At 46.8% G+C, this 60,148-nt stretch overlaps 1 protein-coding gene across 3 annotated transcripts; it reads left to right on the top strand.

Annotated features, from left to right (window-relative positions):
* The first annotated feature begins 14,920 nt into the window (after positions 1 to 14,920).
* LOC146077489 (cytochrome P450 2J5-like) lies at positions 14,921 to 53,586 on the top strand. 3 transcript variants are annotated; one of them, XM_083186041.1, is made up of 9 exons: positions 14,921 to 15,161; positions 18,329 to 18,491; positions 21,738 to 21,887; positions 24,919 to 25,079; positions 31,188 to 31,364; positions 32,531 to 32,672; positions 33,144 to 33,331; positions 38,262 to 38,403; positions 52,708 to 53,586. In XM_083186041.1, exons 1-9 carry the CDS (start codon positions 14,991 to 14,993, stop codon positions 52,827 to 52,829), a joined length of 1,416 nt encoding a protein of 471 aa, XP_083042167.1. In that variant the 5' UTR covers positions 14,921 to 14,990; the 3' UTR covers positions 52,830 to 53,586. The 3 variants fall into 3 exon arrangements, with proteins under 3 accessions (XP_083042167.1, XP_083042168.1, XP_083042166.1); XM_083186040.1 differs by lacking the exon at positions 52,708 to 53,586 and adding an exon at positions 40,750 to 41,931 and having other exon boundaries at positions 14,923 to 15,161; XM_083186042.1 differs by lacking the exons at positions 38,262 to 38,403; positions 52,708 to 53,586 and adding an exon at positions 40,750 to 41,931 and having other exon boundaries at positions 14,922 to 15,161.
* Positions 53,587 to 60,148: the final 6,562 nt, after the last annotated feature.

Raw genomic sequence — 60,148 nt, 5'->3', positions numbered from 1 at the left:
ATAAGTGCAGCAATGATCCATACATTTTACCCTTCCTTTCTTTGCCCCTCTGCTGCGCCATTATACCCCCCCCCCCCGCTGCTGCGGCATATGGTGGTGGCGGCAGGCAGGTGGGATATACAACTAACCCCCTCTCGCCTGCTCAGGGCTCACCCTCCAAGCAGCTTAGCCCCGCCGGCGGCTCTCCTCCGCCGGCGGCATATACCCAGGCTGTTCCCCGCCGCGCTCACCGCGCTACCTTCCCCCTCAGGTGTCATCCTCCGGGCGGGGGGCGGGCAGCGCACACGGTGGCGCTGCTGCAGGTCCCCTCTCCCCCGCCGCGCTCACCGCGCTACTTTCCGCAAGGTCCTCCTCCGGGCGGGGGGCAGGCAGCGCACATGGTTGCGCTACTGCAGGTCCCCTCTCCCCCGCCCGGCTCTCTGGCAGCATCCATCCGCCCATCCCTCTCCCCAGCCCCACCGTGGCCGGAACAGTGCACAGGACCCGGCGGAGGCTGCGGGTCATCGTGCCGCACAAAGCCGGGCAGCTCGCGCTGAATCGGATCTCCAGGACGAATCCGATTCAGCGGCTCCCGGGACGCGGTGATCCGGCTCAGTTTGCATGACGTTCTCCTGGTCTCAGTGCTGCCACCTGTGGCAGCTGAGACTACTGGCTATAAAAAACTGAGTACAGTGCTGTGACTAAAAGTGATAGATGGATTAGCTGCGGCTGCCAGGGATGGCCATCGGTGCAGATGCCATCGATGGTTGCCATCGATGGTGATGCTGCACCCAGCCATCGATCAGTGTTTTTACTCGGTCATGTATATCCCCCTTTGTTTTAAAGCGAGCTGAGGGTCCGTCTAAAAGATCTGTATCTTTTCACTGGGAAATCTGTCTGATCCCGGCTCAGCTTAATATCCGTTTTGCCCAGCTCTAATACAGCCCCGGCAAACTCATCCCCATGGCGGCCCCCCCCCCAGGGTATCCATAAGCCCTCAGTGGGGCGCCGCAATCGGTGCCTGGGCTGCACAGCAGGGGGATCTGGGACGCCCCGCTACCAGGGTTTCTTGGATCCCAGGCGGCGGCTGTTTCATACCAGCAGAGGGGCGCTGTGCCCCCTGCTGGTGCCTTGCATCATTGCACATGCAGTAGGGGCAGCCGTATTCCCCTGTTGGGGTATTTTGTACCCGGCCAAGGCACTGCAGTACCAATATTTCCATGGCAGGGGTACCCACCATCAAATTCCACATTGCCCCCATCAGGGCTGGGGGGGCATCGTGGGCACCGCCATAAGGCGGCGCGCCCTCACGTGTAACCTCATCCGTGTTATTACACGGTTTCGGGCCCGGTTCCCACGAGCGTTCCCCCTAGCTTACGGCACCCCATGCCTCCGGCATGGCCTTACCCCGTCCGAATGGCCCCGGACTGTCAGACCCATGGCAGGTGGCTTTGCCCCCACTTTTTTCAGGGTGGGGTTGGTTGTGCGTGAGTTACGAGTGAGTCGCTAACCACTTTGCATGCTTCTTCCAAGGGCTCATCGGTTGCCAGGAGGGCAGCCGCGGAAGTGGATCATCATTCTGGAGAGAACGTTACGGCAGGTGCCGCAGGCGCTGAAGTGTGGTCGACAGGCGAACAGGCAACAACTGCGATCGCTTCTCCAGGCAGCTGCAGCAGGGGCGTCGCATGAGGCCAGGCCTCGGGAGGCTGTCGACTTTCCGGGTGATGGTGAGCATGAAGGTTATGATACCTCTTAGTCTTTTCCAGGCCATTCCTATGCCGGCTGCGAGGAGTCAGGAACCATTAGACACCCCCGCAGGTTTGCCAAGCTTAGCGCGCGCAGTGGCACAGCAAGCAGGGGAAGGGGTTAGCGGGCTAGCAAGACTAAATCCGGTACTCTTTACCTAGAAGGGCGCCCGTCGTGGTGATCGCGGGTACATTTATGTCTGCCTGCGACTCGACCGACGCGATGCCCGCGATTTCCCATTGAAACCCATGTTAAACATGGAAATCGCGTCGGTCGCATCGCGGCCGTCCATAAATGTACCCGCGATGCCCGCGACGCGATGCACCCGATTTCCCATAGGAATCAATGTTAAATGGCCCGACCGACGCGATTTTACTGTTAAATGCCTCAATGGACCCGATGTGGCCATAGGAATCAATGTTAAATGGGCTACAGAGCCCAAATAGGCACAATTAACCCTTAAATGCCCCCCCCAAATTTTTAACGCCACCTTACGATCCACGCCAACCCGAAGCGTGGCGAGCGCAGCGAGCCCGCGAGGGGCGGCGGTACGCGTCCTCCGACCTTTTCATGCCCTACTATCCACGTCGGCGTGGAGTTGAGAATAGAATAGTGTGGCGAGCGCAGCGAGCCACCGTGCCCGAAGCGTGGCGAGCGCAGCGAGCCCCGCGAGGGGACGCGGATACCTTCACAGTTATACGCGTCCCCTCGCGGGCTTCACAGGTGTCCGTGGCGACGCGTTTACCTGTGAAGCCCGCGAGGGGACGCGTTTACCTGTGAAGGTATCCGCGTCCCCTCGCGGGGCTCGCTGCGCTCGCCACGCTTCGGGCTCGGTGGCTCGCTGCGCTCGCCACACTATTCTATTCTCAACTCCACGCCGACGTGGATAGTAGGGCATGAAAAGGTCGGAGGACGCGTACCGCCACCCCTCGCGGGCTCGCTGCGCTCGCCACGCTTCGGGTTGGCGTGGATCGTGGGGTGGCGTTAAAAATTTGGGGGGACATTTAAGGGTTAATTGTGGCTATTTGGGCTCTGTAGCCCATTTTACATTGTTCCCTATGGGAAAATCGCGGTCATCGCGGGCAGCAGATTTTTATGTACCCGCGATTTACCCGCGATGACCGCGATTTTTACCCCCGACGCCCGCGATTCCAATCGCTGGCGCCCTTCTAGGTAAAGAGTACCCTAAATCCTTTGCTGAGTCCCAGCTTTCCTCTGACATGGTCCATCGCAGCGACACTGCAGGGTCCAGGGGTCTCATATGGGCACAAAGGGTAAAATAGCCAAGGGGGAGTTCGTGGATGTTTCAAGTTGCTAGCAACATGTAACTGATTTCGCAAGGCCAAGAAAACCCATATCGTAGTTTTCACCCTAGCTTAAGCAGTTCCTTATATTCCATCTGGCTATTTTTAACCCTAGACTCAAGGAGCGCAACAGCGTTAGGCGATGCATTTTCCTTGGGCACGGGATTTTCTCGCTTACAAGGGTACAGCTCGGAGGGATTAGGACGAGAAATTTCGTCTGACCCACGCCGACACACGGGTTACGCCCGTGGGCCTTAAGCGCGTCAGGATATGATTGCAGGTCATGGGTAAAGGCCACGCTATTTCTGAGCACCATCCCAAGAAGCCATTTTTCCCCTGGCAAGTAGGGTACGAAGCCAGCCGCTAAAGGCCAGTGTTTTGCCTTCAAGGATTAAAAGGGCGATAGAGGCGTCAATGCCGTATTCGCCGCGTATCCTGGAATTGGGGGCCAGTCACCACTTCCGTACCATTGCCCAACATGTGTTTTTCGCCCTTGGGAGTAGTACCCAAGAAGGCTCTGGGTAAATACCGGTTAATCCACCACCCGCTTGCCCTCGCTGGGCAGCCATTAAAGATGCTATTACTGAGTAGGCGTGCAAGTGCGTTATCAGCTGTTTGATAAAATACACTGGCTAGTCCATAAGTTGGGCACTGTGCACTCAGGGCCAAGTTGGGCATGGAGTCCGCTTTCTGCCTCCTTCCGTGACACCCTAACTTAGGGGATCGGTGGCCCACGCCAGGACCGAGGGCCCAACATGCGTCATATCTGGCCATGCTTAGAGATTGGCACTGCGGCCGGCGGCTGTAGCCTGCCGGCTGACCGAGCCTGCAAGTTTCAGGTCCTTATCCAGGGCTGCCGGGCCAAGAAGAAGGCCAATCTAAGGCAGGTCCAGTCATTACTGGGGGTCCCTTAACTTTGAGTGCTGGGCCGCCCCCAGGGGCGTTGTTTTGCCACAAGCGGGTAGGGGCTGCAGCGGGGACTAAGGCTCCCCTTACATGGTTAGGCTGTCCCGGGAGAGGCGCTACGACCTGGTCGTCTGGTCTCCATTTCTGGTGGACTTTAATGGGGAGCTTCTTTGGACTGCAGAGCCTTCGCCTATGGCCAGGCTTCAGTTATTTACGCAGGCCCCGGGGTCCTCGGGTTTCGGGGCATTTTTTCAGGGCGAATGGTGCGCACCCCCATGGCCTCAATCATGGATTGGGAGGGGTTTCTCGGCCAATTTGCTGCTATTAGAGTTCTTTCCCATCGCTGTAGAGGTGGGATGGTCGGCTCATATGTTGGCAAGCCAGACGGGAGGTTATGGTGATATAACCTAGGAGGGGTACACCCCTCTAACAACCAGGGCACCTTTTTCACCCCTGACACTGCTCAGACATCTGGTATCACGCTGCTTGCAGGGCAACATACATTTCATGGCGCAGCACGTTACAGGGGTCGACCATGGCATCGCCGATGCCCTGTCGCGGTTCTACTTGGCGAAGTTTCTCGAGTTGGTACCGATCGCTTTGCCCCTTGGGCTCACTTAGCCAGGTCCTGTAGGGCAGATCGTAGAGCAGACATGGGTGGATTACCTTGCCATCCCTGGCCCCCTCCACCAGTAGGGCATATGCAGCCACGCTGCAGGACTGGGCGGCCTTTTTAGGAGTCCTCGGGGAACAGCGGAAGTCGGTCGATGACCGTTGCTGTTTTCGGGCGTGGGCATTATGGCGCGGGCCTGTCCATCTGCCATGGCTGCGGCATTAGCCGAGATATATTCCGTGCTAAGTTACGCGGAGAACGGGACCCCACCAAAGCCTTTGCGCTAGCAAGGGCTTTGATTGGTGGGCGAGAGTACAGACTATGACAGCGGATTCCCGCAAGTCCATCGAGCTGTAGACACGGGAGAAATTGTAGCCTGTGTTCAGAGCATAGCGGAGAGCACAGAAGAGACGTCATTCTTTCGGGTGGCGTTCTCTTTTGCGTTCTTTAGGGACTTTAGGGTCAGCGAGCTCATTGCGGCCAGCAAGAATGCCACTGATTTAGGTGCGGTTCGAAGACATGGTCTTCCAGGACGGGTCGTCCTTTGCGTGCTCCGCCGGTCTGAGACCGATCAGTTGGGCAGAGGTCGCTGGGTATCCCTTAAGTCCCAGCTGGAAAGGGGATCTGCACCGTGCGGCTGGCCACGGCATATCTGCCTTTGAGGCCTGCCGCTCCGGCCCAGTTCCTCGCACATGCTGATACATGGCCGTGACGCGCTTACTGTGCACTGCTGTGTTTAAGCGTTGTGTGGCTGCGTTGGGTTTGGAGGTTGCCGATTGCGGGACGCATTCGTTCTGTATTGGTGCGGCCACCAACGCAGCAGCGGAGGGGCTTCCAGTGAATGCAATACAAGAACTCGGCCGCTGGAGGTCCTCCGCTTATAAATCTTATATTCGTTTAGATAAGGTTTAGCACGCGCCTTTGGCGCTGGATCCAAAAACGATGTTTACACTCGGTTCTGTAACGGCAGCGTTACGGAATCGAGGGTGTGAAGGGAATTTTTTACTTTTTCCTCCGACAGTGTGCTGATTACAATTGGCTTCCCCCCCCTCAAGTCCACCGGAGGTTTTTTAAGGTTTTCCCCTTCACTTGGATTCTAGTGTACTAATTTATGTTGTGCATTATCTGTCTAACCCTACGTTGTGCATTTTACAGTTTAAGTTTGAATGCTCTAACTGGTTAGGGTTTTACTTTTCAGCCCTCCCCCCCCCCCCCCTTCAACGACTCATGCCACTGTCTGGTTCGTCGGGCATTCATACATTTTCTGGGCATCCAATCATCAGTTAGCTGTCAGGGCCCGGGCAGAGCTAGGGGCGAAGGCAGTACATTGGTTCGGTGTCAGGGGTCTCCGGTGGAATGGTCTTTTACCATTGTTGTCAGATAAAGAGCGTCGCTGGTGTCGCCCGAATGTTTTGGTGGTACACCTAGGAGGTAACGACTTAGGCCGGGGAACCAGCATAGGCCTTATTTTGAGGATCGAGGCTGGTCCGACATAGTGCCTCGTTTCAACTGGAGAGGCTGCTGAAACCCCAAGTCCTTAGAGAAGTTCAGACGCAAGGTTAACTTTGCGGTCTCCAAAGCGGTTACGTCCATGGGAGGCACAGCGGTTAGACACCCCTCTTTAGCACTGGAGACCCCATCCTTCTACAGAAGTGATGGTGTCCATTGTCAGAATCAGGCATTGCCGTTCTACTTCAGGACTTGTTCAGTTGTTGCAGATAGGGGATTAGGTTTGTGTTACTCTGGTTGACTTAGTTATTGATAGGTTTGGCGGGCTTGGGTTCTACAGTAATTGTCTTTAAGTGGCAATTTTTGAACCCAGCTGTGGCGGGAGGGCGCTCTCGATCAGCAGTCCAGTTTGAAGTACAGGTGGTCACTGTGAGGTATTGCCACCCTCTGCCAGGAAGGCTGGTGAGTTCTGCCCCCGAGGGGGGACGCAGGACACTTTTAGAACTGTCCTCATCATGCCCTAGGAGGGGCGGCAAGACAGTCACAGCGCAGGCTGGCTTTGAATTCAATGGGGGCGGTTCCTCGCCCTGGTTACAAGTTGGGGCGTTGTAGTCGCCGCCATTGCTAACGTTTTATGACTGGCTGGTCTCCAAGCGCTCTCTAGGCCATCCCTTTCAATAGGGTCATACCACAATAAATACCCTTGACCTTTTAAACTTATGCAGTGGTTGTCCGTGTCGTTATTTCAGGTCGCGTGTCCGTGTGAGTTATTTCAGGTCATGTGTCCGTGTGATTTACTTATAGGGATAATCAAGGTTTAAGTTGAAAGAAAAGGTTCATCTCAATAATGCATTAGACGCCTTACCACTCTAGACAATCTACCACATTAATAAAGTGACCGCTAGCACCAAAGCTTTACTTACGGATTCAGACCCAGCTGTGCAACTGCACATGCGCAGAAGATCCCTCTCTGCTCAGTAATTTCATGGGCTGTAATGTTCGATAAGTAGGCCCCCATAGGTGTGCGCACATTTAGTTTTAGGGGTGCACAGACACAGTGGCGGAACTACCGTGGGTGCAGGGGGTGCAGCTGCTATGGGGTCCGGCGGCTGGGGGGGCCCCGTGGACAGCAAGCAGTCCTCTGCATCCTCGATAGTTTCATTATTTTATTATGGAACCGCCGGTGGGGGTTGCGCCATGGGGATGGAGCCGGGCAGGGATAGCGGCGCTCCATGCATAAGGAGCCGGGCCCGAGCCGGGAGGTATTGGAGCTGTGCACTGCTGCAGAAGGAGCCGGGCTGGAAGGGGGGGGGGGGGTGCCGTCACTATGTAAGAGGAGCTACAGACTGGCCATCCACCCACGCTGCCAGCTCAGTGTGCCCGGGACAGAAAGTACTGGAGAAGTCCTGCTGGCTGCTGGTGAGATGGGCTACTGCACATAAACATGTTGCAGCAGCACCAGATGTAATACGATTATATTGAAATAATAAGTTTAAAATGTTTTATTTATTTTTTTACATATGTTTACCTGTGTTTATGTGTTTTTTTCTGTGTTTATCAGGCAGTGACTATTGGCATAGCTGGTAATGGGCATTACGGTGGGCTGCATAATGTGTATGAAGCCTTGCAGTGTGTCCCAGAATGTGTAAGGGTATAACGGTGTGTTGCATATTCTGTAATGGCCATTGCAGTGTATTGCATAATGTGTACGAGTATTTTGGTGTGTCGCATATTGTGTAAGGGTCATTGCAGTGTGTCGAATAATGTGTAAGGGTATTATGGTGTGTAGCATATTCTGAAAGGGGCATTACAGTGTGTCGCATAATGCGTAATGGCCATTGTGGTGTGTTGCATATTGTGTAATGGCCATTGTGGAGTGTTGCATAATGTGTAAGATTATAATGGTGTGTCGCATATTGTGTAAGGGTATTGCGGTGTGTCACATATTGTGTAAGGGTATTGCGGTGTGTCGCATAATGTGTAATGGCCATTGCGGTGTGTTGCATAATGTGTAAGAGTATTATGGTGTGTCGCATATTGTGTAAGGGTATTGCAGTGTGTCACATATTGTGTAAGGGTATTGCGGTGTGTCGCATATTGTGTAAGGGTCATTGCGGTGTGTCACATATTGTGTAATGGCCATTGCGGTGTGTTGCATAATGTGTAAGAGTATTATGGTGTGTTGCATATTGTGTAAGGGTATTGCGGTGTGTCACATATTGTGTAAGGGTATTGCGGTGTGTCGCATAATGTGTAAGGGTATTATGGTGTGTACCATATTCTGAAAGGGGCATAACAGTGTGTCGCATAATGTGTAATGGCCATTTCCAGGGGGTGCCCATTATAAATTTTGCTATGGGGCCCACAAAGCTAGCGATACCAGCAATAACTTTTACCAAAGACTTTTGTTTTTTAGAACTGCATTCCATTTAAAGAAGCGCCCACCAATCAATTATGTGTTTTGCATTGGTAATTGTACTAGACCATTGTCATATCACTACATACCTCAGGGCCGGCTCTACCACTAGGCAGCTTTAGGCAGCTGCCTAGGGCGCCGGGATATGGGGAGGCGCCACCAAGTCTACAAATAAAAAAATCAAGGATGTCTATGAAGATCCTTGTTGTACTTAATGCAGGTGGTGGCTGTGGAACTTCTAAGACCTCTAAACTTTCCCTTGAGTCATACTTCCTACATTGCTGCCCCCTCCTCCTTGTACTCTGTTGTGGGTGTCAAAGGGGAGGGTGCAGAGGACCTCCAGGGAAAGAAGGGTCTTGGCCACCTTCCCGGGGGGAGGGAGTCAGGGAGATTGGAGGACCACATGATTTAGGGTAGGGGGGAGTAGGTTGAAGTTTTGCCTAGGGTGCTGAGAAGCCTTACACCGGCCCTGACATACCTGCATCATCTATGTATGTTTTGGACTTTATTTGCATGTACTATTACACAGAGTAACTAGAAGATTAAAACTGAAATAGGCAGGAGATTATGGTGTGGCTGAGAGATGTTTTACAGTATATTGTAGAGAGGGCCAATAGATGATGGTAGACATGCCTGATGGTGGTGTTAGACACACGCAATGGGTTGTGCTAGACACATCTCTTTGACGGTGCATCCCCTAATAAAATGTGCTGTGCACTCCTACAGTATGTAGGCCCCTAAATGAGGTGAACAAATATAGGGTATTACTGCTGGGATACGGTCATTGGGTCACCACAAAGTAGGCCGACCAGCATTAGGTCAACATGCAGGTATGTTGACATGGGTTAGGTCGAAAGGGTCATTAGGTCGACATGCAGTAAGATTGACATGGGTTAGGTCAACAGGGTCATTAGGTCAACATGGTGTTTTTTTTACTGTTTTTTTGAGCCGACGTGCCGACACATGCCCTACCATCCACTAGGACGTGGTATGAGAACAAAATAGTGTGCCGAGTGTATCGTTGGTATGTTTTGGAGTCCATGTTAACACAACATGTGCCAACAGGCGGTACTTCATGCCCTACCATCCACTAGGGCATGGTGGGAGAATAAAATAGTGTGCTGAGCGCAGCGAGGCACCGTGCCCGAAGCATGGCGAGCGTAGCGAGCCATGCAAGGGGATGTGGTGATATGCTTCATTGTCCATGTCGACACGACATGTGACGAAAAGTGTAATTTCATGCCCTACCATCCACTAGGGCGTGGTGGGAGAATAGAATAGTGTGCCAAGCGCAGCAAGACACCACGCCTGAAGCATGCTGAGCACAGTGAGCCATGTGAGGGGACGCGATGGTACGTTTTTTAGTGTATATGTTGACTGTGTCGACTTAAGGGTAAAAAAAAAACATGTCGTCTTTTTCACTGTCGACCTTACCCATGTCAACCTAATGACCCTGTCGACCTAATGACCCAGGCGACCTAAGCCATGTTGACCTTCCTGCATGTTGACCTAGACACATGTCGACCTAAATGCATATTGACCTAAGCCATGTCGACCTTCCTGCATGGTGACCTAGACACATGTCGACCTAAATGCATGTCGACCTAATGAGTCTAACAACTTGCTGGTGACCAACTGAGTCACACCCTTACTGCCACAGATAATAAGTAAAGGCCCCTATACATTAGTCCAACTTGTCCTATGGACAAGTCGGACCTGATTTCCCCGGCAGCTCCCTGGGAGGGGGACACACGATTAGGCACTTGAAGTTTTGCATATGATAAAACACATGCAATTTATCATATGCAATTCCTGGTGGCTGGGGGATGCCGGGGAGCCGGCGAGGGTAACGGAGATCCGGACAGGGGGAGCAAAAAAAAAAATTGCCCATACAAATGAATAGGCAGCCAGTGATTGGCTGAGCGCTCTCTCAGCCAAACTGCAATTGGCTGAGAGAGCGCTAAGCAAATCACTGGCTGCCCGTTCATTTGTATTGTTTTTTTTATTTTTTACTCTCCTCCTGCCCGGCTTTCTGTTCCCCTCACCGGCGTTCGCCGCATCTGTGTCCCCTGCCCACCTCACAGGGTCCCCTGCCAGCTACCCCTGCCCGCCTTGCAGCATCCCTCGCCAGCCGCTTCACAGCGTCTGCCGCCCGTGGCCGCCTCGCAGCGTCCCCTGCCTGGAGACTGCACATAAGATTTAGCAATTCTTATGTGCAGCCGGTCCGACCGCCCAACTCCGATTCAATTCGCACGGGTCGGACGGGGTGTCTAGACATGTCATTTGGCCTGATTTCACTGCCCGATCCATCCGAATTGGGTGAAATCGGGCCCAAATCGCATAGTGTATGGGGGCGTTTTAGACATTAGTAGTTGTCAGCTGTGCAGAAAGATGTGGTTGGCGCAATTTTGAGAGGATCCCCACATGCCAATTAGTCCTCCATAGGACAGGGATACCTCCAGCAGCAAATAGGGATTACAACACAATTGGACTCCAATGACCATTGGTCTTACTTCTCTAATCATGTTGGGACTTGGACTGACCAGAGCAGGTTATTATACATCTATATAGACAGGTCACATTGTTTTTATATCGATTATTACCATTCAATGGGGCAAATGTATTAAGCCTGGCGAAGAGATAAACTGGAGATAAAGTGAAAAAAAAGTGAAAGGAGATAACACACCAGCCAATCAACTTCCAACTGCCATATTTCAAACACTGCTGATTGGCTGGTGCATTATCTCCTTCCACTTTTTCTCCACTTTATCTCCAGTTTATCTCTTAGCCAGGATTAATACATCTGCCCCATAATCTTATCCATTTCTTTTCACTTATTAAAAATGTTTTTTTAATTACTATATCTAATTGTATCATTAAAAACGAGCACTGCATATTTCTTTCTTGTTTCATATTGTTTAAGTGACCTGACTAATCCCTCTTGCAGCCAAGGCCGTCTTAACAGCAGTGTGGGCCCCTGGGCAAAGCAATGCACTGGGGCCCTTACCCATTCTCCCCTCCTAGGGGTGGGGGGTGCTATCAGCAGCAGCTTTGATGTCCCACGGGTGGCAGGGGGTGCTCTATATTCCACTCAACATGTAGGACCTGGAGCTGTAACTTCTGCTAATTACTCCTTTACTGCACAGGTGGTGGGAGGGAGAACACTAACGCGTGGAAGGGGGCACTGAGCTTAATGAGGGGTCCCTTGTAAATGACTTACAGGGAGGTAGGGGGTGTTTTATACGCAGGGGAGGGTTGGATAATGGAGTGGGCTTAATAGTCGTCATTTTCCGGTGGAAGGGCAGCTTGTTTGACTGCAGATATCGCCATTATCTGGAAATAGATTTCTTAGCCTTCAATAGTATAAAAACCTACAGTCCCAACTTTCAGGAGGTGCTGGGGACTTGGGGATCAGAGATCAGGAGCCAGAGCAATCCATTGACAAAAATATAAAACTGTACACCAGACAATTGGAGATGGAGCAGGGACCGGCTGCTGGAAGGCTGATATCTCTGGTTCTGGGAATGATAGAGACAAGCCGCTAGTGTTGACAGAAAGGAAAGAGTCCCAGCTTTTGGAATATACTCAGAAAAACTCTAAGTCAGAGAGAACCTGAGAAATATGACTGGGAATTGAAATTAACAGGTCGGATGTGGACTGCTGCTTTGAAGTTGGATATCTCCAGTTCCCCAGGGCTGATTTTCAAAATTCTGGTATCCCTGGAAAAAGGGGATCCTCAGCTATCAGCATAGGGCCCTTATACACATGGGGCCCCTGGGCAAGTGCCCATTAAGCCCATACGAAAAGACGGCCCTGCTTGCAGCTGCTCTCTTTGAGATAACAGCCCTGGCAAGTGCTCTATACAGTTTACTGTAATTTTCTGTCAATAGAGTTTATCAGAATGTCTTTTTTTTCTGTTTCAGATAAAAAATTAAGCATACCTCCCAGCATGGCCCCATTCCAGGAGAAACAAAATGTTCTGTTCCTGGATTTTCCTCTTTCTGAATGTGCGAGTTTATGGAATGAATCCAGATATACCTGTGATCTGGTACAACGGTGTTTACTACCAGAGTTCAAAGCAGTTTGAAGGCAAAGTTTATTAAAACAAAACACCACATTTGTAAGGTGAATTCAGGACATTTTCAACTTCACATTTTTCTCATGTGACAAGCTGTGTATTCCATAACTTCAATGATGATTCTTTACTATTTTAATTGCATGCATTTATTATTCTCTCTTTTGTATGTTCCTGTCATCATTTTTATATTACATATATTATTTATTATCCTTGTCAAATGTACAGTTTTCACTGTCAACATGCATCAGGTCGACTGTCGAAATGGCTGCAATGTCGGCATGTAGCATGTCAACACAGTAACCATGACAACATTCATCATGTCTCAATTACATTTAAACGTGAATGTCGATCTAACATCTCTGGTGCTCATGTGGCCCATCGGTCACTTACCTGGTCCTGAAGAGGACACAGTTTGATGTTCTGTGCCACCAGAGACTGCAGCCCAGAATGCACACCAGTTTACCAATCCCTAAATGTAATTATACCAAAAAAGGTGTGATCCAGAGGGTGATATCCCAGAGCAGTGACCAATAACCAGTATTCTCCCACATTCGTGCTATGGAGCCACACTGACCTTGATACTGATCGCTATATGCATATAAAGGTTTCTTTATTTCTCATGTCTACTTCCTCAGGTCTAGGAATCCTATATAAATACACTGACCTTGGGGGCAAGCCCTATTTTCAATTAATGGTGTCTTTTTATTTCAGCTATCTTCTCCTACAGACAATAAAAGCTCACAAATGCAAATGTACTGACCTGGGACAAGCTCCCTATGTTCCCATCAAGGTTTCTTTCACTCCAGAAAAGCACACCTCCAATTCTCCATAAAAACGAGCATATTTTATTTTTAAAAGTTACCATATGCTTCTCAGTGGAGAATAGATGCTGTGCGCATTCGCACAGCGTCTATTCCTTCAGGCAGAGGGGCAGCAGCGGCAAAACGGGTCATAGGCTCGCACGAGTGATGCGATTTGAAGGCCACACCCTCAAAATTTAGCTGGACTACCAATGAAAGTTGGGAGGGATGCTGTCGTAGAAGATAGCTGAAGACACCTTTATATGAAAATAGGGCTTGCCCCGAAGGTCAGTGTATTTATAGAGGATTCCTAGCAATTACCTGGTCCTGACAGCTCCAACATGGCTTACGGGCCCTGGCAATCATGTGACCCTCACTTCCCGCTCAGACTTCTGACAGAGCAGCGGCGGCACACAAACAAAAATAGAAGCCAAACGCAGTAAAACTGTTCAAATGTTTCCAATGTATTAGATTATCCTCATCAGGATGGGTGTGGTATGCCGACAGTCATAAGCCCGAGGTCGGGATTCCAACTGGCCGGATTCAGACAGCGTGGCCAGCGCAACTAATCCCCTTGTGAGCCCGCTGCGCTTGCCATGCTGCGGGCATGGTGGCGAGCTCGCCACCTATTCTATTCTCCCTCTATGGGGGTTGTGGACCCCCACGAGGGAGAATAGCCGACGGCCGCTGGGAACCCGGCCGTCAGTGTTTTAACAGTCGGGATCCCGATGTTGGGTTAATGACTTTCGGGATCCCGACTGTTGGGACCCCGTTCGGCACCCCGTCAGGATAACCAAATGCAAGTACAAGACATACCTTATAGCCTTCCCCAACACCACATGTGCACGCTAGTTTTGACCCTGACTTCAATCTTCATGACGCCATAACACCCGTGATCCCCCAGAGAAATCATTTGATGGTTGGGTAGGGACGTACTTGGTAGAGGTAGCACTGGGCGTTTCCATGCTAATGCCCTGGTTACATGGATGCGGGGGGTGGACAGCTGACGTCAGCGGATGTCAGCTGCACGCCTGCTTCCCGTACAAGGTCGGTGACCATCTAATGATTTTGCCCCCACGCGCAAGGCTGTGAATGGATGTTTATGCTAAACATCCATTCACATGCGTGCATGGAAATCGGCGTACGAGGGGGGCGGCCGTTCATACGGGACACGTTTTGGTGGCCAACCAGAATAAGGTCCCTGGCCTTTTTTGGGGCGATTATTTTAGTTATGCAATTTTATGATTAGTGTACAATATAAAAACTCACACCTTATTACATTTACATTTCTATGAGAAAACATCTGGATGGGAATTGGAATGTTCGATTTTTGGTCATGGCAAAACATTTTTACTGCAAGTTGCACAGTACATGTACTACATGTACATGTCACAGGACATCAGCCACCTGCCCTGTTCTCGGACCTGGATGGTGCAAATATAAGTCCGCTGTGCTGGAGAACGCACCGGGGACAGAGACAATCAGAGTAACCCCCAAAGTCCTTTCATTTGGTTGCCTGTAAAACAATAGTAATATGAGTGCGCAGGTGATTGAGATATACTACTTTGATAACCATTAACAGTGGGAGGAGAACACAACAGAACTGTATAAAGAAACCGCTGGACATGTAGTTTCATTACTGTAGGACAGCAGCCAAGCAGATAGGAAAGGAGCCGGAGAGCGGTGACTGAACAGGACAATGTGGTTTGTCTCCCAGCTGCTGTTGGCTTTTCTGCTCTGTCTTCTTTTTTCCAATTACCTAAAAATAATAAGGAAAGCAAGAAGTCTCCCTCCTGGACCCTTTCCCCTTCCACTTATTGGGAATCTATGGACCATCCGCTTCAACCTGTATCCAGATATTCTCAGCAAGGTATTGCCTCCGCAATTTGTTACTATTCTATCTTAGAACAAAACAAAAAAGTATTATGTAATAATACAGTTTTCACCAACAGGGAGATCTGGAAAGCATGCATTGCTAGTGGTCTCTGAGGATTGAGGGGGTATTAATGCTCCGCGTACCGTGGATATAATCCCACTCCTGCTTTACCTGCTATCACTGTGTAGCAGGAGAAAGGTCCCACCAAGGAGAGTGAACCAAAAGTCACCCCCTCAGCGATGGCTGCAGAGACACATACTGGAGTGTGTGAACTCTGCTCCCACCCGCAGCTTTTTTTGCTCTTGAGAATGCCTTATTGACAACACGAGCTTTCTTTCTGCTTCTCCAGTGTGATTTATCACTCTCCATTTTATCACTTTTTGATGCTTAGTTCATCTGGCCCACAATTTGGTAAGGGGCATTTTTTCTTTCTGTCTGGGCAACGTCTTATTCCTTACAGAAAAGTGCAACTTTTCAGATTAGCAACCCATTCTGAATTAGGCCCCAGGAGCGAATTGTCTAGTGTGTATGCACCTTTAGTAACCTCTCCTCTTAGTAAAGCTGGTCATACCTTACTGCGATGTATCGCAGCAGGGTATGGCTATCCCACCCCCCTTGAGCCGTCCGTGACTTTCCCGGGCAACAGGCATGCAGTCACTTTACATGCGATGTACTGCATACAAACTCATTCCCCGCCCCTGGGAGAAGGTCCAAGTCGGAGGTCGGACCTACATGCAGGTCGACCTCCAACTCCGGTCCGATATGCATGGGACCTGATGGGATGTCAAACACACCCGATTTGGGCTGATTTCTGGGCCGTCAAGTCAGCCCAGGGGGGTAAACTTACTAAAGCTTCTAAAAATGAAAAGAGGTGATGTTGCCCATAGCAACCAATCACATATCTCACAAAATGAGGGATAAAATACTGGACTTCCTTGCCAGTTAGAGTTGCAGAAGTGGGGCTGTAGCGCATTCTAAAATGTAGATAGGGGGCCACACCAACATTTTGTCCCTCCTGGAATAGGTCCTGTTGGAGGGTATGAATCAGATTCTGTCTAACATTTTCTAGATTGCAATAGAGACAATATAGAATATGACCAGTTGCTATGGGCTACATCCCTTTTCATTTTTAGAAATTTTCGTAAATTGATCCCTAGGACTTGCTTAAAATGCTCTGCAGAGCAGGGACTTGGAGCGGTATTAAATTCCCCACCACTATTTCAAATGGGGGGAAAATAGCCGTGGGTGCCTATTCAGTGCTGTCTTTCCCAACAGTGGCATCTTGGCAAAACGGACCTGACTTTAAAAGCAGATGTGCCCATTTTGCCAAGGACGGCCGTGGATTGTTGAGATCACGGTCATATTTCAACTATCTACAGCCATTTCTGGGGACTCAACCCCTTTTTGCCGTTCGGCTGACGGGACATTCAAGTCCGCCTGCCAAATAACAGGTGAGCGGGCCGAAAATGGGCCAGGTTCCCAACTGTTCAGATGCACTGACAGTCATGACCCAGGATTAAATACCACCCTTGGACTGTTTACTGGTGGTCACATCCAGGAAAAATATATTTTCAGCTTAGGCGGGCTGTCCCTGCTGTCCCATGTAATAGCTTAATGTGATCACCCATGTTACATACACTGCACTGCACATTGTATTAGGCAGACATACTGTATATCATGTTAGGTCAGTGGTTCCCAAACTGTGTGCCGTGGCTCCCTGGGGTGCCTCGGGACACAAGCAGGGGTGCCGCGGCTTGGTGGTCTAGGACCAACTCAAATTATTAATGGTTAATTTTTTATGAGCAAAACCAGTGCTGGTGGCTGCCAATCATAGAATGTGTACAAACAGAAGCAAATACTGCCCTTTACCACATAACTGCCACTAAGAATCGCATATAAACCCAATCTAATAAAAAATTTTGGGACCTAGGGGTGCCGTGAAAAAAATTCTGATTCTCTAGGGTGCCGTGAATCAAAAAAGATTGGGAACCCCTGTGTTAGGTGCTGATTACACACATTTCAAACACTGGTCACACTCACTCAAAATCAATAGTTTGACATTCACTTAATTATGTTTAATAATTACAGCAATGTAAATTCATGCTATCTGTAAACCAGAGACCGGTACTTGTTTAGTTTCATGGCGGCCGATATATCGGATGCGATATCAGCCGATATATCAGCCGATATCGCATCCCATATATCGGCCGCCGTGAAACTAAACAAGTACCGAGAGACCTATCCAAACTGGTGCCCATTAACAAGGTCCTACCATTTTCCTAATACAGTTAACAAGACAACTTCAAAGACTGGTAGAACCTTCTTTGTATTCATCAGTCTTAATAAATAAAGAGGTGAGTGGATGAAGGTGTTATGGTACGTTTAGAAAAAAAAAGATATTAAAGTTAAACATATATTATTACAACTTAAGAATTGGACGTAGCACTTCTATCCACACAATATATCAGTAATAAACGACCAACATGTAAAATAATATTGGTACTATGCTCCCTAGGTCATAACACCTTCATCCATTTAAAAAACATATTTTTCAGCAAATTGGATCATAGCCCCATTCATCCACTCACCTCTTAAAATTTTGTGGTAAGAGTTGTATAGCTGAATGGCAATTTTTTAATGTGGGTCTCATAAAGATAAATAAATGGTGGATATTTGTTTACAATACTGTATATTACAAATTTCTCACATCAGCCGCGGGAGGGCTGCTGCGCATGCGCACACAGCACCTCCCAGGGCCTTCAAGCGGGCTCCCAGCTCCCGTTCCCTCTCTGCCCGATCAGCGGAAAGAAGCAGCACTGGGTGAGCCGCCGCCCCCAGCGCGCATTACATACCGCCGCACATTACTTACAACGCTGCCGCCACCATCCCCCCGCGCATTACATACCGCCGCCGATGGGTACAGGGATTAGGTTTTGGCACTAGCAGGGAAGGTGATGGTGAGAGGGGTAGGAGAAGAGCGTAACCTTACTAACAGAGCCCCTGTTGGGATTCTCTGTATTGGGATGCTGGGGTCAGTCTTTTCGCAGCTAGCATCCTAAGCACTTGGATATCGTATGTATCCACAAAGATGTTAGTGAGCTATGTACTGTACATACCTGTATAAAGATGACTTTCAATATTCCAATTTTTTTGTTGTATAGTTGGCAAAACTTCATGGCAACATTTACACCATCTGGTTTGGCCAGACACCCATGGTTGTGCTGCATGGATATCAGGCTGTGAAGAACAGTATCATTACTTATTCTCAAGAGATCTCTGGACGTCCAGTTTCCAGCTTCATGACTGACATTACAACAGGAAGAGGTACCTATTTTCACATAAAGAACAAAGACAGGGCTAGGCAGAAAAATAAATAGATAGTGATTCCCTGACCTATCAATGGGAAATGTGTACTTTTTGTAAACAAATAATTTGTTTTTTTACTTTCCATTTTGTTTTGGTGTTAGGAAAGCCATATACAGTACTGCAGGCATTCCCAACCAGGTTTTAGTGATATCCTTCTTGAGCACAGCAGACTTATACCCCTTTTACCACTGGAAAAAAATGAGTCTTTGCCTCGTGGACCCAGGTGAGCGGCGGTGTAAAAGTGGCCAACCAAGGTCCATTTACATGGGAATTCTACCCAGGTCCTGACCAGGGTGGAACACTGGTAGGACCTGGGTAGTGAGCAATGTAAGCACATGGGACTTGCTGTCTGCTGCTGCAGGGGAAGGTGGCTGGAGGGAGCATGTGGGAGATGCTGCACTTGTATACCATTAAATGTGCTTTTTGAAAAAAATATTTTACTAAATAAAAAACCCTACATTTTTCAGTGCTAACTTGTTATGTCTTTTAATTTAATTTTTGTTTTTAATCATTGAGAGAAGGTTGTCTGCCAGTTTATCAGCCCTAAAATGGCCTCCTTAATGTTATCCATAGGGAAAAGCAGGGCTGACCCAGGTTCAGTGTAAATGGACAATAAACAGGAAGAAAAAAGGACTGTTGTTTAGGGAACGCACTTGGACAAAAAATTAATCACATAAAATTTAACTTTTAATGAGTTATATTGTTAAAAGGTCCCATTATATAACATGGTGGGAAGCCGCAGTGAATTTAAAGAGGTTAAAATCATACGCACAAACATATACACACAGATGGTGTTTAGGTGATAAAGAATTGAGGAAAAAGTGATCCTAAAAAGATCTTGACTGGAGAATGTCAGTTTTATTTATTAAGCAGATTTTCAATGTGTGGAGAAAATAATTTATTTATTGTCTAGAGGATGTTGTTATTTTATAAATACCTCTGACAATAAAAATTCTTGTGTTTGGTACCCAAAATGTGTTTTTACTATTAGGTCACTGATACTTTGGTTGACTCTCAGCTAATCCGCTAAAGAGTCATGGGCACTTTAAATGCATGAGGCCCAGGGGTAGATGTATATTGGTCCCCTATGCTATGTTCAAAAAATAATCCCAGACAGACACAGTCACCTATAATTGGTACCGTGGTTGTCAGGTAGGTATTTAACAGATATGATGCAGACAGTTCCGGCTGTATACCTAATTAGATATTAGGTCAGCTGGGATACTGTCTGTTATTTACAAAAAGAGAGCATAACATTAAGTTGCTTCCTGATCAGTATTTTGTATTCAGGAAAAAGGATTGCTGATTGCTATGTTCAAATATTGATAATTGGATACAGTCACCTAAATTGGGGACTGGGTGGTCTTAACAATTCTGGCAATAGTTGCCTCTATTGCTGCCACCTATCAATTATTATATGAGCAGATCTGGGAAAAACCTTGCTTAGTACAAGTTTGAATACTTTTGCAGGCAAGGGTGCCCTCTGCTGCTCATATCAGGAACATAGCATGAGAATCCTTTGTAATCAGTGTAACACATAGGGAAATTCTAAATAACTAAACACATTTGAAAGATATTTCTGCTAACTGACATTTCAGTCTAGATCTAACCAACACATGTTTCACTGCTCTACGCAGCTTTCTCAAGGCCTTGAGAAAGCTGCGTAGAGCAGTGAAACATGTGTTGGTTAGATCTAGACTGAAATGTCAGTTAGCAGAAATATCTTTCAAATGTGTTTAGTTATTTAGAATTTCCCTATGTGTTACACTGATTACAAAGGATTCTCATGCTATGTTCCTGATATGAGCAGCAGAGGGCACCCTTGCCTGCAAAAGTATTCAAACTTGTACTAAGCAAGGTTTTTCCCAGATCTGCTCATATAATAATTGATAGGTGGCAGCAATAGAGGCAACTATTGCCAGAATTGTTAAGACCACCCAGTCCCCAATTTAGGTGACTGTATCCAATTATCAATATTTGAACATAGCAATCAGCAATCCTTTTTCCTGAATACAAAATACTGATCAGGAAGCAACTTAATGTTATGCTCTCTTTTTGTAAATAACAGACAGTATCCCAGCTGACCTAATATCTAATTAGGTATACAGCCGGAACTGTCTGCATCATATCTGTTAAATACCTACCTGACAACCACGGTACCAATTATAGGTGACTGTGTCTGTCTGGGATTATTTTTTGAACATAGCATAGGGGACCAATATACATCTACCCCTGGGCCTCATGCATTTAAAGTGCCCATGACTCTTTAGCGGATTAGCTGAGAGTCAACCAAAGTATCAGTGACCTAATAGTAAAAACACATTTTGGGTACCAAACACAAGAATTTTTATTGTCAGAGGTATTTATAAAATAACAACATCCTCTAGACAATAAATAAATTATTTTCTCCACACATTGAAAATCTGCTTAATAAATAAAACTGACATTCTCCAGTCAAGATCTTTTTAGGATCACTTTTTCCTCAATTCTTTATCACCTAAACACCATCTGTGTGTATATGTTTGTGCGTATGATTTTAACCTCTTTAAATTCACTGCGGCTTCCCACCATGTTATATAATGGGACCTTTTAACAATATAACTCATTAAAAGTTAAATTTTATGTGATTAATTTTTTGTCCAAGTGCGTTCCCTAAACAACAGTCCTTTTTTCTTCCTGTTTATTGCCTAACTATCACTGTTTGGGAACTGCACCCCCGCGAACCGATCCAATGTGGGGATTTGATCTGCGGATCATATACATCTAAATTCTCTTAGAGTGCAGACATACCACCAGCTCCACAAAGGAGCAAACCCGTATCCATATCAGTGTAAATGGAGTAAGAAGCTGGGTCCGACCCTGGAAACTCCCGTGTTCGAAGACCAGGGTCCGACCAGGGATTTTGGTGTAACAGAGTATTAATTAATACCTCAGTTACTATGATTTAACCATCTGTTCTGAAGCCTGAATATCACTAAAACATGCACTGCCATTGTGCCTTGATGACCAAGGTTGGAATACCTGCAGTACAGGGTATTTTCCTCATTGATTCCATGCATTATTACATCTGGGCAGAGGAGTGGCACAACTTGTACATATACTGTCCTTTTTCAAGTTGAATCTAACAATAGAATCTTTGAATTCAATATTTTAAAATAAAATCAAATTATAAAAGATCTTTTTTTTAATTCTTGGCACTTATAGGTATTTCAGCTACTAATGGACACACCTGGAAACAACAGAGACGCTTTGGACTCATGACTTTACGAAATCTCGGAGTAGGTAAACGTGGACTGGAATCACGGATTCAGGAAGAAGCGTGGTGCCTAGTAGAATCCTTTAGAGCCCAGAATGGTAATTCAAATAACCATATTATATCTACATGGACATACTGTTAACAAGATAAACAAGCTATATGAAATATAAAAAAGATTAATAATTCAACAGTTCTTATACAAAATACACAATGTGCCTGATTCAGGTTGGCTCGCTTAGGCAGCTGCTTAGTGAACTCATAAATGCTGCCTGCTGCCCAGCTGAATACACGACACCCCCCCCCCCCCCCCCCGGCGAGTGTCTAACTAGGGTGCACTTTTTTTTAAATGACAAAAAAACGCACATTTATTGCAAATTGCAAATGTAAAAGTGTACAATTTGCTATAAAAATCACGTTTTGCCATGATCAAAAAATTTGCACAGAATAAATTGCATCCAGATGTTTTCCCATTATAAAGTATAGAAATCACAAATGTATTATTTATTTATTACCAGTTTCTTATATAGCGCACACATATTTTGCAGCACAATACAGAGAATATTTGAATGTTCACATCAGTCACTGCTCCAGATGAGCTTACAGTCTATATTGCGTGCCACATGTGCAAGCACACACAGACATTCTATGGTTAATTTGTTGGGAGCCAATTAGCCTACCAGTATATTTTTGGATTGTTGGAGGAAACCCATGCAAGTACAAATATAATAGGGTGCAATTTCAAAACATTACTAAAAATCGTTTGAAAAATAGACCTGGAACCTCTCCACCCCAAGTCCGACACGAGCTGGAATGGGAGAGGGACATTGGCCCACCCCCAGATGAATCTTGCTGGGAAGAAGTACAGGAGGGAATCGCCAAAAGCTCAATTTCCACTCGTATCAAGGAAACTTCCTATAAGCTTTTCTACAGATGGTACTACACCCTTGAAAAACTATCTAAAATGTCCCCTTCCTCTACCCCATTAGCGAAATTGTGGTCAAAGGGGCACTCTCTTGCATATATGGTGGACCTGCCCTTTAACAGTTCCTTTCTGAGACAAAGGCCTTGATTTAATGACATCCCTCTCAGGCATCCGGCTCTCCCTGGATGGATATTCCTATTAGCCCAAACTTTTCAGAACTTAGATACCTCTCTAAACAAATTATTCTCTCATATACTGGCCGCTGCAAAGTCAGTAATTGGCAGAAATTGGAAATCCCCTACCACCCCCTCTATTACCGCTTTGAACAACTCTATTTGGTTTATAGCAAATATGGAAAAGATCAAGTACTATCTACATGACTGCCCTCACAAATTTTAACTCATATGCAGTGCTATTTTTGTAGGAAAATAGGTTCAGGAACTGTGGGCGGGGGCAGAAAGTGGGCGGTGATGTGGGAGGAGCTACAAAAGGGGCGGGGCATGCATTAAAAGAGAGAGAGAGAGAAAAAAGAAAAACATAATTCCTCACTCCGTCACGCTTATTATACATATGCCACACACAGAGATTTGCATTATACATATGCCACACACCGTGATGCCCATTATACATATGCCCCACACCGTGATGCCATTATACATATGCCCCACACAATAACTCTTATTATACATATGCCGCACACAGAGATGCCTGTTATACATATGCCACTCACAGAGATGCCCGTTATACATATGCCACTCATAGAGATGTCCGTTATACATATGCCACACACAGAGATGACCGCTATACATAAGGTTCACTCCAAGATGCCAGTTATACATAAGGCCCACACCAAGATGCCCATTATACATATGCCACACACAGAGATGCCCGTTATACATAAGGCCCACACCGTGATGTCCATTATACATATGCCCCACACTGTGATGCCCATTATACATATGCCCCACACCGTAATGCCCATTATACATATGCCCCACACCGTCATGCCCATTATACTGTACATATGCCCCACACCGTCATGCCCATTACACATATGCCCCGCTCCGTAACAGTTATTATACATATGCAACACACAGAGATGCCTGTTATACATATGCCACACACAGAGATGCCCGTTATACATAAGGTCCACACAGTGTTGTCCATTATACATATGCCCCACACCGTCAAGCCCATTACACATATGCCCCACACCGTGATGCCCATTATACATATGCCCCACACCGTCATTACCATTATTCATATGCCCCGCTCCGTAACAGTTATTATACATATGCCACACACAGAGATGCCTGTTATACATAAGGCCTACACAGATGCCCGTTATACATAAGGCCCACACAGAGATGCCCATTATACATAAGGCCCACACAGAGATGCCCATGCTGCCACACTGAGATATTTCAGACAGCAACAGCAGTGTTAAAGATAAAATTGCATTAATCAGTGATGTTCAGTAAATTACCAGGCAATTGAGGCTGCCGCTCGGCTTGAGGGATCAGATGGGACTGGAGAGTAAGCTCCCTTAGGCAGGCAGGCGGAGGGAGAGTGGATCCTGGGGGCGCTTCAGACAGGTGGGCGGGAGAGAGGAGCAAGAGAGGCGGGCGGGCGCCAGGCGGGAGAGAGCAACAAGAGAGGCGGGCAGGTGCCTGGCGGGACAGCGTGTCTCGGCGGGTGGAGGGCGCGGGAATCACCATGGATGCGCACTGACACTGACGTCAGGAGCATCCATGGAGTAGGAGGCCAAGGGGCGGTGGCAGGTAGTACATCTTCCTTGCCGCCGCGGAAACAGAGATTATCATTGTAGATAATATCTGTGCGTGCAGCCAGTGCCCGGCGTTGAACTTCCGGAATGCCGTTCCTGGTGAGGCCATGTTGTCATCTGTACTTTTGTAACCAGGACCGTTACAAGAGCCGGGTGCTGGTTTTTAAATACGGGGGACTCTATGCTTTAATAAATTGCACCTTTATTAAATAAATTGCGCATTCCCGTTACTAAAAGCTTGCCAGAAATCGCTAGTGATTTCTAGCTTGTACATAAAATTCACACCCTATTACATGTGCGATATTTTTAGTTACCAAAAAATTGCACCCTATTACATTTCGCCCCAAATCTCTAATTTAACTAATATGATTCTAACCTAATTTTTAAGTCCGTAAACCAGTGCCCACTCTCTTCCTAATAGGGAAACCCATGGATGCATCACCCTTCATTATCCATTCAGTTGCCAATGTCATTTCTGCTGTTGTATTTGGACATCGCTTCCCCATTGATGACATCACTTTCCAGAAACTAGTTGAAGGAAACCACTATCTCATTAAACTCTTTGGCTCTAACTGGGGAAGAGTAAGTAATAGCACAAATAATACTGTCTTTAAATTGTTTAGATTCAGTACTGGGACCACTGATCTAGGCTGGTGCTTAAGTAATGAAGTGAACTGGTACCATGGGGTTCTTCTACAATAGGTTACATAGGGGCAGATGTATTAACCAGCGTTAAGTGCAAAATGCACTTAACGCTGGTTAACTGGGGGGGATTACGTCTGACCCTAATGTATCACTAGTGCACCTAACGTGCGCTAGTGACAGCCCGCCGAGTTACGCTCGGCGGGGCTGTCCCTGCAATCCCCCCCAGGGATTAACGGCCGGGGTGATGTATTAACAGCCTTCAAGGCGTTAATTCACCCCGGCCGCTTCGCCAGCTCATGGCTAGCGTTGTCCTATCCCCCACTATGGGGACAACGCTAGCCCTGCGTCTGGCTTGGGCTGCGCTGGAGATCTCGCGTGAACAGCGAGATCCCGCGCATGCCCAGTGCGGCCGGCCGGGGGACAGGAGATAGCGCATCAGTATTAACTGATGCGCTATCTCCAGAAAGGGACATCGCCAGAAGGGGGAAGTTAACGCTCCCCCGCTTCGGCAGACAAGATGTTAATACATCTTGTCGATGTCCCTTCCTGCTTCGCCTCGCTATTGAGGCGAAGCAGGAAGTATCATAGCGGCGCGATAAGCGCTGCTGTGATACATCTGCCCCAATGTTACATAGTTACATAGTAGGTTTACCGGAATGTCAACACAGTCAACATAAACACTAAAACATAGCACCGCTGCTCTTACCATGCATCGGGCACAGTGCCTCGCTACGCTCGGCACACTATTTTATTCTCCCACCACGCCCTAGTGGATGGTAGGGCATGAAATACCACCTGTCGGCACATGTTGTGTCCACATGGACACCGAAACTTACCACCGCATCCCCTCGCATGGTGAGCGCGGGCACACTATTTTATTCTTCCACCACGCCCTAGTGGAAGGTAGGGCATGAAATACCGCCTGTCAGCACGTCGGCTCAAAAAACAGTAAAAAACCCAATGTCAACCTAATGACCCTGTCGACTTAACTCATGTCGACCATCATGCTGGTGACCCAATGACCATATCCCCCTGCAATAGTAATAATGTATTTATGCTGAGATGTATTGGGTGACAATGGTGAGTTGTGCTGCTGCTGGGATATTATCCTCTGGCACTGTGGGGGCATATAGGTCTGGCACTGAGGGGGGGCATATGTGTGGCACTGTGGGGGCATATTTGGCACTGTGGGGGCATATGTGTGGCACTGTGGGGGCATATTTGGCACTGTGGGGGCCTATGTGTGGCACTGTAGGGGCATATGTGTGGCACTGTGGGGGAATATCTGTGGCACTGTGGGGGCATATTTGGCACTGTGGGGGCATATATGTGTGGCAATGTGGGGGCATAGCTGTCACTGTGGGGGCATATATATATGTGGCACTGTGGGGGCATAGCTGTCACTTTGGGGTCATATATGTATGGCACTTTGGGGACATATCTGCCACTGGGGGCATATATGTATGGCACTGTGGGGGCATATCTGCCACTGGGGGCATATATGTATGGCACTGTGGGGGCATATATCTGGCACTGTGGGGGCATATTAGTAAACGTCATCAGTTGTGCTGCAGCGGCGCGTTGGGCATAATGTGTAATAGGCATTACGTTGTGGGGAGTATTGTGTACTTGCCATCATGGTGTGCAGCGTAATATGTAATTGTCATCACAGTATGCGGCGTAATGTGTAATTGGCATCATGGATAAAAAGTGTATAATGATTTAAGTAGCCTGTCATTGTTTGGCCTTGATCTGTGAGGCATACTTAGTAACTGTGTGGGCCTTTATATTTTTATGTCACTGTGTGGCCTTCAGCCCGCCAACTTAAGTATGGGAGGACAATAACAATTCCTGTGGTAACCAATGTCTGGACAGGCAGGTTGCAAAAGTGAGCTGTAAGGTAATTGTTTTGCTGATAGACCACGCCCTTATTTTAAGCCACACCCCCTTTCAAAATAAACCATGCCCCCTATTTCGGCGCTCGGTTTCTTATGTTTCATGTTGTTTCATGTTGTGGGGGGCTGCCCTGGGAGCTAAATTGACTAGAAACGGCCCTGCACCAGACGTTTGGAGCTGGAGCACGGACCGGCTGCTGGAAGGCAGATACAGTGGGGGAAATTTACTAAAGGAAATTTGTAGAAAATAGGTGTATTTGTATTTAGAAATACACTTATTTTTGACATTTACTATACCCAAAATACAGCAATTCGTATTCGTATTGATAGCACATCAATACGAATACGAATTGCCGTATTTTCGGGATAGTAAATGTCAAAAATAAGTGTATTTCTAAATACAAATACACCTATTTTTTACAAATTTCCATTAGTAAATTTCCCCCAGTATCTCTGGTTTTGGGCATGATAGAGACAAACTGCTAGTGTCGACAGAAAGGGGAAAGTCACAGCTTTTGGAATTTACTCTCAGAAAAACTCTATGTCAGAGAGAATTTGAGAAATATGACTGGGAATTGCAATTAACAGGTCAGATGTGGACTGCTGCTTTGAAGTTGGATATCTCCAGTTCCCCAGGGCCGATTTTCAAAATTCTGGTATCCCTGGAAAAAGGAGATCCTCAGCTATCAGCATACACCTGGGGCCCCTGGGCAAGTGCCCATTAAGCCCATATGAAAAGACAGCCCTGAATACATATAAACATAGCCCTATATAGATACACACACAATACACATAAATAGTTTAACAAACACTTCAACTGCCCCCTCTCACCTATAAAAGAGGCATCCCTTCCATAGCATGAGCCAGAAGATCGTGGGGGGCGAAGATCTGGATGGGCTGCAGGGCTGTCAGGAGGAGACAGGGGCTCTGTGTGTGACAGGAAGTACCGTCTCCTCCTCTCACTGAGCTCCTGGAGCAGCGCTGCTGACCACTGCAGCGCTGCTCTCATACAATATTCTGACTGGCGCACAGTCAGAATCATCATCATCACCCCCCATACCATTACTTACCATCCGGCACGCATCTCTCCTCGGGACGGAGCCACACTGTGACTGCACAGTGCAGCCTGCAGAGCGCCGAGCCCCTCTGTGTCCTAGGCTCAGTGCTCTGCAGGCTGCACTATGCATAGTGCGTGGCATGCCTGTCTGGCTGGGGGGCCGCCGGGTGGGGGAGGCGGTGTGCGCAGGTTGGGGGCAGCTGCCCGGGCCCCTCCAGAGGCCGGGGCCTGGGACAGCTGTACCCACAGCACCCCCCTGCCTGTAGTATCTAACAAATCCTTAGTGCAGCCCTTGCGATCTCTGGGTCTGATTCTCATTTAAAATCTCAAGTAAATATAGCCAAATCTCAATAGTGTTTCTTCCCTATCTCTCCCCTTAGTGCCTTACCCTAATCCTCCCCCATCATTCACAACCTAACCACTCTCTTCAGCACCTAATCCTAACCATGACATTTTCAGATGTCATTGTCATTGTCATTGTCGACTTGTCATAATTCTGAGGATGTTGATTTGGTGCCTGTTGACATTCTAGCGTCATCATTGTAGTGTCAACATTAAGAATTTTGACATGTAAATTGGTGACCATCTGACTGAATATCAATTTAAAGGTTTGTGTGTTTAGGTTTAGGTAACTATGTACATTTTTTTACCAACATTTACATGATAAACCAACGACCTGCCCAGCTTTTCACCACTGGCGCGCACCTATTCTATGTTAGTGGTATGCCAGGAAATTTTCCGGGACAGCCCACTGCATACCACCCAAGGGGTTAATCTCCACACAGTATAAAATAAAGTCAATCATTGGGTCAGATGCCAGCCAATCAGCTCCTACCTGCCATGTCACATACTGTGTTTGAAAAATGTCATGCAGGAACTCATTGGCTGGCTGTTTATCACTCTCCATTTTATCACTTTTGAAGCTTAGTGCATCTGACCCATTGTCTTTTATGATTTATGCTGCTCAAGGCAAGAAAGCAATTGGACGGCTTTTTTTCTTTGTCTTTATATACTAAAATTGGCACTGCTCAGCTCATTTTTTTTATAAATTAATATTTCATACAACTAAACTATTCTCAACACATTCTCTACAGCAGGCGTTCCCAACCACGGTCCTCAAGGCACACCAACTGTGCAGGTTTTATCCAGGCTTGAGCACAGGTGACTTAATTAGTATCTGAGGGATTCTGATTAAACCATCTGTGCTGAAGCCTGGATATCACTAAAACCAGCACTGTTGTGGTGTGCCTTGAGGACCGTGGTTGGGAATGCCTGCTCTACAGAAATGTGAAAACTGCAGCGGATCTTAAGTTTAGCCCAAATAAACTGAGAGGTGCCTACCGGGGACTTTATTTATGCTATGTAGAGGAGATAACCATTGGTGGTATTCATAGGCGTGCGCAGCCCATTTTATTAGGGGGTGCACCGTCAAAGGGGTGTGTCTAGCGCCACCTATTGGGCGTGTCTAGCATTGCCCATTGGGTGTGTCTAACACTGCCAATCATGCATGTTTACCATCATCTATTGGTACTCGCTAAAATATAAAATGTCTCTCAGCCAGAACATAATCTCCGGCCTATTTCAGTTTTAATATTCTTATTACTCTGTATAACAGTGCATGCATATAAAGTTAAAAAAATATATGGATTATGCAGGTATGTAGTGATATGACAACAGTCTAGTACAATTAACAGTGCAAAACACACAATTGATTGATGGGCACTAATTTTAATGGAATACAGGTCTAAAAAACAAAAGACTTTGGTAAAAGGTATTGCTGGTATTGCTAGCGGCAGGGAGTTATTCATAAGGGTGGGGACAGCATTTGGGGGTGCCTGTGCACCCCTAACACTCAATGTGCGCACACCTATGGTGGTATTACTATTATTACCACTTTGTGCACTATGGACATGATTCAGCAGGAGTTGTAGAAAAGGCGGTTTTTGCTACTCTGCAGAGAGTTCTGGTTCACTCTCAGAGGCAAATTCCTTCTCGAATGGACAAAACCATGTGCACAGCAGGTGGGGCTGATGTAACATGTGCAAAGAGAATTAGATTTGGGTGGGGTTTTTTTTTAGATCTATATTGCAGTGCACAGAAACAAAATAACTCATCCAAATCTTATTCTCTCTGCACATGTTACATCTGCCCCACCTGCAGTGCACATGGTTTTGTCCAGCTAAGAAGGAATTTGTCAGAAGGAGCATACCTCCCAACATGACCCTCTCCAGGAGGGACACAATGCTCTGTTTCTGGACTTCTCCCTTAATTTAGAATTGCCATCACCTGTGTTTAAGCACCTTGCTTACAAATCATCCTGTTTGAAACAGGTGATGGCAATCATACATTACAAGGGAAGTCCAGAAATAGAGAAATCTGTCCCTCCTGGCATGGGTCATGTTGGGAGGTATGGAAGGAGTGAACCAAAATAACCCATACTTGCCTACCTGACCCTCTCCATGCGGGAGAAAATGCTTTGTTCCTGGTAATGTATGATTGCCATCACCTGTGGGGAGCTAGGTAATTGATAAGAAAGGTGTTTCACCACAGGTGATGGCAATCATTCATTACCAGGGAACAGAGCGTTTTCTCCGCATGGAGAGGGTCAGGTAGGCAAGTATGAAATAACCCCCTTAGTGCAGGGTTGCTGACTTTTAGAATCTCCTCTCCGGGAGAAGCTCGGAGAGGAGACTTTCAGCAGCAGCTCAGGGGGGCGGGGCTTCATTAAGCTCCACCCCATGATGTAAAAAAGGGGAATTAACAGATCTCTGTGGAGGGGACGGGGCTAAAATGACGCGATTGTGACATTTTAGCTCCGCCCCCTCCTCTGAGACCCGCGGATTGCGGGATTTAAATGCCGAGGTCGGGGGAAGACGGCCGCGATCGGGGGGTGCAATGGGGGTTGCCCACCTTTCCGGGGGGCCGGGAGGGGGGACCCAATTTTCGAGAGACTCACGGCCCTTCCGGGAGGGTAGGCAACCCTGCATTAGTGCTTAAACTGCGGTTGCATCTTGGAAAAAGAGTGACGACAGTGCTCACTCCCACGGTAATCTGTATTTTTTTTTTTATCATAACACTGGTTTTGTGTAACAGATGTATGATGCTTTCCCATGGCTTATGAAACGCTTACCGGGTCCCCATCAAAAAACTTTTAAAAATCAAAAATACATAGAGAATTTTGTGAAGCAAGAGGTCAAAATTCACCAAGAAAATGGACCACCAGAGGAGCCTGAAGATCTCATTGACCACTATTTGGCACAGATTGCAAAGGTACATTCGCTATTAGAAATATGCCACACACCATAATGCCCCTTACACAATATGCCACATACCATAATGCCCCTTACACAATATGCACCAAACTGCAGTGCCCTTACACCATTTACACCACATTGTAATGCCCCTTACACATTTTGATACACACCGTAATGCCCCTTACACAATATGAACAACACTGTAATACCCCTATATATTAGCTCCTTGGCTGCAGGTACCACGTTTTCTTGTACTGCTTGATATCAGGGGTTTTATGTGCCCATGACTCTTCCTTCTCTCCCTTGTTAATGCTGGCGGCAAAAGGTTCTGGCTCTTCTGGGTCAGTTTACAGTGCATACACCTGTTCCTGCTTTCTAGAGTGCCGCTTTGTTATCTAAAGTAGTGCCAATCCCTGGCAAAAAAGGTATTGTTGTCTCTCACTGTGCTAGTTAACATAGGGGTTTATTCTAGTCCATTCTTTCTGACAAAATCCTTCTTAGATGGACAAAACCATGTGCACTGCAGGGGGGCAGATGTAACATGTGCAGAGAGAATTAGATTTGGGTGAGTTATTTTGTTTCTGTGCAGGGAAAATACTGACTGCATGATTTTACACTGCAATATAGATCTCACTTTGAAGAAAAACCCCACCCAAATCTAATTCTCTCTGCACAAGTTACATCTGCCCCACCCGCAGTGCACATGGTTTTGTCCATCTAAGAAGGATTTTGTCAGAAAGAATGGACTAGAATAACCCCCATAATTTTATGGGCGAGCTCAGCTACCACACTCAAGGTTTCCTTTGAAGCAAAGTGAAAGGAATGCATTTAATATTCCTCAGATAAAAGTCACTGACAGTTATGCATTACATCACAAGACACTTTCAATATCAGTCATGTTGCATCACTACTCTCCAAATATAAGGACATACCTCCCAACATGACCCTCTCCAGGAGGTACACAATGCTCTGCTTCTGGACTCCCCTCTTAATATTTGATCACCATTACCTGTTTTAAACAGGTTAATTGATAAGAAAAGTGCTTTACCACAGATGATGGCATTAATAAATTAAGAGGAAAAGTCCAGATGCAGAGCATTGTGTCCCTCCTGGAGAGGATCATGTTGGGAGGTATGTAAGGATATATATATTATATATATGTACAGTATGTTGATTTTACAGACAAAGGATGAACCTGACTCAACATTTGATCTGGAAAATCTGATTCAAGTGGTGATCGATCTCTTTACCGGTGGAACAGAAACTACAGCGACAACCTTGCAGTGGGCACTCTTGTTCATGTTGGCTCATCCTGATATACAAGGTAGATAAATCCAATGTAGTTTATTTGCTGCATGAAAAAACAATCTTATATATTTAGCCTGAACTGTCAGTCAGTGTGTGTGTATAATGCTGGGCGGAGTAATAGGCTAATAGCCTATCAGCACCTTTGACTCTGCCCAAAACAGTCACAGAGTGACAGAGAGGCACCATAGTGCTTACAGGACTGCATCTGACAGCATCCCCCCAACCAGCCTGCAGTGGCCGGGGATCAATCTGCACTCCACTTCCTGCTATTGTGCGGAGGCTATGTCCTCCATCCCTGTGGCTGGGGAAAGTTACAACCAGACACCCTGCTGCCATTGTGAAGAGTATCCATAGGGCGCGATAAATCACCTAGTGATATTATAAATAATAAGTAAATAAAGCAATGCAGGAATATGCTGAATTGTTCGAGAAACAGAATGGTGACAAACTGATTTTGACAGTGAATGTTTGAAATTTATTTTCACAGAAAATATACACAAGGAGATAGATGCAGTACTGGATGAGTCTTCACCTGTAACGTATGAAGACAGAAAGAGGCTTCCTTACACCAATGCCGTAGTTCATGAGATTCAACGTTTTGCGAACCTTGTGGGTGTGGGAATGACAAGATGCAATATAAAGGACATTCATCTTCATGGGTATTCTATACAGCAGGTGATAATGTGGTGTGTGTGTTTTTGTATGCCTTAAATGATGTGTTCCAATATTCAAAGTGCTAACTGAATACAGATGTGATGTGTTCAAACTGAAATCTAAATTGCAGTGTAAAAATAATTCATCCAGTATTTACCCTGCACAGAAACAAAAACTCCCCCAAATCTTACTGTCTCTGCACCTGCTACATCTGCCCCGCTTGCAGTGCACATAGTTTTGTCCAATTTGAGAACAAATTTGTCGCAATCAGGTTTGAATTAGTTGTTCTGAACATCGCATATTCACCTATTTGGAGCCTGCTACACTCTACCGCCTCTTTGGGTACATATGAAAGGTAAAGGGACCCTTTTTGACATTTCCTCAGTGGCTGCAGACATTAACTTGGGGTGCTGTTGTGCTGACCAGCATGGCAGGTTTCGGGTGGGGATGGAACCAGGAAACAGAGAAACTGGATGACGGTGGTAGACCAGTGCGGCACGTCCTCCTGTCCTGTTATCATTGCAGTGCTCCTCAAACATCTTGGATTCAGAGCCCTCTGGAAGCTACTAAATCTTTTCTTGACATTAGAGAGGTCTTGGTGGCAGGTACTCACTATGTTCACTACATCCTCTATTGGCCTGGTAGATATAGGGCTCTTGAGTATTTGGGCACCCTGCAACCATGAAAACACGTGCACCATAGCATGGCCCAGGGCAGGGCCGGTGCAAGGCACCGGAGTGCCCCAGGCAAGTCGGGGTGGGGGCGCCCCGGTGCCGGGGGGGGTGGGTGGGTGGAAAAAACTTGCGTTGCAGTGGTACCTGCGGCACCGTCATGTGTATAAAGCTGGCTGCGGCCGGCGGGGTCCCTGCAGTGAATAGAAAATAACTAGCGCTTCCCACTGCCGCACGGACACCCCTGACCGCTCCAGCAAGTTTTTTACACAGTTCGCTGGGGGTGAGGGGCGAACTGCCGCCCTCCAGGTGCCGGCACCCTAGGCAAATGCCTAGAGCTGCCTAGTGGTGGCGCCGGCCCTGGCCCAGGGTGCATTTCTCATAATATGAGAATTGCTCCTCCACCTTAATCATACCTCCCAACTTTCCCATCCATGTGTCACAGTGTCCGCAGACTGAGGGATCCTGAAATCACCACTAACAGAGCAGTCTGTGATCATTGAATAGATGCTATGTGCATGCGCACGGCATCTATCAGTGCAGGGTGGGGAGATGGGATGCCCCACTGCTCTGGGCATGCCCTTAAAATGATGAAAACAGGCTTCATGCCTACCATCCATTTGCTCCACCTCATTTTTGAGTTGCCCAGGCCTCTGGTGTAGCAGTTCCCGACTGTAGGAAGAACAAAGTTGTGAGGTATGCCTCCTCCTCTGTGGCAGGAATCAGCCTGCTACTGCATGACATCCCCCTTCTCCTCCACCCTCCTCTCTCTTGCAAGCTTCCTAGAAGACATAAGGATAACTCCAACCAAAATTAAACTGCACGCTTAACTTTAAAAAGACAAAACTAAGGACAGGCTGAGCTGCCGTCATAAATTGATGAGGGGCCCCAAGGTCAGCCCCCGTCCTCCACTCCACCTGATTCCCTGCCACTTAGCCGCCTGGCCCCCATCACTTAGATGCCGGCACTGCTGCCACTCAGCCCCCGGGCCCTTGCCACTCAGACGCACATGCTCCCATAGTGCAACCATCCAGATGCACTCCCGCCACTCAGACGTCCGGCCACTTATGAAGATACCCCTGACCGCCGCTGTTCAGCCGATGGGCGAATGTATTCAGTTGCAGGCTGAGCAGGGGAGCAGTGTGACATCTGACCCTCTGACCAGTATACTTTTTAGTTATTCAGGCTGCGGGCAGCAGTATTATCTCCTCCATGCTCCTCCCCAGATGGTGCATTTCCTGGTTCCTCCTCACTTCAAGTGTCAACAGCCATGGTGACCTGCCTCCTCGGTCCTTCTCGTGGAGACTAAATCACTCCCCAGCCAGCGGAGCTTGTCATAGGCTGGGCATTAAATGCTAGAGGTGCACCCAGATCTTGGCTGCCACCAGCTCCCTTTCATCTGCCTGACCTGGCCAGCTCCTGCAAGTAGAAAGAAGGAGGTTCCTGCCTTAAATGGACCCTCACTTGGAAAAACTGCAGCGGAATGCAAAGTAAATTTCATTACCACTACTGCCACCCTCCTTATCTGCTCTGCAGCATCGCTCCCTGCTCTGTATCACTACTGTGTTTGATGGGGGGGGGGGGGGGGGAACCCTCCAGAGATATCAGTGTATGGGGCCCCAAGATTTCTGTTGCTGGCCGTGCCCAGGACTGACAAAGATGGCAGTGTAAATCAGTTAAAAAATTAAATGGTCAAAGTTTGGGCTGTGGGGGTGGGTGTTATTATAACATGTTTATCTATCATAAACTATATGAAACCCTAGGCCTGCCTCGGTTACCTCAGTATACAGATGTACCAGCCACCCTTATTGCTACAATGTGTAAGCACGTGCATACTAATCACGGCAATGACTGAGGGCCTAATTCTGACTTGATGGAAAATCACATTTATTCTCAAATGGAAAAAAACAATGTTGACTGCAGGTGGGGCAAATGTAACATGCGCAGATAGAGGGCATACACACGGGGCAATTTTTGCCTATTTTCTAAGTGATTTGTCTAGACCAGTGGTCTCCAACTTTTTTGGGGGTGTGAGCTACTCGCGACAAAATAAATGACCCGAAGAGCTACTAAAATAAAAAAAATAACAAATCTGCCTATTAACTAAATAATGCACTTTACACATTATGCCACACACTGTAATGCCCCTGACAGACTAAGCCACATACAGAACTGCGTGTGTGCGGCGTAGGCGTGTGCCTAAAACTGGGTGTAGCCACATGGGGTGCGTCCAATGAAAATGGGGGTGTGATACACATATGCCCCCAATAGTGCAGTGCCAGATATACATATGCTCCCAATAGTGCCAGATATACATATGCTCCCAATAGTGCCAGATATACATATGCTCCCAATAGTGCCAGATACACATATGCTCCCACGGTGCCAGGTATGCCCCCACAGTGCCAGAAACAGGAATACCAGCATGGTGCCAGGTAGGACCCCAGGGTGCTTGGTATGCCCCCACAGTGCCAGTAACAATTATGCTCCCACAGTGCCAGCAATGCCCCCACAGTGCCAGCAATAAGTATGCCCCTACAGTGCCACCAACAAGTATGCCCCCACAGTGTTTCCCAGCAGCAGCACACTCACCACTGATGCTGCTGCTGCCGGGGAGAGGACAGTGTACCCCTGCAGTGTCGCTGCCGCCGCTGCTTCTCTTCTCAGGGAAGGAGAGCACAGCACACTGCGCATCTCTCCTTCCCTTCACTTCCTTGTGACTGGACCACCCGCCAATCAAAGCTCACGGGCCGGCTCCTGATTGGCTGCCGGCCTGTGAGCTCTGATTGGTGGATGGGCAGCCCAGTCACAGGGATGCACGGTGAGGGGTAGGAGAGACACGCGATGCGCTCTCCTCCCCTCAGGCTCAGAAGGGGAAGGCGGCGGGCTGCAGATAATGGAGGGGCAGGCGATAATGGAGGGGCGGAGGGGCGGGCGAGTGGTCGAGCCACCCGATTCTCTGCGCCGAGCTACCGGTAGCTCGCAAACGACGTGTTGGCGACCACGGGTCTATACCGTGTCCATGATGTCTGCGGAGATGGTCCTACTATAGGGTAGTATAGTGAGGGTATGAAAAAGTAGGAGGACGCGTTCCGCCGCCCCTCAAGGGGCTTGCTGCGCTCGCCACTCTTGGGGATGGCGTGGATAGTGGGGGGTGCCTAAAACCTCTTTGTATTACATACAATCATATTATTGTATAGCTAGTGTAATGGCATCGCACACCCTATAAAATCGCATGCGATTTTGCTGGAGGTGCGATGCGATGCTATGCGATCCCCTGGGGCACACAGAGCAGTGAATAAATTACATTAAAAAATCGCATTGCATCGCATCGCACGGCACTATAATGGCCCATGTGATGCGATGCGATTTCCCTACACAGAATAACCCTCTAAGCAATTAGCTTAGTGGGCGCCGTGCTAGGAAACAAGTACCAGTGTAACATGTGCAAAGAGAGTTATACCCCTTTTAGACATACTACCCGGGATTTTGGCCAGATTTACCCAGGATTTTCAACCCAGGTCACTCCCGGGATTTTAGTAACAGACCCCCTTTCACACTACACCTCAGATCCGGGAAAAACCCGGGTATACCCCTTTCACACATAAGCCAGGCTTTTCAAGCATTTCAGTGTTTCATCATTAAAATGGGACACTTTGCTGGCTCACAAGAATGACATCATGCTAAGGTGGGGCTGAATACAAAAGGGCCTGTGGGGAGTTCCCACAATACATTGCTGTTATGGCATCCTTCCAATGCTGTGCCATAGCACCTGTCTTCCCACAGGAGTCTGCACCCTGTTGCTGAAAAGGGAGCACAGGAGCAACATGCAGCCACTGCCTCTGCTTGCTCCGCCGCACGTGTGCCTGAGGCGTTTTCCGTGGCTGCAGCTGATGACCTCATCAGAAGAAGCCCGGGCAGCAAAAAAAAGCATTGTCACATGTGTAATACTGAAAAACCCGGGTAAACCCATTCAGACATAAGCCGGTTATTATACCCGGGAGTTAAATACCGGGAAAAACCCTGGTCAATTGCAGGTGCTCAGTCATACATAGACATACAGACATACACTAGTCCCGGGTTTGGGCGCGTTCATGTGAAAAAACCCAGGATTTTCGCGTATGTCTGAAAGGGGTATTAGATTTGCGTATGTTATATTGTTTCTGTGCTGGCTACTGGCTGCTTTATTTTTACACTGCAATTTAGATTCCAGTTGGAACACATCTCAACCCAAATGTAACTGCATTGATATTTTAGAATGTGTTTTCTCACCTATTCAGGACACAATGATTCTGCCCAATATATACTCTGTCTTACATGATTCACAATACTGGGAAACTCCTTATGAATTCAACCCCAACCATTTCCTGACTAAAGATGGAAAATTTAAAGCAAACGAGGCCTTTTTACCATTTTCTGCAGGTGAGTTTCTATAAACATAAACTAGTGGTGGATTTATAACTTTGCTATTACTAAACTATGTACAAAATATTTACAGTAGATGCATATATTGTATATTCTTAGTGTTATATCCTGGCCATTTTGGAACTGGTGAGAGTTGCAACATGATCTCTCATTATAAACATATTGAAATGCCAAAAATGGTTCAAATAAAGTATTTGTGGTGCCAACTTACATCTGGCAGTTCTAACAAATGGCGGACAGGCCATTGGCCTGGTTATTCAACCTGGCCATCATAGGCCTGAACTAGCAGCTCCGCCTCTTGGTATTTTGCTTAGTGAGGTTTCTATAAAGCACATCTGTGGCATGATGTCACACTGCAGTAAACACAAACTTGATCCGAGGATGCCATCTTTGAGTGACGTTCTATTAACATTTACCAACACTGCCAGTGGAAATGAAAAATAATAACTGCAGTATACTATACACTGAGTTGACGCCATTCAGAATGATAAAAGGGATGGTTGACCTGTACTTGTCACGGCCTGGACTGTCTGTGTTCCCGGCACTGACCTGGGTGCGCCAGTGGAGGGCGCAGGGAACTGGAAGCGAGGAGGCTTGAGGTAGCTGGAGCTCATGCACGGAGACAGGAGGGAGATGAACTGCCGGGGACACAGAGGATTGGCTGAGACCTAAAGCAGAGGCGCGGGGTCTAAGCAGACAGTGGTATTCACCAGGGACCCCCGCAAGGGGATATGGACTTCGCTGCAACTGCCGACCAGGTCGCGGCCCTCTGCCCAGGTTCCCCTGTGGCTTTGGCAGAGTTGAGACACAAGAGTCTTTAACGGGGTACTTAAACCATCGATGGTGGTCGATGGCACTGAATGCTATACAGCAACACAGAGGGTACTTGAGAGATGAGAGATGTGGCCTGGAAGCCGAGGATAACACAAGGGTAACACAGGGGGGCGCTGGAGACACTGTAGACACTGGGGCGGCTAGGAGCCGATACTTGAGATCACTGGGGATCGCTGGAGCGGCTAGGAAGCCGGTACTTGAGATCACTGGGGATCGCTGGAGCGGCTAGGGAGCCGGTACTTGAGATCACTGGGGATCGCTGGAGCGGCTAGGGAGCCGGTACTTGAGATCACTGGGGATCGCTGGAGCGGCCTGAGAGCCGAGGGGAGACGGGTAGGAAACCCACGGATGACCAGACACTGAGAGAGTAACCTGGGCTGAACGAGAAGACAGGATCACACGGCAGATGGAAACACGTGGAGACTTCTGGCAGGAGTGGAATGACCAGGATGCTGAGAGTAACACAGGTGACAGCGGACTCAGGAAACCGGACCTCTGGAGCACGTGGGGAGTCTTGACAGGAGCTTAACGCTGGAGAACTCACAGGTAAACTGACGAGTTGTTCAAGACAAGGAGGAGACTGTGAGCTGGGTTTTTATCCCTCCAGGTGATTAGGGAATCAGACGCAGGTGATGGAATTAGCCGCAGCAGCAGCACACAGACCAGGAAGTGAGTTGGAGCTTACCTGGATCATGTGACCCGCAGCTTGATCAGGGAATACACCTGGAGCTCACAGTGACGCAGGGGCGACTTGGAAGCAAAAGACATCACGCCAGGGATTGCCGACTGTGCCGGCAGCTGACCTACGGAGGACACTACCCCAGCGTGCCGGTAAGGGGCGCATGCGAGCAGTGCGAGAACCGGGGTTCATGACAGTACTGATGCCTACGATATTAGAAATTCTTCATTGGATTCCTGTACTCTGTGAGGTAATTTATTGTTGTTCTCCGTGTCTAGTAAGGTATCCAGACACAGAGTTGACGGGGTTTAGATTGACCATGCTAAGGTCAAACAACCATAGTCAACCCAGCTTAGTTAGATGCCTTAAGATAGTCGGCAGCTGCTAGAGTGGCAGCAAAGCTAGTTAGACAGCAGCAGGTGATCAGCAGTCGACGGACACATGGTCAACGAGACTTTTTCAGGATTTTTTGGTGCCGGTCCACTTGGATCATTCTTTTCTATCCAATTGGACATAGAGTTAGAATAGAATAGTGTGACGAGCACAGCGTGGCGAGCGTAGCACAATGCATCACCATTGTGCTCTGGAATATGTGACAGTTTGTTAACTTTTCATTTTATTAATCAAGGGCATTACATTTCCATCTTCCATAAGCAACATAATTGAAGTTGAACTGTAACAAGGGCTGATATACCATAGACATAGTATATAAATATATTAGGGACATAAGTATTTTACAACAAGGGCACTGTCAAAACAAACCAGGCAAATTATTTTCAGCAGACAATATTGAATAATTTTGATCAAATGAATGTACATTTTATTTACAGGACACAGAGTATGTCTGGGGGAACCACTGGCACGTTTTGAACTGGTCATTTTCTTCATCACCCTTATGAAGGCATTCAGCTTTCATCTTCCAGAAGGAGTCACAGAAGTCAATACAAGTTATATACTAGGCATCACACTACAGCCGCACCCTTTCAAAATCTGCGCCAACCCCCGCTGAGAATGAATTCATCCTTACAGATGAAAATAATCTGGATTGTCAAATGCAGAGCAGATTCTCAATTCCTTATTTAGTAGCAATAAATTCAGTGTTCTGTCACTAATCAGGGCCGAAACTAGGGTTTCCTGCGCCCGGGGCAAGGCAGTCATTTGGTCACTCCGTCTCCTAGCGCTATTTGCCTGGTTACGGGAAGCGCTGATGACTTTGAAAAGACTTGCCGGACGCTGATTGACTGAATTCAGCCAATCATCGTCCGGCAAGTCTTTTCAAAAGCTGCTTCCCGCCCACCGCCCGGCACATAGCGCTAGGAGACGGAGTAAAAGCTGCCGCTACAGTGTACAGTGTAGCCTACACCAGTCCCCGGACCCCCGCTGCCTCTCCCCGGACCCCCGTTGCCTGTCCCCGGATCCCCGCTGCCCGTCCCTGGACCCCCGCTGCCCGGACCTCACAGCAACATGCCCCTTCCCCCCATGCAGCGCCCGGTGCGCCTGACCCCCCAGCCCCCCCAGTTACGGCCCTGCACTAATGTTAACATTAAGGTCAATGAGAAAGGTCTTTCATTTGCACATTGGGATCTGAATGATTTTGAAGTTAATAACCTGTGGATTCGGCCCCGTTTTCAATGGTTTGGGGTCTGCACATGGGCATATATGTGCATGTGCAGACCAATGTTCCCTCTAATTTTACGAAGGCTGTGTGCGGCTAAAGATTTTAGCTGTGCAACTTTGGAAGGAAATTTTAATTTTTGTGCGTCACTTATATATAACTGGAAAATGACGTTCAGCATTTGTGTTAACTTTACTTCAAAATGATATTAAACATTTAAACATTCAAAACACAGCACACAATGTAGTTAATGGGTGAAACACACATAAATTGAATCCACAACTGCAAAAAAGGGACCACTGCTGCTTTGTGCGCTCTGTTGTAATGTCTGTGCGCAAGCTCGTCGAGGTGTGTGCGCGCGCACGCGCGCACAGCTTAGAGGGAACACTGGTGCAGACCCCCCCCCCCCACTCACCAAGGCATTTGCACGAGTAGGGGAGGGAGGTTGCGAGCGGTGGGCAACAATCAATAAATGCTGGGCGTTCCCCTGGGAATGCAGGCATGGCGTTGGCTAGTCGGGGCGGGCGGCTGATGTCATATGACATCTGCGATCTCCCTGGCTTTGGCGATCAGCGTCAGAATTAAAAGTCAGTTTAAAATTACTTATTTCTGAAGGGAAGAAAAATCATTCGACGGTTGGCGACCATCAAATGAATTCTCTCCCCTTCAGCCGCATGCAAGGGGATATGTTCTCGTACGCATCCCCCACATGCTAGCATGTATGGGTGCTCCAAGGAGCACACATACACACAGAAGGAGAACAACTTCTTGTATTTTTATATATGTACAAATGGATTGTTATTTCTGGAGGATCAATTTGATATGAAATTGGGAGTTCACATGGATGCTATAGGAGGTCTATAGTTCAGATTGGAGGCTATTGTATATAATAGAGACTTCATCTTCTTCAAATAAATATTAGGTCTAAATACAATAGAACCATTCCAATAGAAAAATCCTCCTTACACCATCACCAAAAATTTGAATACATCGGATTATAATTTTCCCTGGCCTACGATAGGCAGTAATAACTCGAAGATCAAAAAAAAAAAAAAACCCTGATGAAGTTCCTAACTGGAACGAAACACGTTGGGTATTGATCACAATCTTTGAAAATAAAAATAAAATCTTTCCTGAAAATAAGAAGCTACAAGCGTATTCTTCTATTATTCATATTTTATTGAATTGTTTTATGGACAATACATATTGTATCTAGGACGCTTGTGACACTATTGTGGGTATTTGAAGAAATTGTTAGTTCCAACTGGTAGGGAAATAAGTGTCAACAGTGACCACCATTTATATATAGCGCAATTTTGGAGATTTTGTATATATATATATACATACTGTATATGTTTAGTGAAAGACTCCAATATCAATATACAACAAAGTAATTGTTATTGTAATTATACAAGCCAAAGTGGGTCTAACCAATAATAGGAAGAATACAAATTCAGCAAACATCATGTTTGAAAGCAGTAGACATAGGGGTCTATTTACTAAGGCTTGAATGAAGATAAAGTGGACTTAGACAAAGTATTAGCCAATAAGTTCCTAACTGCCTGTCACGCCTGAGGGATTTGTCTGACCTGTTCTGGCATGTGGCTCTGGGGCTGGAGAGAAGTGGAAGCGTTGAGGCTTGATTAGGTTTCTCCACATGGTAGTAGGCCATCACAGAGGGTATGAAAGTTCAGGGACCGAAGGCATGACCAGGTAGCGGACAGTGATGGGCAAGGAGGCCCACAGCAGGAGGTCACAATACTTTAAAATAGTCTAATGGTCCACAAACACTGTGGCTTACTCTTTGAATCGGCTGGAGTTGTTGGAATCGGCTGGAACCAAAGGAGATACTGGAATCGTCTGGAACCAAAGGAAATGCTGGAATTGACTGGATCCAAAGGAGATATTGGAATCATCTATAACCAAGAAAGATGAGTTATTGAAGGTGTCCGATTATGACGACCAGTCTTACTGGGAATTCCACAAGGCAGGGCAGAGATGAGGAAGCACCTGAGTTGATGGGGGGTGCTACCCTATACCACTGTGGCCTGGTAGCTACAGTAGCAAAGAATGGTGACAAGGTACCAGTAGATGGTGATCACTTACTGATTATTTGCACCATGCTGAGCAGAAGCTGGAAGGTGTACCGAAGGAGCAGACAACATGGAAGAACACTGGTGATAACAGGTACCGATGGTGGATAACGATGCTGAATGGAATCAGTGGTGGAACTCCGATGGAGACTGGTAATGCAGATGGTAAACTTAATGATGGAGTATGAAAGAGATCAATGAGAATAAATGGTAATTGATAGTAATTGATGGTGATGGTAATCCTATTTTAGATTTCTACTGCAGAACATCGCTTTAAATCTGTAAAAGCTGTTATTGTGGTTTTATCTGTGCTATGTCAAGAACTTAGAAATATTGGGATAGTGCTACTGCTCTCACATTTGTTAGGTCTGATTAGCACATTTTGCTGGTGGTGGAGGTGTATTGGGAGGGGCAGCTAATTCAGGATGGACATATTTTTTTAGGCTTATATATTGAGTATAGGTTGGGACGTCAGTCCTTTAGGACGTTAGGGGTCTAGTATATGAAGGGTCTAGTTATAAAGGGTCATCTTTAAATTAATAGCAGCGTTATGCTGGCGTTAAACCAAAGAAAACCAGAAGGCAAAAAACAAACCATCATTACTTCTGAAGGACTGCATTAGAACCACAAAACTCAGGAACATCATGTGGCCTCAACTAACCTTTGCCATAAAAACAACTGGACCAGGCCCCCCACCCCTACGGATGAAAACACCAGGACTACCCCCAGCCCAACAACAGGACTACCCCCAGCCAATGTTCCCTCTAATTTTACGAAGGCTTTGTGCAGAAAAAGATATTGGCTGTGCAACTTTGGAAGGAAATGTACATTTTTGTGCGTCACATAACGTATACAGGCCTAGGTTTCGAGTTCTGTTGAGTTAATAAAGCAATTTGAATGTTTACAGACTTCACACACCACACATATAGACTATAGCAGTGATTTTCAACCTTATTAAACTCGTGGCACACTAAAACAAGATTTTATCCTTTGTGCGCTCAGTTGTAATGTCTGTGCGCGGGCTCGGCGAGTTGTGTGCGCGCGCACACGCGCACAGCTTAGAGGGAACACTGCCCCCAGCCCTACCCATCATGGTGAGCATGGAGCTGTGAGGGGAAGCAGCAGGACCAGCCTATGTAGCAACACTTCACCCATCAATCACTTGTAAAGGTGTCAGTCCCCTACAAATGTGTGTTCATGTCTTTTCTCCCCCCCTCTCCTGCAGCACACATCTACCCCACCATGTGCTATTCCTGTAATGTGTACCTCCGCAGATTGCACACCCTGCTAGCTCTGACCTATTCAGTGCAGCAAGCTGGTTACCTCAGATATACTCTGCGGGCAGGATGTGAGTCATGTGGATATTTCTGTGCAGGGTTTATCATACTACTACACAAGTATTTGCTTTCCAATATATGCATTGGGTTCTTGTATGGCTCGCCTCCTACAGTGTAACCTTCACAGTGCGCCCACCATGGCTGCCTCATCTGGTGCACTAGTGGATGGGATGAAAAATACATGGACCTGAGTATACATTGAAATCATCCATTTTGGGTAATGGGTGGGCCAATTTCCCTGAAGCTGACAGTCATTAAACCACTGAGCCCCAACCTTTTAAGCTGGCGCCTGTTGTAAGAATGACCCAATCCCGAACCTCTGGCCCATCTGGAGATTTTCAATTCAAGCCGCCAGAGGAGGACACCTGAGTCCTTGCAGAAAGGTGCACCAGCTGATCAAGCTATAGATGAGATCAGGACCATTGTGTCAGAAGATCCAATTGGAAGGGTTGAGAATGAAACTGGAGAGCCAAAAGTCTGCCATCATCTTCCCCAACAGGCGAATACACAGGTGCAGAGAAACCTGTTGTGGTTTAAGATCTTGGCATTTGAAAGTTGGCTGCTGAAGGCCTTATTGTCTGGCAGGAACACCCTTCATTACTGGGTATCCAGAAACTAGAGATGTTGAGCAGGAATTAGATTGGACATCTTGAGATTCACTATTCAACTCTCATGAACCAGTGTTTGATAATTCAGAAAAACCTTTATGAACGGGTTTTTATTAGCCGATCATCCAAATATGACTTGATTGTCACCGCCTGGGACCAGTCTCTGTTTTCCTTCTTTGATAGAGCAGAGACCTGAACTCTAAGGGATGCCAAATACAGACCCTTATCCAGGCCACTCTGAAGGAAAGCTAACAGTCTTGCAACTTTAAATTGTCTGGTGTCATGAGATCTTGCCTTGCACCAAGTGAAATAGATATGCCACACCCCATAATAGATACGTGCTAAGGCTGGATTCTGAGCCTGAATCATTGTGTTAGCTACTTTTTCAAGAGCCACACCGTCAAAGCTAACCTCTTCAGGTCAGGGTGCAGACAAGGACCCCGACTGAGCAGCCGACAGATTAACTAGATCTGAAAACCAATGTCTCCTGGGCAATGCAGGGGCCACCAGGATTAGACTTCCCCCTTCCTGTTTGAACTTCCGGAGAACCAGAGGAAGAAGAGATACTGACAGATGAGTATATATAAGATGAAAGTTCCACTGTATGGACAGAGCATCCATGAATGCCGCCTGGATCCCTCGCCCTGGAGCCCAACAGCGGCACCTTGTTGTTGTGTCAAGACGCCATCAAGTCAATGTCTGGAGTGCTCCATTTTTTGGCAATTTGACAAAACACTTCGGGGTGTAGTGACTACTCTCCCGAGTGAACATCCTGTCAACTTAGAAAGTTGGCCTCCCAATTTAGAATTCCCGGGAGGAACACCGCTGAGATGGCTTGCACATGGCACTCGGCCCACTGGAGGATCCTAAGTACCTCCCTCATGGCCTTTATACTTTTTGTGCCTCATTGGTGGATTATGTAAGCCACTGTGGTGGCGTTGCCTGACTTGCATCAGATCCTGTGACAGCTGGAGTGCGTTGAAGACTGCTCTCAGCTCCAGGATGTTTATTGACAATCTGGATTCCTCCTGGGACCATCTTCCTTGCAAGGATCTGGATTCTACTACAGCTCCCCAACCCCACAGACTTGTGTCTGTGATGAGGAACAACCACTGTGAAATCCAAAAGGGTCTTCCCAACTGTAGGTGAGTCTCGTTGAGCCACCACCTCAGTGACGACTGGACCTCCGAGGTGAGCCGCATTGTCTGGGAGCGAATGGACTGAGGATGTCCATCCCACCTGGCTAGGATCAGTCTCTAGTGGATGGGAATAAAATTGTGCCCACTTGTCGAATGTGGACACCAACAGACCTAGTATTTGCATGGCTTGGTGTAACGTGACTCTCTGAAGGCGAAGGAAGTTACAAATTTTTGCCTGCAGCTGCTGGCCCTTTTTCCCTGATAGATGCTGGGGGTTCAGTAGGACCTCTAGCATCTGTCACCATAAAAAAGGCTACCACCAGGGTTCATTTTACCATGGCTGGAGGGTTCATCTGCCCCCAACCATTGATTAGCTGGCACATCTATGAGCAGGTGGCCGGCATTGAGAAGCAATTATAAAAATACAATACATCCCTGCTTGAGCCATGCATTGGGGCCCCATTATTGGGGCCAGGGACAGATTTCTAATTTTACCCCCTATTGCTGAGCCAGTAAGTAACCACAGACCTCTTCACTCTCATTCCACCACACCCCCTTTTAGCTGTATTCAACCATCACCCCTCCACCTTAGCACCACCCCAAAGTATTCCCACACATTCTTCAGTGCTCGCCCCAGCACCTTTGCTATCATATCCCTCAGCACTCTCCCATGCAGCGCAAGCAGTCTAATCTGCTTCCTTTTTGTCAGGTCTCCCGTACTTGTAGCCATTTGTTACTTGATGGAGGCTTCCCCATCCTGTGCATACGCTGAGAGACGGAGGGGGAAATTTACTAAGATGTGTATTCTACTTCACATGTGATGTTGCTATGGCGAACCAATCAGATCCTGTCTACTATCTTCTAGAGGGTGCAAAATAAATAAGAAGTAGATTCTGATTGGTTGTCCAAAGCAACATCACATGTGAAGTAGAATACACATCTTAGTAAATTTCCCCCGGAGAATCTTCAGAGAGTCTGAGATACATGTAGCTGGCTGCACATTGAGAGCAGCCGGTTAGCAGCCGCAGCAGCGGTCATGTATCCTGCTGCCAGAGATCAGCTGGGACTGTGTTGCCTAGTTACGTCACTCCTGGCGCAGGCTGCCGAAACACATATTGCAGAATTCAGCGCTGGGGGCTGTGACGTCTATCACTGAGGGGAGCAGTACAGCGGATCGGATTGCTAATCGGGATCCCATCAGTGGCTGTTGGCCCTTTCAGAAAGTGCGGCCAGGGGTTACTGACCCCCAGAGGCCCTATCCCCTCCACTTCACTCCTCCCCATACCCCCCCTCCCCTCCCTTAATCCAGCTCTGAGCCCATGCGTTATATGGCCCTGATATATAGTGTATACAGTATAATATATATTTGTATTATAATATTAATTTGAGACTTTAGGACCCCTAGTTTTAAGTACCCCAGGCCCTCCCGAGTCTTATGCGGGGTACACACCAGGACGACAAGGGTACGATCCCATCAATCTAGATCCAATTCCGACTGATTGGATATAGATTGTATGTTGTTTGGGCCATTTCCTGTCCTGTTCCGATCCCGATCGAATGTGCGGCCCCGCGGGTCGGTCGGTCGTTATTCAGATCCTACCTGCTGCAGATAGGATCTGAAAACGAACATACAACCGGGTGCGGCTCGTGTTTGGTTTGGAACCCGGATGCACATCGTGAGCGGGTTGTGCGCTCCGCATGATCGTGAGAGGGTCTGACAAGACACTGGCGACCCGCTCACGATGTGCATTGTGAGCGGGTCGTCCTGGTGTGTACAGGGCATTAATCCTGCTCTGGGAGGTATTCAGTATATAGGTTATTTAGGTTTCACTACTTGCTGAACAGTTTCAATGTAGAAACTCGGTATACACTTTAATTACTCATTAGCCCGAAACAGTGTTGACCCTGTTGTAATTGAGTTCTGATATGTTGCAGATTTTAGTCGCACATGCAAACTCATGCAATTTACAATTTGCCCATCAGGTGGCACTGCATTTCCACAATAAAATTACTTTTGCATTCTGTACAACAGGTTAATGGATCCTCAGCCCTTATTATTCTCTTAAACATTTAAATGCATATTATTTAATGTTTTTATGTTGCGCTCTTTATCTACTAATTTATTAATATAATGTTTATTCTTTATTATTGTCATTTCAAAATTCAAATATTTGAAAAATAGCTTAGCTAGAAGTAAAACAAATACACAACTGGCATATGGTGCATAGGAATGTAATGGGATGGCTTATTAACTGCAGCACAATCAGCACCTTCCACTAGTCCTTTTCTGCCTGATTTGTGAGCTCATTATGAGCAGTGTCCTTTGCTTTGGGTTTTGCACTTGAGGAAAGACTAAATAAAATATTTTTTAAGTGTGAGAAATGTACTGTAAAATCGTGGCAATTTATTAATACTGTGTAATAAATAATAAGAACATGAATAGTGATGTTGAAATTACAAAACAAATTACCTGTATAGAAGAGCACATGTACATTTTTTGTGTGGGACAATTGGCTAGATTCAGCCCTGATTGCAGGGCTGCGAATTTGCAGCCCTGGAGATCATCAGGGGACCGCACATGCGCACGGTGCGGTCACAGGCTCTGCACGCCTGTTATGGTGTGATTGACAGCAGGTGGCTTTTTGGGGGCATGCCGCCGGCATTTTCCAAGCTTTCCCTGGACATTGGGAGGGAGGGCCACTAGCATCAGCAGCGGCCTCCTTGTCATCACGGCCATCACAGCGCCAAGCAAGTCCTCCATAAAAACCTATGGGCGTTGCTTTTGCAATTGAAAACATAGGACCACAGCAGAGTCCACAACTCAAGGGAGACGCTTGACCCCGTGTCGGGCTCCTGATTTCGGAGAAATGACCGCCGGAATCCCGACTGTCGGAGGGTTATACCATATCAGTATTAGGGGGGGTATTCAATTAAGACAGGTTTTTTTTACAGCTAATAAACACACTTTAGTATTTAATTGCTGACAGTTTTGGTTGGTTTTTAGTCTTTTTTCGCTATGCAATGTAGGATGCAATTTAGACGAAAATACGTGGATCTGTGAGTAATTTGCTGTTCCACCTGTTTTTCGACAGTGCCAGATTTTTTGACTTGTCAAAAAAATTGATTGATAGAATTCAGAAGTTCAGTTTTTTTGACTAGTCAAAAAAATGCGCTTAATTGAATACCCCCCTTACTGAATTTATTCACAAGGGAAACAAAATTATTATTCTATAGAAAGTGCTGAAAATGCTACTCCCAGCTAGGTATCACATGTCCTAATTAATAGCTACAATTGTAACCATCCACATTAATTGTATGCATTGGGGCAATATCTATTTACCTTTTATTATATATATATATATTTTTTACAAATGTTTTGCATATGCCTTTTTTAAACTGGCTGCTAATAAAAAAAATGTTGTCTAATGAATTTTGTGAATGCTGCTTGAAACAATTCCTATGCTGCAAATCCTTCAATGTGTTCTCCTAATTAGTAATATGCTCCTGTATCCGGTTAAAATGAATGTGTATCATTTTGGTAAGTGATACTCATTTGAACAAACACCCCCTGTGCTGCTGTGGTGTGTAACTAATGGAGTGCTAAACACTTATGGTGGCCACACACGCACCGATTACAGTGCTATGCGTTTTTAGCAGTACAATGGTTCTATACAATTTTTCGGCCAGATTTAAGCATGACCCGATGCGATGGTTATTTAGCCGTTTGCGATGCGATGCTGTGCTGTGCTGTGCGATTTAAGCACATTTTTCACCTGACTTTTCTGAACTTTTTTTTGGCTGAAGTTGACAAGTTTGAACCCATCAATAAAGTTGTTGATAACAATTTGAATGTATAAAAAAAGTGATCAGAGTTTATTTATAGGCCAAAACTGACAGACTTCAATTCCTTTGCGCAGTGATTTTGTTGGTGATTTGGGCTATTCCCAGAAATTTGTTATGGATGAATTCCAGTATCAGGCGCAACTACTATATGCTCAGGGCATCGCAGTTATGCAAATGGCCCATCATCATCATACAGGTGACCGAAAGGAACGTAGTTGCTGGACAAAAGAATGGCTCCTGAAACGAGATAGCATGTCCCATACCTCCCTCCTTCAGGAATTGCAAGAGTCAAATCCTGATGATTACCGCAACTATTTGCGCATGAACGACCACACGTTTCAAGAACTACTCTTAATGGTCACGCCCTTGATTGTGAAAAAGGATACAATCATGCGTAAAGCAATTTCACCGCACGATAGGCTAGTAGCGACTTTACGCTACCTAGCCACAGGTAGATCGTTTGAGGACCTCAAATTTTCCACCAGAATATCAGCGCAAGCTTTAGGCCAGATCATTCCAGAGACGTGTGAAGCCATATATTCTGTGTTAAAGAAGAAGTGTTTCCAGGTAATATTTTGCTTTCACTTTAAAAATGTAAGAATAGCCTTTACTCTGATCGGTGTGGATATATACTCATGCGTTGGGCTGGCCGATGTTTTGTGTCTGCGCATATGCAGAGGCGTCTCTGCGCATGTGAGAGCAGGGCATATGGGTAAATGCCGCATGACCTGTGAACACTCCGAACAGGGACTGTCGAGGTGCGTGAAGGGCTATTTGTGCGAATTACCATATGCATACGCCCCCCATTTCATGGCCCTTCCCATGCAAACGCTGGTCGTACGTATGGTTATGCAGTCGTGACGCACGTGTAGGGGGCGGACATCTGACATTGCTGGATGTCAGCTGCCCGGCCAGATCCCTGCTTTAGCATGGAAACATGTCCGTGTGCTTGCGCTACTTGGTGGAGCAATTGCTCCTGCATTCCATGGTCTGTGACCATCGAATGATGGGGGAGGTTCCCTTAGATGGAGGAGGCGTATTGCGTGTCAAATACACGTGCGGACCATTCCGCCACCTTCTTACCGCATACGGACGGAGTTGGCGATCCGTATGGAAGGCGGGGTTTTGCGCACACGGTCCGGCCTGCATAATCGCCTGTGTCCGCACCGATCAGAATCAGGGGCAATATGTAATGCAAGTAAATCCTTTTCATTTCCCCCTTGCTTTTCATAACATACTGATTGTCATTTGGTAGATCTCACCATTTCAGCAATACCACACCGAGGGACACACTTATCAATAAGCTGCGATGTTCTGCCCCTAACATTGGTGGCCATGCCATTTGCAGGGTCTTTAACACCTAAATGTATCAAGGCAAGTGGCCAGTGGCAGCATGTGTGTGAAAAGTTGCATACATGGATCCGCAGCTTCCAGCAAAGTTCAAGCATTACACTCCCCTAGACACTACCCCATTTTCCACAGCCCACTGAAAATGTTTGATGCTAATCATGTGCACAGAGGGAGCAGAAAGTACTATGTGTTGATAGGTCCACCTGTGTACATAGCTAGCTGCGCCTGTTGGGGTCCTTTATGCTGGGAGTTCATAGCTGCTGAATCAGATGACAGTGATCTGATGTGTCCAGGGTCCAGATAGTGAGGAACACGGATTTTGATGATTTCAGGCCGCCACTGTGGCGCCATTAATCTCAATACATACCGGACCCCGGAGGCAGGTGCTCCCCGCTCCCCATACACACCAGGTCTGGCCTTTTCCCCCTCCACACACATGTGGTTCTTTGGCCATGATAATCTCGGCCAAAAGACTGTCGACCTAGGTGTGCTGCAAAATTGTAACATATCGGTTTGTGGCTGGGACAGGATTGTCACTGTAGACTACCGGGATCTTTTTCACTGGAGATCTGTTTTGCCATTACATGCAATGCATTTTTATACTCACATCAATGTCTGCCTCTATCTTTCTCTCTCTCTGTCACTCTCTCTCTCACACTCAAAACACATCAATTCTTGTATACATACATACATACCTACCTGCATACATACATGCCCTTGCATACGTATACACTATATATTTGCATGTCTAATTTTGAAAACGATTTTAAATATTCACTAATATTAAATTTCTCTACATCTAGTTTCCCAGAAATTCGGACCAATGGTTGCAATTGGCTCAAGGATTCGACGACAGATGGCAATTTCCAAACTGTGGCGGTGCCATAGATGGAAAGCATATTCGAATCAGGCCACCAGCAAATAGCGGCTCCTTGTTCTACAACTACAAAGGCTACTTCAGCACCGTTATGATGGCAATTGCCAATGCAAATTATGAATTTATTTATGTTTCAGTTGGTGCTAATGGTCGCTCCTCAGATGGTGGCACATTTAAGGCAACCAAATTCTACCAAAGGTTGCAAGACAGTACACTTCATTTGCCTACTGCAAATGAATGCAAGTTTGGACTTAATTTTGTCTTTGTGGCCGACGAGGCCTTTGCCCTCGAGAATCATTTACTGAAGCCCTATCCTCAACGTTCGCTGGATCATGACAGAAGAATCTTCAATTACCGGCTGTCAAGAGCACGCCGGGTAATTGAGAATACCTTTGGGATTCTTTGTAGCAGATTCAGAGTGTTCCATACCACTATTGATATGACCCCATGCAAAATTGACAAGGTAGTTCTTGCAGCCTGTTCCCTTCATAATTTCTTACGTCAAAGTTCACCAACTACAGTCAGACCATGTACACCATATGTCTCTGATACAACATGTGAAAGTATTGAGACTTGCCCCCTTGACAACTTTCATGTCACAACCTCTGCACAGGGATCCAGCACATCTGCAAGAAATGTACGAGAGGAGTATTTGCAATATTTCAATGGGATTGGAAGTGTACCATGGCAGGAACTAAGCATTTCGTGAAATACATATTCCTCAAGGCTACATTATTTTTGACCAAATTGTTCTTTTCAATTTGCAGTGTTCATGAAATAAAAACCCACCCATCACTTACAAACACCTTACCAGTGTGTAATTTTTTTGAGCCATATATGTCATAGTTTGTCACTACATTACTACTGTACGTAAAGGTCATGTGTGCACCAATTCTAGAAATTTCATTTTTACCATCCTTGAGGCAAATTGTGTCACATAGGCCCTTATTGTGATCGGTGCGGATAATCCCGCTTGCATACGGTTCGCCGATGTTTATCTTCTGCGCATGTGCAGAGGTCACTCTGCGCATGTGCAGGCGCTTGCGCCGCAACGATTCTCGATACGCCGCACAGGTGGCGTGAGGGGCTACTTATCCTCATTACCCTATGCATACGCCCCGCGTTTCATGGGCCTTCCCATGGAAACGCGGGGCGTACGCATGGTAATGAGGCTGTGACGCGTGGCTACAGGGCAGACATATGACATCGCCGGATGTTAGCTGCCGGCCCCCATACAAGAGTTCACACAGACAAGTGTCGGTGTGGTCTTGTGTTGCGGGATCTGGTGGAGCGTGCGGCCCTGCATTCGATGGTCGGCGACCATCGAATGGAGGGGCTTCTCCCACCATGGAGGAGGCGTATCCCCGTCCACATTCATGCGGGCCGCCACATATCCGCATACGGACGGAGGTGGCGATCCGTATGGAAGGCAGGGATTCGCCAAGACGGACATCACCGCATATTACTGATCGGGCCGCACCGATGAGAATAAGGGCCATCGATTTTTCATTTTCAAAAGTTTCAAACCATTATGTTAATAGGTCAATACCTTGCTAAATTAGACTCATATCCCGTGACAAAACAATGGTTTTTGGAAACAAAAACCGTAATTCCACCTTTCAAGCTTAGTTTTCTACCAAAATTGACTTATATTAATATACAGTGTTTGGTTAATATGCAAAACAACAATGTATGGCTTGGAGCAATATCTATACATTTGCAAGGAAAAAAACAGCACACGGTATTTAAATTTTGAAAACTTTACTGCATTCGGCAGATTCTGTCATCTGGACACGGTTCATTAAGAAAAATGAGGCATACAACTGCCTCGGAGGAACCATTAACATAATAAAGAGAAAAGGAATCAAGCACATATCAGCAATTATGAACATGCAAGGCACGAAACAGTGCTGCAGACTATACATTTGTACGGAAGAAAAATGCAAAAATGGGAGACAGAAGTGGGAAAAGGAGCAAATCAGGCACACAAATCACAACGATCAGGAGCACAGAACCAATAACATCTCCAATAACCAAAACTATGGACAAACAACATCATGAGTTTATTATCGAACAGACACCAATTTGAACAGCACGAACCTTTTTTTAAGTACCAACAATTAACGCATGCCAAAATCGAAGCCAAATTAAATCAATTTATTTAATAATACGCATCATCATCTGGGGGGAGGGATGGATTGTTCAACATAGTCCTGAACAAACCGCCAGACAATGCGCTCGGTTGAGAGGTGGAAGATGATTGGGTGGATGGCCCGGGCGCTTCAAAAGAAGTATGGGGATGCGGAGGTAGACCCGGCGCATTGACAAAGGGGTGGTGATATGGATAAGGGGCCGGTGGGGGCTGTGGCTGGTGCCGCATAGCTGATGGCGTTATGTCACACTCATCATATAGGGTGTTATCTGATGCGCGTATCATACCGACATGAACTATGCGTTTGAAGATGCGATACTGTTCTGGACGCATCTTCCTGCACTCACTAGCCATATGGTTTGCAAACATTTGAATATCATCCGGGGGCTTATTTAGAACTTCCTCCGCGCGCTTAAAAAAAGGTAGCGCACAGGATGCAGCCAAACAGGTCCCCTGTGGCGGTTGCTTCCTCCTCTGTTTTTTTGGAGGAGCAACAGTTGGCGACTCATCCACAAGTCCCTCTGCTTCTGGCTCGACCTGAGCCGTTGCATCCTGCTCCGAGAAAACGTCCTATGGATAATAAGAAAGAAAGAAGACATTAAAATACATTACATAAGCCATTTGAAAACCAAAGATGAATCAAAAACTTACTATGTCACCACTCTCCGGATCTTCAACGGGAACGACTTCCGGAGAGTCATCATCCATAGGCGTTTCCTGTGCTGTTCTTCGTGGTGGCTGTTCGATGATAAACTTCATGATATCGTAGTACCATAGTTTTGGCTTGTAGATATCATCGGTTCCTGCTCCTGATCGCTGCGATTCAAGCACCTGATTGTGCTCCTTTACCACTACTGTCCTCATATTAGCAATTTTCTTCCGCACAAACTTCAAGTCTGCCTCGCTGTTCCGTACCTTGCAGTAATCAATTAGCTTCTGATATGCTCTATTCCTTTTCTCTTTATTATGGTAATCTTTATTCGTTGTCCTCCAGAGACAGTCGTTCTGCTCATAGATCTCAATGAACCGTGTCCAGTAGTTGGTGCTCATTGTAGCTGGAAAATCTGCAGGAACACAGTCCAAAAAAATACACTTGTTAAAGAACTTGATTACAAAAATATGAACTCACCACACCCTGGCAAAAATCATAAACTTTCCATTGTGAAATCCTTTGCATAAACGTCATTTGGAAAATGTTACGTCGTAATGACAGATACATTACTCATTTAAACAGACAATTACATATACTTATGCAGTGGCCATTGCTATTTTGAGAATTTAAGATCGAGTAGTTAGCGAAGCCGGAGTACTGATGTCTTATTGCATATTACTCTGTGTCACTAAGCAAGCATTATTATTCACATCAGAATGTGATTGTCATGAAGGATAATTTCCTCAACTATAATGAATGCTGGCTACCTTCTACATTTGTGCTTTGTGGATGCTTTCCATGATAAAAAAACAATAACAGCTTAAGTTCCTGCCTTTACTCGGGAGATACACCCTGACCTAATTGATGGTGTGCAATGGTCCATTGTCATGAATTGGGACATATTGCAACTGTGCTAGGTAGGCTAGGCGGGAGCAAAGCATCATCCTCATCAAACGCCTGTTCCCTCATTGACACCCTGTACCTGGGAGTTTGCCCTTGGCTGTGATGAGAAGCTGCAATCTTGCTGAGTATTTCCCCTAACTATGCCACCCATAATTGGCAAAATTACAAAAATGATTAATTGCATTGCTGGCAGAATTACATTATTACTTATGTTTAAGTCAGTTAAATAGGGACAATAATAAAAACATGTTTGAAACGACGCACCCCAAAATGTGTATACCCATAATTCCCAATAAGCAGAACAACTCTACCTCACTAACCCACCTTGGTGCAATTACACATACCTTTCTGCCTGTGCAGACCTTGACTGGCAAGATGCTATGCAAATGTTCCGCGTTGCCTCACAGATTTCAGCAACTGGAAAAGAAAGAGGCAACATTGTCATGTGAGGAACAGACATAGGCAAAGGCAAAAATACACAAATAAAAGAAACATCGATGCGGGAATAATAGTAGTGATTAGACAAATAACTTTGTTAAATATTGCAGAAACCAATCAATTTGTCCAAAGAGTACAAACCCCCGACATAACTCATCAGTCCAGGCTACCGACTGATCCAGAGCTCCCTTTGCATAACCTAGCAACATGCATTGTTTACTACACAGCGACTGCACAATATGGCATGTGAAAACCATGTGAGATGCACTTGCAGCTACCCAGTACAAATCAACCCCCCCAACATGGTGCTGTTAACATACCTTTCGGACTTTCTGGACCCTGATTGAACAGATGTTCAGAGATAGTCCAACGTGGCGTCAATGCTTTCAACAACTGGAAAAGAAAGAGGCAACATTGTCATGTGAGGAACAGACATAGGCAAAGGCAAAAATACACAAATAAAAGAAACATCGATGCGGGAATAATAGTAGTGATTAGACAAATAACTTTGTTAAATATTGCAGAAACCAATCAATTTGTCCAAAGAGTACAAACCCCCGACATAACTCATCAGTCCAGGCTACCGACTGATCCAGAGCTCCCTTTGCATAACCTAGCAACATGCATTGTTTACTACACAGCGACTGCACAATATGGCATGTGAAAACCATGTGAGATGCACTTGCAGCTACCCAGTACAAATCAACCCCCCCAACATGGTGCTGTTAACATACCTTTCGGACTTTCTGGACCCTGATTGAACAGATGTTCAGAGATAGTCCAACGTGGCGTCAATGCTTTCAACAACTGGAAAAGAAAGAGGCAACATTGTCATGTGAGGAACAGACATAGGCAAAGGCAAAAATACACAAATAAAAGAAACATCGATGCGGGAATAATAGTAGTGATTAGACAAATAACTTTGTTAAATATTGCAGAAACCAATCAATTTGTCCAAAGAGTACAAACCCCCGACATAACTCATCAGTCCAGGCTACCGACTGATCCAGAGCTCCCTTTGCATAACCTAGCAACATGCATTGTTTACTACACAGCGACTGCACAATATGGCATGTGAAAACCATGTGAGATGCACTTGCAGCTACCCAGTACAAATCAACCCCCCCAACATGGTGCTGTTAACATACCTTTCGGACTTTCTGGACCCTGATTGAACAGATGTTCAGAGATAGTCCAACGTGGCGTCAATGCTTTCAACAACTGGAAAAGAAAGAGGCAACATTGTCATGTGAGGAACAGACATAGGCAAAGTTTTTCACAAAATATACTGACATATCCATTTTCTGCATTGCCCTCCCCTAAAATAGAGAGACCCAGGTGGTCTTGTGTGGCGTAAATATAGTAATGTACAATTGTGGTTGCACACAGTAAGGAACAGGGCCCTCTCTCTGCTGATGTGGTTTTGCACAATCCTTCTATTGGAATAGCATCACTGGTTTGTGTTGCAACCATCTTTGAAATCACTATTTTACATGCTTAAGCTCATTTCTTCATCTTCATATGGGCAGGTGCAAAATAACAGGTGTAGCACCATATTAAATAACCATATGGCTTCCAAATGAAGTAATGCTGCCTCAACTCAATATTAATTTTGTTACGCAAACATCTGTCCACTAACTGTGATTCTACAAGTCCACTTTTAGTCCACATTCCCTCCCTGGCATTACAGTGTTGGCATGTTGTGCACAGGCCATTACAGCGTGTGACATTATGTGTAATTGGCATTATGGTGTTTGCATTATGTGTGACAGACAATATAGGCCCTTATTCTACTTCGTGCGGTACGGCCCGCGTGCGGCCGTACCGCCGATGTTTTTACACTGCACATGCACAGAGGTCAATCTGCGCATGTGCAGCCCCCTTCGCCGCAGACGTATTTCGTCCGCCGCAAAGGGGGCGTATAGGGGCGAGAGGGGCTTCATGCCCTCATTTCCCTATGTGTACGCCCCGCGTTTCATGGGCGTTCCCATGCAAACGCGGGGCGTATGCATGGTAATGAGGGCATGACGCCACTCATGGGGGCGGAAAGCTGACGTCGCCGGATGTCAGCTTTCAGCCCCCATACAAGCTACCACACGGACGATTGTCCGTGTGGTCTCAGCTTGCGGGAGCTGCCGCGGCGTGCGGACCTGCCTTCGATGGTCGACGACCATCGAATGCAGGGGGCAGCTCCCACCATGGTGGAGGCGTAGCCTCCACCATTTTTATGCGGATCGCCAGCCGTCCGTGTACGGACGGCCGTGGCGATCCGTAGGGTGGGCGGGGATTGGTTTGTGCGGCCGGAGCCCCGTGTGCGGCTCTGGCCGCACCAACCAGAATAAGGGCCATAGTTTTGACATTATGTGTAATGGCCATTATAGTGAACTATAAAGGAGAGAGCTGCTGCAGCAGCCCTGCTCCATTTTGTTTTCCCTGCCCGCCCCTGCATTAATACCCTGCTGTGGCAGGGGGTCCACTGCCCCCTGCCACTTCTTGACTGGGGTCCCCCGCTGTGCTTTTTTTTTTTTGCGGCCACCTATACAGATGTATAATGGAGAGAGCTGCTGCAGCAGCCCTGCTCCATTTTGTTTTCCCTGCCCGCCCCTGCATTAATACCCTGCTGTGGCAGGGGGTCCACTGCCCCCTGCCACTTCTTGACTGGGGTCCCCCGCTGTGCTTTTTTTTTTTTGCGGCCACCTATACAGATGTATAATGGAGAGAGCTGCTGCAGCAGCCCTGCTCCATTTTGTTTTCCCTGCCCGCCCCTGCATTAATACCCTGCTGTGGCAGGGGGTCCACTGCCCCCTGCCACTTCTTGACTGGGGTCCCCCGCTGTGCTTTTTTTTTTTTGCGGCCACCTATACAGATGTATAATGGAGAGAGCTGCTGCAGCAGCCCTGCTCCATTTTGTTTTCCCTGCCCGCCCCTGCATTAATACCCTGCTGTGGCAGGGGGTCCACTGCCCCCTGCCACTTCTTGACTGGGGTCCCCCGCTGTGCTTTTTTTTTTTTGCGGCCACCTATACAGATGTATAATGGAGAGAGCTGCTGCAGCAGCCCTGCTCCATTTTGTTTTCCCTGCCCGCCCCTGCATTAATACCCTGCTGTGGCAGGGGGTCCACTGCCCCCTGCCACTTCTTGACTGGGGTCCCCCGCTGTGCTTTTTTTTTTTTGCGGCCACCTATACAGATGTATAATGGAGAGAGCTGCTGCAGCAGCCCTG

The sequence above is a fragment of the Crinia signifera genome, chromosome 1 (assembly GCF_055691185.1).
Source record: "Crinia signifera chromosome 1, ASM5569118v1, whole genome shotgun sequence".
In the NCBI taxonomy this organism is placed as follows: Eukaryota; Metazoa; Chordata; class Amphibia; order Anura; family Myobatrachidae; genus Crinia; species Crinia signifera.
The sequence above is the reverse complement of the archived record's forward strand: the minus strand, read 5'-3'. Positions and strand labels throughout refer to the sequence as shown.

Coding starts and splice junctions, on each gene's coding strand:
- LOC146077489 (XM_083186040.1), top strand. CDS start 14,991: ATGTGGTTTGTCTCCCAGCTGCTGTTGGCTTTTCTGCTCTGTCTTCTT. Junction 15,162..18,328: donor ATCCAGATATTCTCAGCAAG/GTATTGCCTCCG, acceptor TTTGTTGTATAG/TTGGCAAAACTTCATGGCAA. Junction 31,365..32,530: donor ATTTGGCACAGATTGCAAAG/GTACATTCGCTA, acceptor TTGATTTTACAG/ACAAAGGATGAACCTGACTC.